The sequence below is a fragment of the Muntiacus reevesi genome, chromosome 9 (assembly GCF_963930625.1).
Source record: "Muntiacus reevesi chromosome 9, mMunRee1.1, whole genome shotgun sequence".
Taxonomy (NCBI): domain Eukaryota; kingdom Metazoa; phylum Chordata; class Mammalia; order Artiodactyla; family Cervidae; genus Muntiacus; species Muntiacus reevesi.
Genome location: NC_089257.1, coordinates 41873434 through 41925514, shown reverse-complemented (window position 1 = coordinate 41925514; position 52081 = coordinate 41873434). Strand labels below are relative to the sequence as shown.

The 52081-nt window shown below is 36.7% G+C and overlaps 2 protein-coding genes and 1 pseudogene across 2 annotated transcripts; 1 reads left to right on the top strand and 2 right to left on the bottom strand.

The window, feature by feature from the left end:
• Nucleotides 1–1834: 1834 nt before the first annotated feature.
• LOC136175823 (olfactory receptor 52P1-like) lies at nt 1835–4790 on the top strand. The gene is made up of 2 exons (XM_065946032.1): nt 1835–2743; nt 4764–4790. The coding sequence occupies exons 1-2, from the start codon at nt 1835–1837 to the stop codon at nt 4788–4790; spliced, it is 936 nt and encodes a 311-aa protein (XP_065802104.1).
• Nucleotides 4791–16736: 11946 nt separating this feature from the next.
• Nucleotides 16737–17687, bottom strand: LOC136175001 (olfactory receptor 52A5-like). Its single transcript, XM_065945294.1, has one exon. It carries the CDS (start codon nt 17685–17687, stop codon nt 16737–16739), a length of 951 nt encoding a protein of 316 aa, XP_065801366.1.
• A 10569-nt stretch (nt 17688–28256) lies between these two features.
• On the bottom strand, nt 28257–41319 carry LOC136175822 (olfactory receptor 52A5-like; annotated as a pseudogene).
• Between the last annotated feature and the right edge of the window lie 10762 nt (nt 41320–52081).

Below are 52081 nucleotides of genomic sequence, written 5' to 3'. Positions count from 1 at the left end.
AAGGGGTGACTGTACAAGCAGATTATGACTTAGGAGTAGTTCTCCATAATTTCCTCAATCTGTGTGCCACATTCTAGGGCTCTGACAGGAAGCCTCCTTCGTTTAAAGCAAGGGGAAGTCACTTTTTCTTGGTAAGGATTATATTATCATCTTATAAATAAATTTGTTGGAAACTAAAAGTCTATTTTTCCATTATTATATTTATCAAGAGAAATTATTCTTGTTTATAATGTAACTATTTCTAGCTAAAATGTATGGGTTTATTTCTAGGTGGTTAACCTCTTGTATGTTTGATTCTCCCAGAGACAGGTGTATGAATGGAACCTGGCAAAGTTTCCAAGTGGAAAATAATCATTTAAGGATTTGCAAAGAGCAGAAATTTAATAGATACTTGAAAACTTTTCATACTTGAATGTTCACTATTGTCGATTTTGTCTTAATTTTTTTTCTCTGTCTAGGTTATAGAGTTTGTCCCTTATGTAGTAATTTCCAAAACTCTAGGATTCTAAATTGTAGCTAAAGTTAAGTTTTGAATTTTTTTGGAAATATTTATGTCTGATTTTACATTTTCAATTTCTTACAATAATACACTTCAAATGCTTACTCACATAGGCCAAGTGTATCATGTTTAATAGAGGAAGACACATAACTTGACAGGTTTTTTTTTTTTTTTTTCATACAGGTATTATTAAAACAACTATACAAGGAACCATTTCCATTAGGTATATTTCACAATGTATATTGACTTTCATGTAAATGGAACTCAGGATCACAAAGCAAGATATTGGGAACAATTATACACTAAAAAGCATGTTAAGAAAAGTGAAGTGTATATTCCAGAATTACAGTACTAAGATCCAGGTAGAAACTGGATCTTAGGAAGGATAGGGCCCAGTTATCATAACTAAAGAAGGTAGTCACAGCAAGAGTCATCAGAAACTACTTTTGCTGTTAAGACCAAAAATGCCGAATTGTATTTTCCTTGCTCTTCTCTCTCATCAGGAAGGTTGGATGCCAAAATCAGATGTGGGGCTGCCTTCAGCAGGGATTGTTGGCTTTCCAGAAATAAGGCTGAGCTTAGCAACACTTCTGTGCTTATTTGCAGCACCTATAGATCATTTGATAGCATAAAGAAATAAAATATCCATTTTTTCCCCTTTTTATATGGTTGTGATATGCTGTCCATCTTCAGATCTTCTTAAGGAGTTAATCTAAAATAGGAAAAATTTGTCTTTGGTTGATGATTAAGCCCTTATTGTCCTTATTTTCATAAGCTTTGTTTTTATGCTTTAGAGTTAGGTCTTATTCTATTATGTGCTCTATGGATAAGAGTATTATAAAATAATGATTGTATTTTGAAATCCATGTTAATTTTTGTGTGTGTTTATGTATGTGCATTCATACTTGATCTCAATTTTCTTAAAAGACAACTTGACTTACTTCTTTTCTAAAACTGTTTATATAAGAATCCAACACTGTCTTTGGCACAATGATGAAGTTATTATGTTGCTAACTGATCCTTTAACAAGAAATACATGCTATAGGCAGAACTGGAAAAAAAAAGAACAAAACTCAGGAAAAAATATCTGAAATAAATAAACTCAATCTTTTCATTTGCAGGTGAAGATTCCAGGACTAAGAATGGGGGCGTGGTTAACCTGATGATTGACAGAGGTTTAGAAGAAGAGTCAGCCCTTCAAGCAGGTCATTACGCAGTGTGCCTGGATTACACACACAAAGGACTATGGGAAAAACAGTCTGTCATCTTACTTTCTTCACAGAGGGATTTGACCAGCTACTTTCTGTCTAAGCATGCAACCTAGTGACTTTTAACATGGAAGACAATACTACACATCACTACATTTCATCTTTCTTCTTGGTTGGTATTCCTGGCTTGCAAGATTTTCACTGCTGGATGGGTATTCCTGTCTGCCTTCTGTTTTCCCTGACCATGCTGGGGAACAGCATAATCATCATTACCATCAAACTAGAGCCAAGCCTCCACCAACCTATGTATTTCTTCCTTTGCATGCTGGCAATGAATGACATGGCCCTTGCTTCTTCTGTGGCCCCCAAGATGCTTGGCATCTTTTGGTTGGGCTCTCACAGATTTGACTTTAATATCTGCTTAGCACAAATGTATTTCATCCACACATTTTGCATAATTGAGTCAGCCTTCCTAGTTGCCATGGCCTTTGACCGTTATGTAGCTATCTGTATCCCACTACGTTATACAACCATCTTGACAACACCAATGGTCATCAAAATGGGTCTAGTCAGTGTGACTCGAGGTATTCTTATGGTTTTACCCTGTCCTCTTCTTATTAAGAGGCTACCATATTACACCAAATATATCATCAATCATGCCTATTGTGAGCACATGGCTATAGTGAAGTTAGCCAGCGCAAACACCCATATTAATAGAGCATATGGAATCTCTGTGGCCCTTTCAGTGATGATATTGGACCTCGGACTCATAGCCACATCCTATCTCAAAATCCTTCAGGCGGTCTTCCGGCTCTCCTCTCAGCATGCCCGCTCAAAAGCACTGGGCACCTGTGCCGCCCATGTGTGCACCATCCTTGTCTCCTACACACCTGCCCTCTTTAGCTTTCTAACTCATCGCATTGGCAAGAAGGTGCCTCCAAGTGTCCATATCATTTTTGCAAGTTTGTACCTTCTGGTGCCCCCCACAGTCAACCCCTTGGTATATGGTGTCAAGACAAAGCAGATTCGTGACCGGGTGACTGGTCTCTTTTTCCTAAACAAAAAAATTTCTGAAAACTAAGATATTTAAAAACAAACCCATGGTGGTAGACTTGGTTTCATGGAGTCATAGTACATTAACAAAAGTTACAACCTTGTCCCCAACATCTTTATTGATTCATCTATGGTTTTAATCAGGGATATTTGATGCTGTACATTTATTTTTTTCTCTGTTTTCAATTTTTATGCTTTCTTTCCTTTAGAAATAAAGGTGTGTTTCTTCACATTCACAAAATCTTAAATTATTGAAATATTTGTCATTTCAATAAATGTTAACAACAATTGTTACTTATTATTAATATTACTTCACATTCCTATATTTATTCATAATATTTAATAATATCCACACATGTGAAATGACTAGTTTAGTTATTGTAGCAATTTTAAACTTCTCAACATACTGGATATTGCCATTCTTGAAAACATTTTTTTCCATTTTTAATTGTTACATGCTTTGTTTACAAACTGTAGAGTAAAAATCATTTTCAAGTGTCTTTTTACTTTTTATTTTAGTAGCAATGATAAATCAGCACGCCAAAAATGAAGCACATTTCTCTCAATACTTTATATTTATTCCCATATGTTTGCTCTTCTTTTAGGTATCATGATAGATTTTTCAGTCTCCTTATGCCTGATAAATTATATTATAATATTTTGGCAACCTCCAAGGCAAGAGTCACTTCTAGTTTACTAGGGAAATGTCCAATTAGGGTAAACTGGTAACATGATTTTGGCTCCACAGTAACACTTGAAACACTTGAACACTTTCACTTCACAGTTGTGAAAATCCTATTTATCCACGTTCAGTTCCCTTTTCTTTGGCTTCAGAGAATATCAATTTTTCAGTCACATTTATCCAGTGCTGTTTGTAAACAATTTGCTTCCTAATTAAGAACATTAATTTTACTATGCATGTAGCACAGAGGACCCTAATTTAGACCCATTTATAAATGCTCTGTGCAAAACATCTTTTTACTTTTAGGATTGTTTTATGGAATGAATGCTCATTGAGTGGGAAATTCTTGATTCTTGAAAAAGGTTGGAATATATTTTTCAAATACTTATTGGTCAAAGTGTGTTTTCAAATGAATGAGCTTCCTAGCCTCTGACTTTTTATTCTGCTTTAGCCGTAATTTTACCTATTCATAACTGTATTTGTATCTTATTAACTTTTGTATGAATTATATTACAACTAGCTCTGATTCCTTACAATGATGTAAATCTTCCTTTTTTTTTTTTTTTTTTCCAATGAATATACTTTGAGTGTCTCTATCAGACATTTTAGAGTAGGGTTCTGGGGAAAATAAATTTATTTCAAATGTTGCTTCTCTTATTAATGACTGGCTGTTTCGTTTTTGACTATATAAATTCTGAGTTTCATCATTGATTAAACAGAGGAAATAGCTTTTATACTTTATAGTATCAGAGCAAGGATTAAATTAAATGATGAATAGAAGACAGTTATCACAGTAATCAACAATCTTCTTCCATATTATCATGAATAGTGCCATGATAGGTACTGAAAATTGGAAGATCTGTTAGAAAAGATGTTTTTTCCAAATACCTATAGAGTTCTGAAATAGATAGCTCTACAAAGATATCCTCTTAATTATTCAACATTCTCCAAAGTGGACATTTCACACTTATTCACCCACCCAAACCATCCTACAAAATTTATTGTCTCAATAAGTAACACATCAAGTCACTTAAGTCAGTGGGAGAATCAGTTAATGTCATAAAGTATTTATTAAGTGTCAAATATTTGCCCAAATATATGAGAAACAAAGTAGTAAAAATTGAACCAATTTTTATAATGAAAAAAATCAGCATATATCCCAGATAATAAAAAAGATAAATTCAAAGTAACAGTTTAAAAATTGTGCAGGTAATTATGGAATACCAGAAACATCATGATGAGACAATTTTCTAAGGTATGTTGGAGGAGATGCTAGGAAAAGGATGAGTTGAATCTTGAAGAGTAATGATAACATATCCAGGTAGTAAGGGTGTTCAAGTTTTTCTAAGAGGCAAAATCACAATGGAGGTGAATAGACACTGTATAAAAAGTAAAAATACATCCAGAAGAGAGTGATGGCATACTAAAAAAGGAGAATAAAATCTAAAGAAAAAAAATAAATAGTTAGAAAAGCAGGAGGGGCATCCAATAAGAAAATGTCTAGTTTTGGGCACCTTGAGAAATAAAGAGTTGTATAATGGGAATGGTGAAAGGGCCATACAATCTTGTATACAATGAATGACCTTGTCTCCAAGTGATAAATCTAGCCAAAACTCTGAATTTATTTAATTAAACACTGCACTATATTTTGCACTTATAGAGCCTAATATTACTTTTGACCTACTTCACAGAATATGACTTTGTCAAGTCCATGGGACAATCTGTAGCACACAGGCTAAATCCATCTTGTTGCCTCTTTTCTAAATAAAAATTTAATTGGATTACCATCATATCCATTGATTAATGTATTGTTGATGGAAGCTTTGGCACAATAGGGGCAAAGTTGAATAATTAGGACAGAGATATTACAATTAAAATATTCACTGTCAATCCCTTTACATAATGTTTGCTGATCTATAATTTAGAGCAACAATTTACTACATCATAATGTGTTAGTTGTGGAGAAGGAAATGGCAACTCACTCCAGTATTTTTGCCTGGAGAATCCCAAGGACAGGGGAGCCTGGTGGGCTGCCATCTATGGGGTTGTACAGAGTCGGACACAACTGAAGCGACTTAGAAGCAGCAGCAGCAGCAGCAATGTGTTAGTTGAAATTCCCCAGGGACTCAGTGGTAAAGAATCTGCCTGCCAATGCAGGTGATGCAGGTTTGGTTCCTGGGTTGAGAAGATACCCTGGAGAAGGAAATGGCTACACGCTCCAGTATTCTTGCCTGGAAAATGCCATGGACGGAGAAGTCCAGTGGGCAACAGCCCTCGGGGTTTCATAAGAGTCAGATATGACTTAGTAACTAAACAACAACAGGTCTGATTTCCTTTAGGATGGATTCGTTGGATCTCCTTGCAGTCCAATGCACTCTTAAGAGTCTTCTCCAACATCACAGTTAAAAAGCATCAATTCTTTGGCGCTCAGCTTTCTTTATAGTCCAACTCTCACATCCATACATGACCACTGGAAAAACAATAGCCTTGACTAGATGGACCTTTGTTGACAAAGTAATGTCTCTGCTTTTTAATATGCTGTCTAGGTTGGTCATGACTTTCCTTCCAAGGAGTAAGCATCTTTTAATTTCATTGCTGTAATCACCATCTGCAGTGATTTTGGAGCCCAGAAAAATAAAGTCTGTCACTCTTTCTATTGTTTCCCCATCTCTTTGCCAAGAAGTGATGGGACTGGATGCCATGATCTTAGTTTTCTGAATGTTGAGCTTTAAGCCAACTTTTTCACTCTCCTTTTTCACTTTCTTCAATAGGCTCTTTAGTTTTTCTTCACTCTCTGCCATAAGGGTGGTGTCATCTGCATATCTGAGGTTATTGATATTTCTCCTGGCAATCTTGATTCCAGTTTGTGCTTCCTCCAGCCCAGCATTTCTCATGATGTACTCTGCATATAAGCTAAATAAGTAGGGTGACAATATACAGCCTTGACGTACTCCTTTTCCTATTTGGAACCAGTCTGTTGTGTTTTCAGTTCATTATTGTGAATATAATCTGAATAGATAGAATTTTGCATAAGGGGAAAATGATGTAAAAAATCAAAATTTGTAATAAATTTAGATAAAGTAGCATTAACAACCTTAACAACATTAACAATATAAGAATAAAAGTAAGGATGTCAAATGAAATTAATTTAGTATAATCCAGAACTTGCAAGGTGCTCTCTTCCTTAAGTCATCTGAGAAAGACACAATTGGATAGCTTGGGCCAATTTCAGCCCTATAAAGCTTAGCCCTATAGGATTTGTGATATTACTTAAAGATACTATGGGGTTTGGAAAATTAGAGTTGTAAAGACTGCATCAACTCTGCTGGTGTGTAACATCAATAGGACTCATGGTCAGAGAAGTAGGGAGTTTCAGTGGGTTCTACAGTATTGGAAAAACATAGATTAATTAAATCCTTTCCTACTTTCAAAGCAGTTAATTCTAGTTGGATGAAAATGATGTACACACAAAGTTTGTGACATTAACTCTCTAATTATAAAATCATAGCTCATGTGATAAAGTCAAGATCACTGGGGTGAAATTTGACAAACCTATAGATCCAGAGGTTTTACCTGCCTCCTGCAAAACCTGTATGCAGGTCAAGAAGCAACAGTCAGAAATGGACACGGAACAATGGGCTGGTTCAAAATCAGGAAAGGAGTAGGTCGAGGCTATATGTTGTCACTTTGTTTATTTAACTTACATGCAGAGTACGTCCTACAAAATGCAGTTATTGAGAACAATGTCTGTCACTCAAAGCATTGCCAGGAAAAGATATATGGGTTCCTGGAGGCTGGGCTCAGATTTGATAATGACCAGTAGCAGAAAATTCCCAAACGGAGCAGTGATGTGCATGGCACAGAAAGGAATGCTGATCCAGAACTGCACAGACTCCAGGCCAGGGATCCCGATCAGTGTCAGCACCGAGGGCATGAAAACTATGCCATTGAGCTGGGGCATGTTTGTTTTGAACTCTCTAGTTTAGAGAGTCTGATTCAAGATGGCAGTTTTTATTGGGTATCTTTCCTGTTTTATGTTTTTACCTAGGTTCATACCATCAGTGGTTAAATGTGGTTTCAAATGGCATTTTGACACACATATTCATTTTTTTTTTTTTTTGATGTTGCAGTTAAATTTGGCTGTGAATGTACATAGAGTTTCCCTAAATAACTTATTTTGAATTTTCTTTCTGTCCTCTTTTTTTGCTATGTATACAGATAGATATAAACACATACACACTTGGAAGCTTACAAATATTCACTATAGAGAGAGGAAGCTCTCCTTCCAGTCAATGTGCATTCCTAAGGTTTTTGCATAATTAGTTGAAAACCATCTCATTGAATGTAGTTGGGTCTTCTATGTTAACTTCTTGTAAGTTAACAAGATCTGACATAAACGGTGAGCTACATATAACTTTATTTTCTAGTCAAAGAACTTCCAATTCATTCAGATAGTCTAGTAGAAGTCAAATAATAATAATAATACCAACACACTCTTAGGAGCAGCTCTAGATCTTGGGAAAATGGTATAAAATGGCATTATCAAAGATGACACAAGCAAAGCTCTACCTATGACAATTACACATGACAAGTGGTATGCTAAGTATGCATGTGGGACACATAAAGAGGTTGTAACAGAGTATTTAGAATCTGCTTTTATCCCAAAGTTGGAACCTAGGGAAATTCTCTAAGTATTATGTATAAAGTTAAATATTTTACAGATAAATAATTAAAATAATATGTAATGACAACAAAGAAATGTCAAATGCCTGCTATACTAAAATGTGATACATGAATTTCTCATATACAAATTCATTTCTGCAAAAACTGAACTGCAAAAATTTTTACCTGATAGAATAATACCTAAAAATTGAAAGTTTTATGATTATTTCTGAAAGAAACTTTTCAATTACCAAAATTTAATCAAATAATGATATCTATATTTTCATATGTACACCAAAATGTATTTTATCAGTATTTTTCTAGAATAACAAAAAAGTATCAAATAATCAAAAAAGTATTAATATGCATCAATTTTTTGGCACTCAGCTTTCTTCACAGTCCAACTCTTAAATCCATACATGACCACTGGAAAAAATATGTACATAAAACTTGAGATATATTATGCAATATTGAATAAGAAACTATATTTATTCAGTGGGATTCAGGTTCATGATACGATTACTGATTTAAAATAAGCAGTTTTAATATATTTATTAAAATCCACTTCTGGATACTACCATATAGCTCTATTTTCTGTATGCTCCATTCATCCTTTATGGAAGTGTAGCATATGTTATGAAAGCCATTTGCTGGCAATTTCCATATTTAAGTATTATGATAATTTCTTGGAGGCTTATTTTTCTCTCACATATTGAAAATAGACACATCATTCATATGACGGTCTCTCCAAACAACTCATCAGTTCAGTTCAGTTCAGGTCAGTCGCTCAGTCCTATCCACTCTTTGTGACCCCATGAATCGCAGCATGCCAGGCCTCCCTGTCCATCACCAACTCCCGGAGTTTACTCAAACTCACATCCATCGAGTTGGTGATGCCATCCAGCCATCTCATCCTCTGTCATCCCCTTCTCCTCCTGCCCCCAATCCCTCCCAGCATCAAGATCTTTTCCAATGAGTCAACTCTTCACATGAGGTGGCCAAAGTATTGGAGTTTTAGCTTCAGCATCAGTCCTTCCAATGAACACCCAGGACTGATCTCCTTTAGGATGGACTGGTTGGATCTCCTGGCAGTCCAAGGGACTCTCAAGAGTCTTCTCCAACACCACAGTTCAAAAGCATCAATTTTTTAGTGCTCAGCTTTCTTCACAGTCCAAATTTTGCATCCATACATGACCACTGGAAAGACCATAGGCTTGACTAGACCGACCTTTGTTGGCAAAGTAATGCCTCTGCTTTTTAATATGCTATCTAGGTTGGTCATAACACCTTATAGAACCCAGTAAGTCAATCCAGTATGGCGTTTACTTTTAACCCATATTGGTTGATCACACAGATTCTCTTCTTCAGATAGGATTGTGCAAAATTACTTGCAGGCATTATAGAAACACACTCATAAGTGAGTTCAAAATGCAGCCTTTATTACACTACTCCCTAGTCCCTTAAAGCTGCAGTTCAAAGGGTTGTTTGTTTGCTTTTCTAAATTAATATCCATCTTACTGAGGAAGAAACACACCAGTCTCTGCCCAATTCTCTGTCCCTCATTAACTTCATTTCTCAATTCCCTATACCCTTACAGAAGTTTAATGTAAGGCCCATATTGTCTTAGTTTACCATTACTGCCTTTACTACCTTTTCCTGATTCACATTCTTCTCACACTTTTTACTCATGGTATAACATATTAGCTACTCCTTTTGACCTGACACAATATCCTTGCTTCTTCAATTCCTTACTTCTACTTGCTTTATGATCTCATATTATAATCTATATATTCAACTTCTCCAACAGAGAAGCTCGATGATAGAAAAAATCACAATTCTGGAAGGTTTTCCAATAAAATGTATGCGGTGCTGAATTCCCTGCTGATTTCCAGACATTCATGTTCATAACTTTCACCTTTCTCTTCAAACTCTCTGCAGTAACTCTTTTCTGTTGGTCATAAGATGTTTGTTACATTTTACAAACTCTAGGCTCCTTCTCTCTGCTACTCCCTACCCCAGCGCACATGGACACTCCTCTTTCAGCTAATTCCTAGTTCTGTTTTGATGAGAAGTGAAGTTGCTTAGTCGTGTGTGACTCTTTGTGATCCCATGGACTGTAGCCTACAAGGCTCCTCCGTCCGTGGAATTTTCCAGGCAAGAGTACTGGCGTGGGTTGCCATTTCCTTTTCCAGGGGATTTTCCTGACCCAGAGATTAAACCTAGGTCTCCTACATTGCAGATAGATGGCTTTACCCTCTTAGCCACCATTATTCCTTTACTTCCTCCCTGATAATTAGTGTGTGTATATATATATATTTTTAATATATATTTTTATATATAATATATATTATATTCATAATATAAGCATTTAGTGTATAGCATCTAGAATATATATATAATATATATTATATATTATATTATATATAGCATTTAGAATATATATAATATATATATATTTATATAAATTATAATATATTTATATTTATTTAATATATTTTCATATATTTATATTTATTTAATAATAAATATATAATAATATTTATTTAATATTTATTTATTTAATATATTTATATAACAAATTTATACAAATATATATAAATATAGTATTTATATAAATATTATATATAAATATATATATAATTAGCCTTCCCTCAAAATTTGTATATTAATCCTATATTAATTTAGTAGTCATTTCCCTCCTGATAAAATATAATTCAAATCTATTGTTATATTCACAGATGTTGTGATTTTCTGCTAATATCTGCTGTCTCAATTTAAATGGTGCTATAATTCCCAGTGTGTCACTATGAATCACCATATTTTCAAAATCAATTTAAGTGATTTTTAAACCACTGCCATAAGACTTTGTGTCCATAATTCTTGAAAGCTTGTATATTTAGAAAAAATTCAAAATTATACTTTATCCAAACACATCAAACATTTTAAAGGACTCTTCTAAGTTGATATTTGTGCAGTGCTTAAAATTATTTTGTCTTTAAAATACAAATTTTGTTTCCATAATCCCAGTATCTTTTTTTCATCCAGTCTCAAGACACCCTCCTTTTTTTTTGCTTTTTTACTCTTACTGTATGTTGTTGATGCGCTGAGTTCCATTGACAACTATAGTCTTCCCCATGGTTCTTTTACTTCTCATCAAAAATGGCCCCCTGCTCAGACATATTTTCCAGTCCCATAGTTTCACTAATCACTGTTTCAGAGTAAATAAATAGTCATATCTGGATAAATCTAACCTGAACAGAGAACTCATCTGCTAAACTGTCTCTTAAGCAGTTCCAACTTGTGAAATTACTCCATTTGGGGGGTTAGAGAGAAATCAAATCACATCTGGGCTTTAAATTCAAGTATCTTTATTTGATCCAGGTTTGCCTGTAGTATAGTCAAAATAGTACAATAGGTTCAGGATTTCTACAAAGGCCTTTTATTATGTATAATTACATATGAGAAGAAAAACCCTCAATTCATCTAGAAGAAAACTGGAAAACCATTCATTCCTTCAAATCCAGTCGCACATTCAGTGACTAAATGCTTAGCGATAAGAGATTCAATTTTCAAATTTGCTATTAATAGTGGAGATAACTTTAATACATCATCACCATTACAAACATATCTGGCATAAAAATTACATATGTCAGAATTCTGCAAACTAATTTAGAATTTTAGAACTTCTTAGCTAAGCTTTCCTTTGTTAGTAATGTTTCCTCTAGGTTTCCTCTTACACGACGTTGGACCTTCCTATGAGACAAATACTCTTTTTGTTTTTTGTTTTTTTTACACTCTCAACTCAAACATTGCCTCCTCTGTGAAGAGTCACCTAATAGTTTTAGCAACATTCAAATTTATTAAATATATCTACTAGGAATATCTAATAGGAATGTATTAGTATTTTACTTTCCCCAGACTTGTTTAATGCCAAAAATGTGCAAAACTCAACGCATTTGCAGATACATTTGCTTTGTTTTCAGATGTATATATGCATGGAGAAGGAGGGTGGTGTGGACTAGGAAAAGTAAAGAACCAGTCTAAAAAAAAATGCTAAGAATTTAAGCATCTTAATGTATGAGTTTCCTCTGTTATTTCAGTATTACCTTTGAATGCTCACATAAGTGAGGCTATATACTTGTTTTAATTGAAGATATGAAGAGAGTCATTAGGGGTGAGAAGGGGGAAAGAAAGGTAGAAAATGCTAAGTAGACTAAGAGGAACTCAGTAATATTTATTATACTCCTCAAATCTTAGGTGAAATGCTGACTGTCAGGAAACATTTAGCAAGAGTCTTCCTGTGTGCTGTTTTGGATCTGTCAGGAACCCTCCGGCTCTTATTGTTTCCTGAATATTCAGGAATTAAGAGGAGAGGCACGCCTTTCCCGGGGCTGAGGAATACAGGCATTTCTCATTACAATGATAAGTACCCTCTTCCTTTTTATGAGCCATGCGGTAAAAGGTGATTGTTTGCAACTCTCTCTTTGATAGGGATCATCCTATGTATTGTAAGTCTGGAATTTTAATCTTTATCTTTGCTGAGAATAACCACCTTGTAAGACAGTATATATATACACTCCATGTTGATTAAAACACCTTTGCTCCATCAGCGCTTGGGTCACTGTGTCTTTTTTTCTTTCTTTCTATTTCTTCTTTCTGTCTTTCTCTCTCTCTCTATTTCTGGCTAATTCCTTGGAGCCCGGAGGCCCGCTGAGCTCACTTTCTTGCCGGGCTTCTAAGACCCTCTTGAGAAGGCGCACTGCACCTTCACCCACTTGAGTGGGCACCCGGTGCCTACGTGCAGCAGCGCGAGCCCTAAGAACAGGGCTCTATTGGCTTTCTGCGTAAACCAGGGGATATCAGCGTCTTTCTCTCTCTTACTCTCCAGACCACCAGGTTCCGGTCCATTAAAGGACCAACAGCTGACAAATATTATTCTCCTTTTAGGATTTCATAAGAGTGATTATACACAGTTATAGAATCCAATTTCCCACAATCTCCTTAGATCGTTTTCTCTGTGTCAATCTCAGAGGCACCTAAAAGAACACATACTCACAAGTTCAAATCACCAATCTTCTTACATGTGTGCACTGGGATGGTAATATATAATTGCACATGCAATTAGAATGAAGTTGTTTCCAATAAGACAGATAGAGGACAAATATTATATCAGCAGTTGGGCAAAGGCAGGATGCAATTCCCTTGTGTAAAGGAAATAATAACAAACATTAACAAGGGATGTAATGATATGCAGCAGTTTATTTTCTCCAGCTTTCAATGGCTTCTAAATGCATAAATATTGGACAAAGTAGGAAGTGCCAATTCCAGGACTCCATTTCCAGTATATACTGAGACTCCTAATTTAACTTCACAAAGCTGAAAGAGAGAAGTAGAAACAGAGCTTCCTTTCTAATAAGAGTTAATCCTAATATTTAAATCACTTTATAGGAGATTCCATGGATTTTTTTACTCAGATAAATTTCTTACTTCTATAAACCACCTTGTCGGTAGTCAACTTTGACCAACAATGCTAGGCAACTCCCTATATACAGAGTCAACTACCTAATGTATATAAACTGGACCATACAGGCATTTAAAAAAAAATGAAGTATAGTTGATTTAAAATGTGCTAGTTTCAGGTGTATAGCAAAGTGATTCAGTTATACATATGTATACATCTATTTTGCCAGATTATTTTCTCTTATAGGTTATTACAGAATATTGAATATAATAACCTGGGCAATATAGTAGGTTCTTATCGGCTATCTATTTTACAGAGAGTAGTGTGTATCTGTTAATCCCAAACATCTCATCTATCCCTCTCTCTGGCCCTTTCTCCTTTGGTAATCATAAGTTTGCTTCATATGATTCTGGGTATATTTCTCTTTTGTGTATAAATTCATTTGTATCAATTTTTCAGATTCCACATGTAAGTCATATCATATGATAATTGTCTTTCTCTGTCTGGCTTACTTCACTTAGTATGACAATTTCTAGGTCCATACATGTTGCTGCAAATGGCCTTATTTCATTCTTTTATATGGCTGAGTAATATTTCATCTTATGTTTTACGTAAGAAAAGATTGCTGACTTTGGGAGGATACTTATTGGTTTGTGAAGTAAGATTTCCACATAGATGCATTGTAATTATTATTATTTTCATTACAAAGTCAGTCACAGCAAGAAATAGGGAGCTCTGAAACTGTCACAATCCTTTCTATGGGATAGTCCAGATGAACATACAGTTAGCTTGTACTCATATTTCTGTCTTCTTGCTTGCTTCAAGTGCACTAGCCTAGTCTGCGTGTTCAGAGCCAATTCAGGCCAAATCTTGGGTAAACGTACTTCTCATTGCTCATGACCATTATGTATGACCACTTTGAGCTTACTTCCCCTATCTGTAAAGTAAAGGATTTGGTCTTCTTTGTCATTAAAAAGGCAGATAGACAAAAATTAGCCTGCCTGGCATAACTTTCTGCAACTATATAAGCTAATCATGAATGTTTCACATACACAGAGACAAATCAGAGTAAGAGTCTTTCATGAACAAGTGTGATGGAAGTCTTCAGATAAGGCTCTTCATCATTTTAGAAGGCAGGAGTGGATGAAGTAAGCAACTTTGAAATTAAGTTTAATTTCAGGAAAAAAACCTCTAACCTAGAATTATTCTTTTAATAGTATTAGATTTCTGGAGACAATGTACTAAATTAAAGGAATGTTAATCTGTCAAAACTGATGTATAACAGTTCTCTTTTTGTATGACACTAAACACAGTATTTAAGTCTATAACAATATTTCCTTTCAATAAAGTGTGAATAGGAAGTACTTCAACATAATAAAAGACATTTGTGACAAACTCACAGGTAACACTCTCCATAGCGAGAAACAGAAAGTCATTCCTGTAAGAACAAGAACAAGATAAGGATGTCCACTCTTGGCATTCTTAGTAAACAAAATATTGGAAGTCCTAGCCAGAGCAATTAGGCGAGAAGAAGAAATAAATTTCATTCAAATTGGAAAGAAGTGAAACATTCACTATTTGTGGATGACATGATTTTATGCACAAATTACTCTATCAACTTCACCATGATAAATGAATATAGTAACATTGAAGAATACAAATTTGATGTTTAAAAATTTGTTGCATTTCTGTATGCTAACAGTGCCTAAGCAGAAAGAGAAATTAGAACAACCACACTATTAGCAGTCTCAACAAAATAATAAAATGAGTTTGGGAATAATTTTAACCAAGGAGGTTAAAGACCTGTACAGACATTTTTGAAAGAAATTGATGAATACACAAATAAATGGAAAGGCATTCTGTGTTCATAGGTTGGGAGAATTAACACTGTCAAAACGTCCTTATCACCTAAAGCCATCTACATATTCAGTGTTATTCCTATCAAACTCCAAGGAATATTTTTCACAGATATAAAGCAAAACAATGTAAAATTCATATGGAATCAGAAAAGAACCATTATCCACAATATCCAGCTATCTCACTTCTGGGTATTTACTGGGAAACACAAAATTAACAAGAAAACCATTTGAAAAAGTATATATATGCTCAGAGCTAATTTAAGTAAAATCTTGAGTAAACATATTTCTCATTACTCGTGACTGTTATGTATGACCACTTTGATCTTATTTCCTCTATCTGTAAAGTGAAGAATTTGGTTTTCTTTGTTATAAAAAAATGTTAACTTGCACTGGCATAACTTTCCACAAATATATGAGCTAATCGTGAATGCTTCGCACACAGAAACAGAACCAGAGTAAGAGTCTTCCATGAGCAAGTGTGATGGAAGTCTTATATATATATACACACACACACATAGGCTTCTATATATATATAGAATACCTATAATCCCCCCTTATAGAATTAGTTCTTTCTTCTTCAGACATAGTTATAGAATTTGCTTTTATCTAAAAAAATATTGCTAATATATCATATGGTAGGTCAAAACAAGTATATTAAATGTGTAGTTTTTTATATTTACTTAACACTTCCATTAACTTTCAGTTATAACTCTATCACACATTTTAGTTTGATTGTAATATTTTACTAATATAAATATGCTTAAATTGCTTAATATTATAAATATAAAATATAAATATGTTTCAATGTATAAGGTATAAATAGACAATGCTCAACACACAATTGCAGAACAAAGAACTTTAGGGCCTTAAATACAATAATAATTATGATAATAAGTATATTTATAAACAACAGCATAGATTTTGTTTCATATGCAATATATTATAATTCATTACACTGATATTTTTATTCAGTAGCATTGATGCCACTTCATATTTTTAAACAGAAGAAGCAAAAAAGTATTAATATTTAGTTACACTTTTAAGAGATGTCCTTAAAAGTTGATTTAATTAAAACAAAATCTTCATAATTTCTTCTTCTGTGTTATCTACTGGCTAAATGTATGCTCCAAGTAATTCTGTAATCATACAAGTGAAATTATTTGAATAAGAATCAGAGCTTCAGTGTTGCAAATGTAAAATCTAGAGCTCTCTATTTCAGCAAACAAATGAACATAAGAAAGCAAACAATCACACTAAAAATTAGTGTTTCTCAGACTGAATTTGTATTATTTAAAATAAAATAGATGAGAGCTCAAGATGCATCTTTCAAGTGAAAAATCTTAGACACTCGATCTCGAATCTGTTTGGTCTTTACACCATAAACAATAGGATTGAGAAAAGGTGGGACAAGCAAGTAAAGATTGGACAGAAGAATGTGAATGTAAGATGGAATATGGAACCCAAATCTGTGTGTAAAGGAGGAGAAGAAACCCAGGAGATAAAACACAAGGAAGACGCAAATGTGGGCAATGCAAGTGTTAAAAGCTTTGAGTCCAGCTTCCTTTTGAGGCAGTTTGAAAACAGTTACAAATATTCGAATGTAAGAGAGTGTGATGAAGATTATATCAAATCCAAGTATAATGAAAGCCACAAAAAGACCATAAATCTTGTTGATTCGAGTATCTTCTGCTGCCAGCTTCACAATGGCCATGTGCTCACAGAATGAATGGGAGACCACAGTGGTCCGATAGTGTTTCAGCCGGCATTTGATAAGGATGAGACACAGAGCTATAAGGACACTTGCTCTGAGTGTCACTCCAGCCCCAATCTGAGTGAAGAGTTTGTGGGTAAAGATAGCTGCATGTCTCAGAGGATCACAGATTGCCACATAGCGGTCCAAGGCCATAGCCAGCAGAATACCTGACTCAGTACACTGGAAGGTATGAATGAGCCACATCTGAAAGAGACAGGCATCAAAAAGTATTTCTGGTGAATGGAACCAGAATATCCCTAACATTTTTGGTAGGATACAGGTACTGAGAGCAATGTCTGTCACTCCAAGCATTGCCAGGAAGAGATACATGGGTTCATGGAGGCTGTGCTCAGATTTGATAATGACCAAGATTAGGAAATTTCCAAATAGAGCAACGATGTACATGGCACAGAAGGGAATGCCGATCCAGAACTGCACAGACTCCAGGCCAGGGATCCCGATCAGTGTCAGCACTGAGGGCATGAAGACGGTACCATTGAGCTGGAGCATGTTGGCCTGGAACTGCCGGGTTTAGAGATTCTGATTCAAGATGGCAGTTCGTACTGAGTGCCTTTCTTATTTCCTGTTCTCACCTAAATTCACACCATCAGTGGTTAAATGTGGTTTAAAACGGCATTTTGACAGACATATTCATTTTTTTTATAGAATAGTTAGATTTGTCCAGGAATCCAGATACAGTCTCCCTGAATGATGTATCTCAAATTTCTGCTTCTGTTTTCTATTTCTCTGTCTCTTTTTCTGTTACATATATAGAAACATATACACTCTCAGAGGCATAAAAATACTCACCATAGAGAGAAGCACTCCTTCTAGTCAATGTGAATTCTTACGGTTTTTACATAATTAGTTAAACACTATTTCATTGAATGCAGTTTGTTCTGCTAAGCTAACAAGTTCTGAGAACATAAATCCTGTGTAACATAACTGTTTTTTTTTTTTTTATTTTTTAATCAAAAAACTTATAATTCACTCGGACAGTCTAGTAGAAGTAAAATAATAGTAATGATAATAACAGACTTTTAGAAGTTGCTCTAGATCTTGGAAAAATAAGTTATGAAGTGGTGTAGTCAAAGAAGACATAGGCAATGATCTAAATGTGAAAATTATATAAGACAATTAGTATGCTAAGTATGCATATGTTACATATAAGGTTGTAACAAGTATTTAGAATCTGTCTTTATTCCAAAGTTGGAACCCAGGTAAATTTTTTAAGAAATATGGATAAAATTAGATATTTTAGAGATAATAACATAAAATAAAATGTAACATGACAATAAAGAAATAAGGCAAACATATTGGGATAAAATGTGATACATGAATCACATGCAAATTTATTTCTGCAAATTTAAACTGGGAAAATTTTTACCTGATTCAATAATATCCAAAAACTGAAAGCTACTATGTTTATTTCACAAGTTATCAAAATCTGAACAATTAATAATATCTGTATTTCAAATATATACCAAAATTTATTTTATCAATATTATTCTAGGAAAATAAATCAGAAAGTATCAAAACCATGAACATAAAACTTTAAATATACTATATATTGAATAAGTAACTATATTTATTCAGTGGAATTCAGTTTATCATGTGATTCCTAATGAGAAATAACCAGTGTTAATATATTTATTACAAACCACCTTTGGACACTATCATACAGCTCTGTTTTTTGTCTGCTCCATTCACTCTGCTATGGTAGTGATTTGCTGTTGTTCTAGTCATTAAGTCATATCTGACTCTTTTGCAACCTTTTGGAGTGTAGTACACCAGATACCTCTGTACATGAGATTTTCCAGGCAAGAATACTGGGGTGGGTTGCCATTTTCTTCTTTAGAGGATCCTCCTACCCAGGAATCGAACCTGCATCTCCTTCATTGGCAGGTGGATACTTTACAATGAGCCACCAGGGAAGTCCATGGAAGTATTAGTGTATGTTATTAAAGGCATTTGGGGGCAATTTCCATATGTAAGCATTATTTAAATTCCTTGGAGGTTTATTTTTCTCTCACATATTGAAAATAGGTACATCATTCATATGACTGTTTCTCCAAATATTTCCTAGAACCCTGAACACCAACCCAGTATGATGTTTACCTTTTACTCATACTGGTTGATCACAGATTCTCTTCTTCCAATAGGGTTGCACAAAATTATCTGTAGGATCATGGAAATCCACTTGTAAATGAGCCCAAAATGCAGTGTATTATTATACTATTCCCTTAGTCCCTTAGAGCTGCAATTCAAATGCTTATTTGCTTGCTTTTCTAAATCACTATCCAACTTTGTTGAGGAAGGAATACAAGAATCTCTGTGGCCATTTCTCTGTCCCTCATTAAACTTTCATTTTAAATTCCCTATACACTCACAAAAGTTTCATACAAGGTTCATTTTGTCTTAGTTTACCATTGCTGCTTTTACTACATTTTCCTAATTCACATTCTTCTCAAACTTTATATTCATGATATAACATATTAGCTATGCTTTTTCCCCTGACACAATCTCCTTGCTTCTGGGGTTTGCATGGGGTTTGCAAAGAGTTGGAAACAACTGAAGTGACTGACAGCACAGCTCATTATCATTCCTTTACCTTTGCTCTGATAAATTGTATATATATATATAAAGCTTATTAGCTTTCCCTCAAAACATGTATTTTAATCGTGCATTAATTTAGCAGTTATTTCCCTTATGATAAAGTATATTTCAGGTTTATACACATTTGTTTTAATAGGTGCTGTGATCGCATTGTGAAATATTCTTTGATCCTGAATGAATCCCCATGACTTGCTATAATTTTTTAAATCAATTTAAGTGATTTTTAAACTATTGCCATAAGACTGTCTCCATAATTCCTGAAAGTTCATATATTTGAAGAAAATTCAAAATTATACTCTATCCAAATACAATGAATTTTTAAAAGGACTCTTCTATGTTGATTATTTGTGCAGTGCTTAAAACTATTTTATCTTTAAAATAAAAATTTTGTTTCTATAATCACAGTCTATCTTTTTTATTCCTTCAGTCTCAAGACACCCTCCTCTTTTGTTGTTTTTTCTGACTCCCTTTATTTTGTTGATGGCCTGAATTCCATTGAAACCCATATTCTTCCCCATGGTTCTTTTTCTTCTCATTATATATGGCTTTCTACCCAGACATTCTGTTCAACTTCAGAGTTTCACTTACAACTGACTATGACTAAATAAATAAACATACTTCAATAAATCTAACCTGAACACAGGACACATATGCTTAACTGCCTCTTATGCATTTCCACAGGCTTCCGTGGTGGCTCAGAAGATAAAAAATATGCCTGCAATGCAGGAAACCCACGTTGATCCCTGAGTTGGGAAGATCCCCTGGAGAAGGAAACAGTTACCCACTTCGGTATTGTTGCCTGGAGAATTCCATGGAGACAAGAGCCTGGCCAGCTACAGTCCATGGGGTCGCAAAAAGTTGGACGCTACTGAGAGACTAAACGTTCATGCAAGGAGTTTCAAGTTGGTGAAGTCTCTCTATTTCAGGGATCAGGGAGAAGCCAAACTGGATTTGGTCTTTAAATTCAATTATTTTTATCTGATCCAGCTTTGCCTGTCCTCTAGTCAGTATACTTTAATAGGATTTACACAAAGGTGTTTAATTCTATATAATTACATACAGGAGGAAATCTCCCCTCAGTTCCTCTAGAAGAAAACTGGAAAACCATTCATTCCATCAGACCCAGTCACACATTTAGTGACTAAATGCTTAGCAACAAGATAAACAATTTTCATATATATATTAATAGTAAACCAATTTTAATGCATCATCATCCTAACAAATTTATCAGCTATAATGAAATACATGCTAGAATTCTCCAAACTAATTTAGAATTCTAGTTGTACTTACTAGGCTTTCCTCTGCTTGTTATATTTCCTTTAGGTTTCCTCCTACCCCTTCTTTGTCCTTCCCATCAGACAAATACCATTGATTATTAAACGTTCAGCCCAATCATTACCTCCTCTATGAAGAGTCTCATGATATTCTAAGTAAAATTCAAAAGTATTTGTTTCTGGCCTCAACATGTGACTATTTATTGAAAAATCTAGGAGAAATACAATAGTATTTTATTTTCCTCAGATATGTTTAATATCAAAAATATGCAAAACAATGCACTTGCAAATTCATTTGCCCTGTTTTCAGATGTATATCTGCAAGGAGAAGGGGCTGAATTAGGAAAGGTAAATAACTAGTCAAAGAAAAATATTAGGAATCTATTACCTTAGTATATAAGTTTCATCTGTTTATATTTCAGTATTATTTTTAATACAAAAGGTAGGATATATATTTGCTTTAGTTGAAGATATGAAGAGATTCATCAGGGGTGAGAAGGGGAAAGAAATGAGAAAGATGTTAACCTGACCAAGAGGAACTAAGATAATTTATTATTCTCCTCATGTCTTAGGTGAAATCCTGAACTAAAGTAGTATTCTCTTCTTGCGATTTCATAAGAAAATCTCTTTATACACAGTTATAGAGTCCAATTTCCCACAGTCTCTTTAGATCCTTTCTCTATGTAGAGCTCAGAGGCATCTAGAAGAACACATACTCACAAGCTCAGTTCTTCAGTCTTCTTGCATGCATGCACTGGGATGGTAATATAACTGTACATGCAGTTACAATGAAGCTGTTTCCAGTGAGATAAACAAAGGACACATATTATATAAGCAGTTGGGCAAGGGCATGATGTAATTCTCCTGAGGAATTGATTTAATAACAAATCATAAACAATAGCATAATTTTTCCAGCTTTCAATGGCTTCTAAATGCATGAATATTGGACAAAGTAGTAAGTGTCAATTCTAGGACTCTATTTCCAGTATACTCTGAGACTCATAATTTCACTTCACAAGGCTGAGGAAAGTGGAAATAGTGATAAGAGCTGACCCTAATACTTTTGAAATCTCTTTTCTAGGAGAGTCCAAGGATTTTTTTTTTTTAACAGATATAAATTTCTTCTTTCTAGAAACCACCTTGGTGGTAGTCAATTTTGACTGGTCAATATTAGATAATTCCCAACATACAGGATCAACTACCCAACATGTCAAATAAACTGGGTCTTATAGGTATTTTTTAAAAATTAAAGTTTAGTTGATTTAAAATGTGATAGTTTCAGGTAAATAGCAAAGCAATTCAGTTATACATAAACTATAGGTCTTTTTTTCCACATGCTTTTCCTTTATAGGTTATTGCAAAATATTGACTATAGTGCCCTGGGCTATACAGAAGTCCTTGTTGTTTATGTATTTTATATTTAGCAGTGTGTATATGTTAATCTCAAACTGCTAATTTGTCCCTTTTCCTTTCTTCTTTGGTAATTATAAGTTCATTTCTGTGTCTCTAGATCTATTTGTGCTTTGTATGTAAGTTCATTTTTTAAAGATCTCACATATAAGTGATATCATATGATATTTGTCTTTCTCTCTCTTTGTTCACTCCATGATAATCTCTAGGTTCATCCATGTTGCTACAAATGGCATTATTTCCTTCTTTTTTAAAAGCTGAGTAATATTCCATTCTATGTTTTACATAATAAAAAGATCTTTGATTTTGGGAGGATACTTATTGGTTTATGAAGAAAGGAAAATTTCTCCATGAATGTATTAAAATTATTATAATTTTTATTATTATCATAACAAGAAATTGGAAACTATCATAATGTTTTCTCTATATGGGATAGTCTAGATGCACATACAGTTATTTTATATTCATATTTCTGTCTTCTTGTTTGATTCAAGTGCACTAATCTAGTCTGTGTGTTCTGAGCTAATTTGGATAAAATTTAGGATAAACAAACTCCTCATTAATCATGACTACTGTGTATAGCTACTTTGAGCTTACTTCCCCTAGCTGTAAAGTGAAAAATTTGGTCTTCTTGGTCATTAAAACCCTTAGCTTGCCCTGGAATGACTTTTCACAATGACGTAAGCCAATCATGAATGTTTCACACACACAGAGAAACAGTAAGAGCCTTCCATGAACGAGTATGATGGAAGTCTTCAGGCAAGGTTCTTCATCTCCGTTGTAGAGGCAGGATTGGGTAAACTTTAGAACTTAGAAATTAAATTTAAATGCAGGAAAAGATGCTCTAAGCTAGATTTTTTTTTTAACAGTATTTGATTTCTGGAGAAATTGTGGTAAAGTAAATGAATGTTACAGATTTTTAATCTGTCAAAATTGATGCTTGCCAGATCTCTTTTTGTATGACACTAAACACAGTATTTAAGCCTGTAGCAACATTTCACCTCAATAAAATGTGAATAGAAAGAATGCACTTCAACATGATAAAAGGTATTTATGACACACAGCTAACACCACACTTCATGGTGAAAAACTGAATGCCATTCCTCTAATATCAAAAACAAGACAAGAATATTTACTCTTGCCTGTCCTGTTAAGCATAGTATTAGAACCCTAACCAAAGCAATTATGTAAGAAAAAGAAATAAAACTCATTCAAATTGGTTATAAGTAAAGTTCTATTTGTGGATGACATGATGTTATACCCAGAAAACCCTAACAACTCCACCAAAATTTTTTAGAAATAAGGAATGAATACAATAAAGTTTTGGGGTACAAAATCAATATTTAAAACTCCATATGCTAAAATATACTAGCAGAAAGAGCAAACAAGACAACAGTCCTATTTATAATTACAACAAAAACATAAAATGAATTTGGGAATAAATTCAACCAACAGGGTGAAAGAACTGTCCACTGAAAATTATGATACACTTTTTAAAGGAGTGAATGAATGCACAACACATGGAAGGGTATTCTGTATTCTTGGTTAAAAGAATTAACACTGTCAAAATGCCCTTATCTCCTAAAGGAATTTACATATTTAATGCTATTCCTGTCAAAATCCCAAGGGTATTTTTCAAACAAAGAAAAAAAAATTGTATGAAATAATCAAAGACCCATTATCCAGCTATCTCACTTCTGGATATTTATCCAAAGAATACAGAAACACTAATCCAAAAAGATTTTTGCACTCACACGTTAATCATGACATTAGGAACAATATCCAAGATAGACAAACAACCTTAAGAGCCCATCAACAATTGAATGGATAAATAATATGTGGTATGTATATACAGGGCTTCCCTGGTGACTCAGATGGTGAAGAATCTGTCTGCAGTGAAAGAGACCTGGGTTTGATCCCTGGATCGAGAAGATACCATGGAGAAGGGAGAGGCTACCCACTCCACTATTCTTGCCTGGAGAATTTCACGGACAGAGAAGCCTGTGGGCTACAGTCTACGGGGTCACGAAGAGTTGGACATGACGGACCAACTAACATACAACAACGACAACACACACACACACACACATACACACACACACACATATTCCCTAGTGGCTAAGTGGTAAAGAATCCAGCTGTAGTGCAGGAGATGCAAGTTCAATCCCTGAGTCAGGAAGAGCCCCTGGAGGCGGGCATGGCAACCCACTCCAGTATGCTTGCCAGGAAAATCCCATGGGCAGAAGAACCTGATGGGCTGCAGTCTATAGGGTCACAAGGAGTCAGACATGACTGAAGCAACTGAGCACGAGCATGATGCACATGCAATAAAATACTCCTTGGCCATAAAAAGAGGAAATCTTCTCATGTGATGACACGGATGGACCTTAAGGGTATTGTGTTAACTTAAGTGATATAAGTCAGTGGAGAAAGACAACTAACCCTATGATTTCACTCCTATGCTAAATATATACATATATATATATATATATATATATATATGTATAATATCTAAACAAATAAGAACTATTTAACTGTTAGTCACTCAGTTGTGTCTGACTCTTTGCAACCTCATGGACTTCAGCGTGCCAGGCTCCTTGGTCCATGGATTTTTCCATGCAAGAATACTGGAGTGGGTTGTCATTCCCTTCTCCAGGGGATCTTTCCAACCCAGGGATGGAACCCGGGTCTCTCACACTGCAGACAGATTCTTTACAGTCTGAGCTATCAGTGGAGCCCATAATAAAAACTAAGATAAACAAACAGACATATAGATAGAGAAAAATAGAGGAGTGGTTACCAGAAGGGAAGAGGCAGAGGGGATGGGGGTTAGGTAGAGCAAAATGGGTAAATGGATATGGTAACAGAAAATAAGTTTCTGGTGGTGAGCGAAAAAAATCAATTATATTATCTAAAAATACTAAGATTGAGAAACTGCTACTTTTTGCCCTTACAAATCTGACACTATGCTTCATCCATTATGCGGAATGAAGATATGTCCTTCTTATTAAATGATATGGTGTAAACATGAGCTAACCAGGAAGTAGCATAGAGAATGAAGGAAAGGGTCCAAATACACACCTCCAAATATTCTGATTGCTATCTTTTGTCATTAGTTGATCATATATTAGGCCAAAGTCACTAATTTCCATAAACAGCTGTCTTAACCAGCCTACAGCTACATTTTAAATTTAAATCTTCTTTTTAAAGTTTCTCTAAGAAGTCTTCATGTCCATTTCTAATTATACATCCATGTGTGACAATTATTTTAGCTATTAGATCCAGGGAACACAGAATTAACAACAAAATCATGAAACATACATATATATATACATAGACATATTCCTCCTTATAGTAATAGTTGTTTCTTCTTAAAATATAGAACTTGCTTTTTTAAAAATGTATTTTAATTGGAGAATAACTTACAATATCATGGTGGTTTTTGTCATACATTGACATGAATCAGCCACAGGTGCACATGTGTTGCCCCATCCTGAACCCTCTACTACCTCCCTCCCCACACCATCCCACTGGGTTGTCCCAGAGCACTGGCTTTGACTGCCCTGCTTCATGCATCAAATTTCCACTGGTCATTTATTTTACATATGGTAATATACATGTTTCAATGCTATTCTCTCAAATCATCCCACCCTCATCTTCTACCACATAGTCCAAAAATCTGTTCTTTACCTCTGTGTCTCTTTTGCTACCTTGCATATAGAATCATCATTACTGTCTTTCTAAATTCCATATATATGTGTTAACATACTGTATTGGTGTTTCTCTTTCTGACTTACTTCACTCTGTATAATAGGCTCCAGTTTCATCCACCTCATTAGAACTGATTCAAATGCATTCTTTTTTATAGCTGAGTAATATTCCATTGTGTATATGTACCATAATTTCCTTATCCGTTCTTCTGCTGATGGACATTTAGGTTTCTTCCATGTCCTAACTATTGTAAACAGTGCTGCAATGAACATTGGGGTACGTGTGTCTCTTTCAGTTTTGGTTTCTTTAGCGTGTACACCTAGCAGTGGAATTTCTGGGTCGAATGGCAATTCTATTTCCAATGTTTAAGGAATCTCCACACTATTTTCCGATAGGGGCTGTACCAGTTTTCATTCCCACCAACAGTGTAAGAGGCTTCCCTTTTCTCCACACCCTGTCCAGTATTTCTTGTTTGTAGACTTTTTGATGGCAGCCATTCTGACTGGCATGAGATGATGTCTCATTCTGGTTTTGATTTGCATTTCTCTAATAATGAGTAATGTTGAGCATATTTTCATGTGTTCACTAGCCATCTGTATGTCTTCTTTGGAGAAATGTCTATTTAGTTCTTTGGCCCACTTTTTGATTGGGTTGTTTGTTTTTCTGGTATTGAGCTGCATGAGCTACTTGTATATTTTGAAGATTAATTCTTTGTCACTTGTTTCATTTGCTCTTATTTTCTCCCATTGTGAAGGCTGTCTTTTCACCTTGCTTATAGTTTCCTTCATCATGCAAAAGTTTTAAGCTTAATTAGGTCCCATTTGTTTATTTTAGTTTTTATTTCCATTACTCTGGGAGGTGGGTCATAGAGGATCTTGCTGTGATTTATGACAGAGACTCTTCTGCCTATGTTTTCCTCTAAGAGTTTTATAGATTTTGATCTTACCTTTAGATCTTTAATCCATTTTGAGTTTATTTTAATATATGGCATTAGAAAGTACTTGGCATATATTTAGCCAATAAGTGCTACAGAGGAAAAAATTATGAAGATTTGTTTATAGTTAAAACAGCTTTTGGGACATTTCTTTGTATGTTGATATTTTAACTTCTGTTTAAAAATATGAAGTGACATCAATACTATTGCATAAGTGTAATGAATTATATTGTATATGAAACAAAATCATCTATGCTGTTGTTTATGAATATACTATTTGTCATCATTATTTGAATTAAGGCCTTAAAGATCTTCACTAGGCAATTTTCAGTTAAACATTTTCTATTTATAATTTATGCATTGAAGTGTACTTATAATTTGCATTTATAATATTATACAAAGTAGAAACATGATATCATTAAAATATTAAATATACTGAAAGTGTAATAGATTTATTATTATACAACTGAAGTTCAAATGGGAATTTGGATTGACAACAACAGATTAAATAAACATAAAAGGATAAGCATTTAATATACTTGTTTTGACTTAAGATCTAATATATAAGTAACATGTTTTAATAAAAAAAGTTCTATTATACTACCCAAAGCAATCTATAGAATCAACACAATCCCTATCAAGCTACAAATAGTATTTTTCATAGAACTAGAACAAATACTTATGCATTTTGTATGGAAACACAAAAAACCTTGAATAGCCGTAGAAATCTTGAGAAAGAAGAAAGGAAGTGGAGGAATTAACCTTCCTGACATCAGACTACACTACAAAGTTACAGTCATCAAGACAGTATGGTACTAGCTCAAAGACAGAAATACAGATCAGTGGAACAAAATAGAAAGCCCACAGATAAATCCATGCACCTATGGACAAAGGAGGCAAAAATATACAATGGAGAAAAGAGAGTCTCTTTAACAAGTGGTGCTGAGAAAACTGGTCAACTATGTGTAAAAGGTTGAAACTAGAACATTTGGATTGAAATCAGAACTCTAGTATCACAAATGTAAATTTTAGAGCTCTCTATTTCAGAAAAAAATAATGACATAAGAAAGCATATAATCTCACCAAAGACTTTTTTGTCAGGTTGAATTAATGTTATCTGATATAAATGAGAGCTCAAGATGCCTTCTTAGAGTGGAAAATCATGGACACTTGATCGTGAACCTGTTTGGTCTTCACACCATAAACAATACGGTGAGAAATGGTGGGACAAGTAGGTATAATGTTGATAGATGAATATGAATGTAAGATGGAATATGGAATCCAAAACTGTGTGTAAAGAAAGAGAAGAAACCTAGGGGATAAAATTCAAGGAATTTGGCCCCCAGATGTGGGCAATGCAAGTGTTAAAAGCTTTGAGTCTAGCTTCCTTTTGAAGCAGATTGAAGACAGTTACAAAATATTCAAATGTAAGAGAGTATGAAAAGATTACATCAAAACCATATACTGAAAGCCACATACAAACCAAAGATGTTGTTAATTCAAATATCTTCTGCTGCCAGCTTCACAATGGCCATGTGCTCACAGTGTGAATGGTAGACCACAGTTGTCCAATAGTGTTTCAGCCGGTATTTGATGAGGATGAGACACAGAGCTATGAGGAGGCCTCCTCTGAGTGTCACTCCAACCTCAATCTGAGTGAGAAATTTGTGGATAAAAATGTTTGCCTGTCTCAAAGGATCACAGATTGCTACATAGCAGTTCAAGGCTATGGCCAGCAGAATACCAACTCAATACACTGAACGGTGTGGATAAGCCACATCTGAAAGAGACAGGTATCAAAAAGTATTTCAAGTGAATGGAACCAGAATACTCCTAACGTTTTTGGTAGGATGCAGGTACAGAGAGTAATGTCTGTCCCTCCAAGCATTACCAGGAAAAGATACAAGGGTTTGTGGAGGCTGGGCTCAGATTTGATAATGACCAGGATTAGGAAATTCCCAAACAGAGCAATGATGTACATGGCACAAAAGAGAATGCTGATCCAGAACTGCACAGACTCCAGGCCAGGGATCCCAATTAGTGTCAGCACCAAGGATGTGAAGACTGTGCCATTGAGCTGGAGCTTGTTGCCTTAGAACTGCCAGGTTTAGATCTTCTGATTCAAGGTGGTGGTTTGTGTTCACTGTTTCTCTTAATTCCTGTTCTCACCTAGATTCATAACATCAGTGGTTAAGTGTGATTTCAAATGGCATTTTGACAGACATACACATTTTTCCATGGAGCAGTTAAGTGGGTCCAGGAAGGCAGATACATGCTCCCTGAATGATTTGTCTCAGATTTCAGTGACCTGGGTTTGATCCCTGGATTGAGAAGATACCCTTGGGTAGGGAATAGCTACCCACTCCAGTACTCTGGCCTGGAGAATTCCATGGGCTGCAAAGTCCATTGGGTCACAAAGAGTTGGACCAGACTGAGTTACTTTCACTTTCACTTTTCAGTGATGATTTCTGTGATCTTCTCTGTCCCCACCTCCCCCCCCCCCACCGCCACCTCCCACATACTGCAACTAAAAGTTTCTGCATGTGGTAGAATCAAATAAATAAATACTGAAAAGATGATTCCAAGTTTTTTTCTTGTATCCTTACTCAGAAACCATTTAACCAGGAGGTCAAGCAAAAAAGAAATGCATACTAACTACTCCAAGTGCTCTAATAAGCACTGGTTTAGATAAGAACTGATAAAGTAAGGTCCTTAATGTCAAGGAGACAATGATCTACTGGGCAGTGTCATATTATGTGTCATGTTAAAAATAAACATATCAAGCATACAGAAATGATGTGACAAAGTATTTAAATCTTATCTCTATTCCAGAGGTAATACTAGGAATTTTTTTTTTCCAGAAACTTGAGTATAATTACATCTTTTAGGGCTAGAAAAATAGAAATAATACATGAATCAAAATGTCTTATGAACATTTAGAACTGCCAATTTTGATACAGGAAAATTTTACTTGATATAATAATATCCCCAAAGGAAAAATTATGTATTTTACACCATAAGAATTTTTCTACTATTAAATTCTGCTTAGTAAGTAATATCTTTATTTGAAAATGTGTACAGGAAAAATTTATCTTAATCACTATAATTTTAGTCAAATCCATGAAAAATTATTAACACAAGGAAAAAGATATTTTAAATATATTTCATACTGAATAAATACTTGTATTTATTCACTGGGATTCAACTTAAGATATAATTTCTTGATTAAAAATAACTGGTTCTCATATATTTCATATTGGCATTTATAACATAAAATCTAATTTTTTCTCTGTTTTTTTATACTTCAATAAGATGAGGGTAAATGTTTTCAATATTCTGACCTAACCCAACCTTGAAGAAATTATAAAAAGCAAGGGTTTCTTGGACAGGTAATACATGAATGTGCTAAAATTATGTAATTAAATTCAAATCATTTTGAATTATTTTTTAAATAAAAATGTGGTTATTGTCCAAATACCTAATGCATCTCTCTCCTTATTTTATGTCTCCTTTAACCACCTTTTCCTATATAAGCTACCCTTGGATATTATTACATAGTTCAGTTTCCTGTTTTTCAGGTTCATTCTTTCTGCCACGGAAGTATTTGTACATGTTTCATTATATATATTTGCCAGTAATGTCCATTTTAAAAACACTATTTTAATCTTTTGGAAGTTTATCTTTCTCTTACATATAAAATTCCTGGAGCATTAATATAGATAGCATATAGCTTTTATACTTTTCAATTATTTTTAACTTCTTTTTCCACTTCAGAATCTGTGTTGATATCCGATCCAACAAATTATCTCAGAATCTTCTTCTGTTCACCATGGGGTGACTTTAGTTTGATGAATGAAATTCCTGGCTTCAAAACTATCTTCCATCTAGATTTTCAAAACTAAAAGAGGTAAAAGTATAAAAAGACATAGTATATTTTCTAACTGGGGAACAAGTAGGCAAAGTCTGAGAAACAATTACCATTCTTAAGGATGGATTCTACTTTTGATTAGCAGTGGTTGGGTGACCTCACTGTGGAATGGTGGGGCTGGATAAGTCCATCTGATTCAGGAAAATGTAGTAAATGACTAATCTGGCTTTTTCTTTTTCTGTTGCATGAATGCATGCTCAGTCACTTCAGTCATGTCCAAGTCTTTGCATGGACTGTAGCCCACCAGGCTTCTCTGTCCAAGGAATTCTCCAGGCAAGAATACTAAATGGGTTGCTATGTCCTTCTCCAGGGGATTTTCCTTGCCCAGTGATCTAACCCTGGTTTCCTGAATTGCACGTGGATTCTTTACTGCTGACCACTGGGGAAGCCATACTTTTCTGTTAGTCTTTTTCAATTCAGCATTATGAACAACATGACCAATATATACCAGTGAGTTTAAGACTTCTATGAGAGGAATTTTATGTCTATCTTTTTGTAAATGACAGCAAAATATCAAGTTTCTCTAGGGGAAAAAAAATGATTTTCTATTTCTTAAAAGTCTCTCCTCCATTTAATGGCTAACTAATGTAGATTCAGCCTCTCAACTCCTCTCCATTCCTTACTCTCATCTCCAGGATTTCCCTTTTCAGTCTCTTTTGCACTATATTGCTGAAATTTATACTAACAGCTTTCTGTAACTTAGATCTTTCTACCTCCAAATTCGTGCCTTAGTATACAATCTAAAGATTATTTTGTCTTTGTTTTCACGAAATAAAAAAAATCTATGTATTAATAGCTGTAGTGCTTTATACTTCCCAGCATGACGATCACATGAAACTACCTGGGGTATATGCTTTATCTACATAGAAAAATTCTTAGTAGAGTAGTTAAGAACATGGATTTGGAAATTAAGTCTAAGCTCCAGCACTTATTAACAATGTGGGTCTTCCAAGTTATTAAAACTTTTCTAGGCCTTATTTGCTACAACTAATCAATAGGGATAATAATAATCTTTCCTCATATGGGTAATAAGAGGGTTACTTGAAAAATAGCACTTGAAAGCATTATTTTAAAAAATTATGCTTAATAAGATTCTTGGCATATAGGAAGCACTACATAACTATATGTTATTAATATTATTGTTGTCTTTCACTTCAATCTTCCTTACAAACTTTACTAGTAATGAAGAAATGCATTTTGGAATTCTATAAAACATTTTTAAATGCTACAACATGTATTTTATACTTTCCTATGCTTGTATCTTGTTTCTTTTAGATTTTTTTCCATTCCAATGACTTTACCATCTAACAAATACTGTTTATTATTTAACTCTTAGCTCAAGCATCACCTCCTCTATGAAACAACTCTTGATTTCCTTAAGTGGATATCCATATTTGTCCTTTGTGTTGCCAATGAAATAGATAGACTGTTTAATGAATAAAACTCATTGAAAATTAATGAATCAGTTATAGCTTAACTTTCCATGGATTAATTAATATCAAAATATACAAATTTCAATGTAGATGCAAATCCACTTACCCTGCTGCCAGCTATATATCTGCAGGGGAAAATGGAAAGCAGGGTTAGGAAAAATGGAGAGTCAATCTAGAAAAAATGTTAGAATCTTTTTATCTTGATGTATAAGCTTCATTTGTTTTCATTACAGCTTTAGCTTCCTATGTTGACCTGAGCAACAATAGATACCTGTTTTAGTTGAAGATTTCAAGAACTTTTCTGTAGTTTAGTAAAGAAAAGAAAGGGAAATACCTACCAGACCAAGAGGAACTCTGTTTGATTTTTCAACACCCTTCATGTCCTAAATCAAATCCTAAATGAAATAATAAATTCCTTGTAAGAATGTCTACTAAGAACCCTTAGTTGGAGCTTAACCTCTTTATAAAATTATAGTTTTAATACCTTACACAGACTCTCTTTATATTTTCTCTAAATATTCCTCACTAGTTCTCACAGGTACTTATAAGAATATATGCTCACATGTATAACCCCCCAATCTTCTTATGTATCTGTACGCACCTATACTGCTGTTACATACTATGCAGATTAAATTCATTCCCAGAGGCAAATATAAAACAAAATTAGTATCAGCACTTAATAAGGGTGGTAATGCGAGTCTCTGAGGATTACAAATGACAAAACCATCTCTACAGACCACAAAATGTACCGAATTCCCCTTTGGTATCATCATTACATCATAATTATATAAAAAGCATTGAAAGGCTCCAGGGTCTCCCTCCCTCAATCTTAGTGATTCTAATTCCCCCATAAATTTTAGCAAAGTGAGTCTTAGTCATAGACTGCCCTTAAGATAATAAATAAGGGGTCAAGAAATGCCCCCCATAAACTATAGGATGTTTATTCTGGGTTTGAATAGATACTAAAATTGAATGTATCAATACTGAGAAGCAGTCAGCTCCCATCCCAGGAAATCATTTGCAGTACATGCAAGGACTTATAATTTAACTTCATGAAACAAAGTGCGATGAAAATAGTCTTTCCAATATGAGCTAATCTAAAACCTCTTGGGATATATATTTGGACCCCATGTATTTTTTTCCAAATATGTATCCCTTTTGTCTAAAAATCACTTCTGTTGGTTGTCAGTTTTTCCCAACAGAAGCTAGGCAATTGCCAAGCAAGAGTCCTGTCTTTCACATAAGCTGACTCATAGAAGCATTTTATATTATGGTTATACTTGGGTGCTATTTTACACAAAATAAAATACACTGATTATAATTCCTATAATTTCCCCAATATGTGTAATTAAAACTATATTATTTATAGTGGCATCAATGAGTGACTAACATAGCCTTTGCTGTTCACATAGGAAAAGGGTTGTTAATCTGGGAGGGAACTTTTTAAGTTCTCAGGAATGTTGTATTAATAATAATAATAATATTACAAAATCAATCAAACTGTGAACTGGGAACTCTGCAGTTATCATGATCTTTTCTTTTTAGAAATAGCTAATTAAATTATGTTCCTAACTTTATGGATAATAAGTGGTGGGGGTATGGTGGGCATTGATCTAGTCTGTGCCCTTAGGGCCATTTCTAGAAAAATACTAGATAAATATAATTCTGTCTGGCAGGCGGAAATTGTTCCCTTTACCAGCAGATTTCTTGTGACTGGAGTACAATAAAATAGATATAGATTAACAGGAAAATAAACACTGAATTCATGCACACAGAAGTCTCATAAAAACAGAACCTAAGGAGTCATCAAAGCTTTTATACATTTTAGGCAAACAAACAACAGATTTGAGAAGAATTGAAAGGACAGAGAAGCTTAGGTTTGGGAGCTTCATAAGCAAGAAGTAAATTTGAGCTTGACCAGTGAATTAGTAAAAAAAGTTACGAAGTTTGTTCATAAAGGCTTCTGAGTCCTGAAATCCCAATCTCTGGTAGTAAGAGTATCTTTTAACTAACACCTCCTACCAACTACAAATTGGCACTTGTCAACTACCTCTAAGAGAAATGGAATATTTCCTGCCTTATCAGTAAATAAAGGACATCACAGTCATCAACAATTAGAGTCCTCCAACAAGTTAGTGAGCCCTGAGGAAATTCAGGACTGAAAACAACACCTGCCATCTAGCAGTGATCAGACAGCAGCCACACCTTAAGGTGATACACTCGGTGGCTCAATCAAGTCTGACTCTTTGTGACCCTGTGGACTATAGCCCACCAAGCTTTTCCATCTGTGGGATTATCCAGGCAAGAATACTGGAGTGGGCTGCCATTTCCTCTATACAAAGGTGAGCCCTGAGGAAATTCAGGATGTGAAAACATAGGATATTAGCCCCTGATAGCTGAGGCACATATAAAAGGAATGATTTCAGTGAGCCCAAACTCTCGCATCTTTCCATACATAGAAAAATGCTAACTTCCTTATCTTGGGGTATCTGATTTTCTTTAATTAACAATAATCTTTTGACTTCCCAACCACCTGCTCTTTGTTGCAAAACTCCTATATAGCCTAGTTCCTCCCCTTGTCTCCTCAGAGCAGTTTCTCAGAGCTATCTGAACTCTGTCTCCTGGGCTGCAGCCCTCATTTTGCTTCAAATAAAACTTAACTCACAAAAAACAAAACAAAACACTTAACTCACAAGTGTCACACTGATGCAAGAGATAGATGGGCCCCAGGCTAGGTATTTACAACTGACCACCTATTCACAGCTCTTGGGGTGAGTAGATGAACTCCAGGCCATTCATTCATCACCAGCTCCCTGTTTACATTTCCTGAAGCAAGAGACAAATGGACTCCAGAACTACACATTTATGACTGGACTTCTGTTTATATTTTGAGAGTGACACCTCCTTGGGCAGCAAGGAGATCAAACCAGTCAATCTGAATGGAAGTCAACAATATTTATTGGAAGGACTGAGGCTGAAGCTGAAGCTCCAGTACTTTGGCCACCTGATTCAAAGAGCTGACTCGCTGGAAAAGACCCTGATGCTGGGAAAGATTGAGGGCAGGAGAAGAAGGGGGCAACAGAGGATGAGATGGTTGGATGGCATCACCGACTCAATAAATATGAGTTTGAGTGGACTCCAGGAGACAATGAAAGGCAGGAAAGCCTAGTGTGCTGTAGTCCATGGGGTTGCAAAGAGCTGGACACAACTTAGTGACTGAACAGCAACACTTCAATATAAAAACTGGCGACAAGAATGTGGTGTCCCATGGACAAAAGAACAGGAAAAAACAAAGGAACAAACAAACAAAAAACACCAAAGAGGGTCTTGGAATGCAGAAACAGAAAAAAACAGACTCTTATCATCCTTCCCTCCCCCATGTTGTAACCATTAACGAATTTCAGGTCCTCCTGAGCAGTATAACCTGTCTCCCCTCCGTATAAGGAGAAGGCATTTGCCCTACTCTTCCCCCCACCCAGTATATGTGCCTCGTTTAATCAGCAAATGAACTGTAAGAACCCTATCCTGCTTCTTGTACCCTGGGTATAAAAATGGACCAAGGAGACCTGTTCGACATCTGCTCTCCCTTGAACCAGCCTGCTGTTCTAACAGTATCTCCCAGTCTAATAAATTTTATTTTCCTCTCATTCTGTCTCATGTCTGCAAATTCTTTTCCAACATGTGCATGGACCATGACAAAAAATAGGGCAAGTAACTGGACATTGGGTATTTTTATGGAAGGGCAGACTGGGACTAAAATCTGTTAAAAGATTAAAAGGTCACACATTCCCCATCCTTGGAGAAAAGGAGACTCTATGCATGTGAAAAACCTTCATGGGATGGAAAAGTCGAGATGCTAGGCCATAATAACTCTTGCCGCACCCTCCCATAAACCTTTTCAGTGGGATCCATATTAACTGAGGGTTGTGTGAGCACCCAGAGGAAGGTCCCAGGGTAAGTCAGGTGTGAAAAATGAAACTAGACATTTGGCCAAAGAGAAGAAAAAGACCTGGGAGAACTGCCCTATGTAATTGATTTAACCACCTCTTTACTGAGCTCATCATCATTAGGCAGGATACACACACCTTTTCTTTCTGGGTGTGCATCTCTGCCTTGCTTCTATCTCAATTAAACAAACCATTTTTCTGTGTGCTCTCCCACTTGCTGTTGTGCTATGTCTCTAAAAATAAACTATGGACCTGCATTTATAGCTTTTGCTTCCATGATAAATGCATTTTTCACTGGGAAAAAATAGCTTCTAACCTCTAACCCTTGCTGGTCTGGTGGCTAGGATTCCTGGTTTTCTTCCAGGCTACCCAGGTTCTCTGTCTTGCTGAGATCAACAGTGCATTTTCTTTCTTCAGTCAACACTCCCAGAACAGGAAAGACATCTCTCACATGGGAGAATTATGTTCTCCTTTTGGACAAAAAGAGAGGAATATCAAAGTGTTCCTGTTTTATCAGCTGTTCCTATAGTAATTTTAATGCAAAGTAATCAACATGTCTTTGAAGTGTATTTTGGGGTGCCCTTCCTGGGCTCCAGTACTTCAATTATTCATTCCTTCTTTGGGCCTTGCTTGGCTTACCTATGATGTGAAAGAATTTTCCTTCTTGACTTTTGAACTCTCAGGCTGCCCTAATGTTCCATATCTTGATAAGCTAGCTGATCATGGATTTACTACAGAGAACTTGAATAAGAACTCTCCACTCAGAGACTGAGAAAAGTCTGTAGGAAAGGGTGCTTCTCTTCACTGTTGAAGGAAGGAATTGTCTGAGAACATGCTCTGTTGTCGTTGCTGTTGTTTTAATTCACGTAAATTATGCCAAGGGCAGCTTAGATGCTTGAGGGCAATCCCGCTTGAGATGCCCCTACTTTCCACAGTAATAAGAAGTCCATACCTTGTCACCTGGGTCCCTCGGGGCATTTTTCCTCAGGCTATTTCAGAGCAGATCTAATAGCCATTGTTAAGGCTTCAGTCTTTTGCCTAGTTCTTTTTTTCCTTCTGTTTTCCTCCTCATATTCTCTATAATTATATACTGTCTAAGTCAGCTGTAACAGTTTTTTTTTTTTTTTTTTTTTTTTAAGACTGATTTTGTCCAAACACCTCTTTTTGTAACTTACAGCATGTATCTGGAGCTAACTGAGTGAGAAATCTATCTTTTAAATTCTTTTCTTTTTGTATTTCTGGCCTCCCATAGTCTATCTAGGAATTTATCAGGAGCTTCTTTCTCTCCCTGTTCCATGTCAGTCAACTTAACATAGCTTAAAGTCTTAGCGTGTGCTTGCTTCAGTTCTTCAAGAATACATCTGGCAAAGATATTCTGATCCCACCTTCCTTTAGCCATCTCAGTCTAGTACTGTTGGGTGGACTGCTTGGCTTCCTGTAGGAAGGAGGGTTATTTTATGTTCCCTCTTTCCTCTTGTCTCCCGTTCAAGCCATTCATCTCCAAAAGTAGTTCAGTTCAGTTCAGTCGCTCAGTCGTGTCTGACTCTTTGCGACCCCATGAATCGCAGCACTCCAGGCCTCCCTATCCATCACAAACTCCTGGAGTTTACTCAAACTCATGCCCATCGAGTCGGTGATGCCATCCAGCCATCTCATCCTCTGTCGTCCCCTTCTCCACCTTCCCCCCAATCCCTCCCAGCATCAGGGTCTTTTCCAATGAGTCAACTCTTTGCATGAGGTGACCAAAGTATTGGAGTTTCAGCTTCAGCATCAGTCCTTCCAATGAACACCCAGGACTGATCTCCTTCAGGATGGACTGGCTGAATCTTCTTGCAGTCCAAGGGACTCCCAAGAGTCTTCTCCAACACCATGATTCAAAAGCATCAATTCTTCGGCCCTCGAACAGTCCAACTCTCACATCCATACATGACCACTGGGAAAACCATAGCCTTGACCAGATGGACTTTTGTTAACAAAATAATGTCTCTGATTTTTAATATATGCTGTCTAGGTTGGTCATAACTTTTCTTCTAAGGAGTAAGCGTCTTTTAATTTCCTGGCTGCAGTCACCATCTGCAGTGATTTTGGAGCCCAAAAAAGTAAAGTCTGACACTGTTTCCACTGTCTCCCCATCTATTTCCCATGAGGTGATGGGACCAGATGCCATGATCTTAGTTTTCTGAATGTTGAGCTTTAAGCCAACTTTTTCACTCTTCCTCTTTCACTTTCATCAAGAGGTTTTTTTAGTTCCTCTTCACTTTCTGCCATAAGGTGGTATGATCTGCATATCTGGTTATTGATATTTCTCCCTGCAATCTTGACTCCAATTGTGCTTCTTCCAGACCAGAGTTTCTCATGATGTACTCTGAATATAAGTTAAATAATTAGGATGACAATATGCAGCCTTGACGTACTCCTTTTCCTATTTGAAACCAGTCTGTTATTCCATGTCCAGTTCTAACTGTTGCTTCCTGACCTTCATACAGGTTTCTCAAGAGGCAGGTCAAGTGGGCTGGTAGTCCCATCTCTTTCAGAATTTTCTACAGTTTATTGTGACCCACACAGTCGAAGGCTTTGGTATAGTCAATAAAGCAGAAATAGATGTTTTTCTGGAACTGTCTTGCTTTTTTGATGATCCAGCAGATATTGGCAATTTGATCTCTGATTCCTCTGCCTTTTCTAAAACTAGCTTGAACATCTGGAAGTTCTCCGTCTACGTGTTGCTGAAGCCTGGCTTGGAGAATTTTGAGCATTACTTTACTAGCATGTGAGATGAGTGCAATTGTGTGGTAGTTTGAGCATTCTATGGGGTTACCTTTCTTAGGGATTGGAATGAAAACGGACCTTTTCCAGTCCTGTGGCCACTGCTGAGTTTTCCAAATTTGCTGGCATATTGAGTGCAGCATTTTCACAGCATCATCTTTCAGGATTTGAAATAGCTCAACTGGAATTCCATCACATCCACTAGCTTTGTTGGTAGTGATGCTTTCTAAGGCCCACTTGATTTCACATTCCAGGATGTATGGCTCTAGGTGAGTGATCACACCATTGTGATTATCTGAGTTGTGAAGATCTTTTTTGTACAATTCTTCTGTGTATTATTGCCACCTCTTCTTAATATCTTCTGCTTCTTTTAGGTCCATACCATTTCTGTCCTTTATTGAGCCCATTTTTGCATGAAATGTTCCCTTGGCATCTCTAATTTTCTTGAAGAGATCTCTAGTCTTTCAGATTCTGTTGTTCTCCTCTATTTCTTTGCATTGATCACTGAGGAAGTCTTTCTTATCTCTCCTGGCTATTCTTTGGAACTCTGCATTCAAATGGGAATATCTTTCCTTTTCTCCTTTGCTTTTCGCTTCTCTTCATTTCACAACTATTTGTAAGGCCTCCTCAGACAACCATTTTGCCTTTTTGCATTTCTTTTCCATGGGGATGATCATGATCCCTGTCTCCTGTACAATGCCATGAACCTCTGTCCATAGTTCATCAGGCTCTCTGTCTATCAGATCAGGTACCTTAAATCTATTTCTCACTTCCACTGTACAGTCATAAGGGATTTGATTTAGGTCATACCTGAATGGTCTAGTGGTTATCTCTGCCTTCTTCAGTTTAAGTCTGAATTTGGCCATAAGGTGTTCATGATCTGAGCTACAGTCAGCTCCCAGTCTTGTTTTTGCTGACTGTATAGAGCTTCTCCATCTTTGACTGCAAAGAATATAATCAATCTGATTTCAGTGTCGGCCATCCGGTGATGTCCATGTGTAGGGTCTTCTATTCTGCTATTGGAAGAGGGTGCTTGTTATGACCAGTGCATTCTCTTGTCAAAACTCTATTAGCCTTTGCCCTGCTTCATTCTGTACTCCAAGGCCAAATTTGCCTGTTACTCCAGGTGTTTCTTGACTCCTACTTTTGCATTACTGCCCCCTATAATGAGAAGTCCATCTTTTTGGGGTGTTAGTTATAAAAGGTCTTGTAGGTCTTCATAGAACCGTTCAACTTCGGCTTCTTCAGCATTCCTGGTTGGGGCATAGGCTTGGATTACCATGATATTGAATGGTTTGCCTTGGAAACGAACAGAGATCATTCTGTCATTTTTGAGATTGCATCCAAGTACTGCATTTCAGACTCTTCTGTTGACCATGATGGCTACTCCATTTCTCCTAAGGGATCCCTGCCCACAGTAGTAGATATAATGGTCATCTGGGTTAAATTCACCCATTCCAGTCCATTTTAGTTCGCTGATTCCTAGAATGACGACATTCACTCTTGCTATCTCCTGTTTGACCACTTCCAATTTGCCTTGATTCATGGCCCTAACATTCCAGGTTCCTGTACAATATTGCTCTTTACAGCATTGGACATTGCTTCTATCACCAGTCCCATCCACAACTGGGTATTGTTTTTGCTTTGGCTCCATCCCTTCATCTTTCTGGAGTTATTTCTCCACTGATCTCCAGAAGCATATTGGGCACTTACCACCCTGGGGAGTTCCTTTTTCAGTATCCTATCATTTTGCCTTTTCCTACTGTTCATGGAGTTCTCAAGGCAAGAATACTGAAGTGGTTTGCCATTCCCTTCTCCTGTGGACCACATTCTGTCAGACCTCTCCACCATGACCCGACCATCTTGGGTGGCCCCGCAAGGCATGGCTTATTTTCATTGAGTTAGACAAGATTGTGGTCCTGTGATCAGATTGGCTAGTTTTCTGTGATTATGGTTTTAGTGTGTCTGCCCTCAAGGCCTTCTCACAACACCTACCGTCTTACTTGGGTTTCTCTTATCTTGGACATGGGGTTTCTCTTCATGGCTGGTCCAACAAAGTGCAGCCGCTGCTCCTTATCTTGGACGAGTGGTATCTTCTCATGGCCGCCCCTCCTGACCTTGAACATGGAGTAGCTCCTCTCGGCCTTCCTGCACCTGGGCAGCAGCCGCTCCTTGGAGGTGGGTAGCTTCCTCCAAAACTCAGTCTTTTTGAGTCAGTGGCCAGTGTCTGTCCCAAGACAAACATTATATGTCTCCAAGTAAGCTCATAAAGTACAGTTAGTCCCATAAAGGCTTCTATGTACTTTTGGATCCTCTAAATAGTCTCAACTGCAATTGACTGTTAGGTAGTTAGAATAGGAAAAAGGAGTCCAAAATTACAGTGGCTAAGAGACAAAGAAGGGGAAAAACCCATGAAAGCTGAACAAAAGAAAATCCACGGACTAGAGTGAGAACTTCAGGTGAAACAAACTCGCCCCCTTCTTGGCCAGCCCAATTTGCATAGGGCAGGCTCAAGGTAGGAAAGAGACAAATATACAAAAGGAGGAAGCCAAGATGGATTGAGGCCTCTCCTTTTGGGTCGGCCCACCCTCACGGCTTGAGGGTGTACTATCCTTTGCTTAATAAAACTGAGTTGTAACCAAGCTGTAACACTGGTCTGCCGTTTCAAATCTTGGTTGTGGTGATACATAACTGAGGAATTTACACATTCATCCAACAGTATTGCCTTAATTTTTACCAAGACTGAGGCAGCCCCTCCTGGAAGAGTGCCCTGATTCTCAGCCTGTTCAGTTGGGAGCCCCAGATACAGGGGCAAACTAAGAAGTAAGAGGACAGGCTGGAGCTTAAGATTTCATACCCAAATCTGCACCCTAAGAACATAAGTCTGGTATGTCTCACAGACAGATAAGAACAACACACATTGCACTTCTATCCATTTCTCTTGTTTTCTACAGAACTGATCTAATTGTAAAACAGTAATGTAATTGACAGATCCTTCAACCGACCAGCATTCCCCATCTTCCAAAGGGCACTGCAGCCATTCAGTATCACAGATCAGGCATGTCTTTCTTACATTCTGGGGATCAAACGTGTCCCAGATTTTTAAAAAGTACATTGTAAAGGAGTGGTTCTGGAACTGCTCACGCCCATCTGTAAGAGAAAAAAAAGTGCCATCCACAGCTGTGGCTTATTTACACCAGAGTTGTCCCTCCTTGCTCTAGTGGGGGGTGTAGACAGATTTTCCACTGCAACTTTCCTTCCCGGGTCAGACTTAATCTGTCCCTTACTGACACTGGTGCCTTGCTCATCCCTCCCAGTTCTACCACTGAGGTGGGGTGGAGATGCACCAGGGGTAGACCTGATGTCATTCCAAATTGATTATTTCCTTACCACCAAGGCCTTTGATTTCATTTGTCCTTTTCCTCTGATGCCACCCAGGATGTAACAGTAGTTTCCCGGAATCTTTCCCAAGCTAGGACTACTAGGGGGAGCATCCATCTTATGTGTGTCTATGCACATTCCTGAGTGTAGTCCTGACTGGAGTAGAAGCAACAAGTCATAAAGAGACGAACAACAACCAAGATGTCCCTCCTGAGTGCCACGACGCTAGTGTGTGTGATAGCAAAAGAGGTGGTGGGGGATTGGACAGTGAGGAAAAAGTGATTTTTTTCCCCCTGAGCTATTAGGGCCAGGCCTTCTAGTTTATTTCTACAGATTCCACAAAAGGAATACCTAAGGAGTTGAGACCAAAGACACCAGAGAGCCTCCTCTGGTTCACTAAGAACTAGTGCTACCAGCAGAAGAAGCCCATTACACTTTCAATCTGGCCAAATGCTGCAATTCCCTATCTGTGTCCTCAAAAACCTCATGGTCATCAGCAGTGCTTTTATCCATGTAGATTGGAGGTGCAGCTATGACAAAGACTCACTTTCAGGTTGCTGGCCCCTGAGGTAGGCAACCAAGAGATGTTTAGCCTGAGAGAAGTTCCTAGAGCTAGAGTTCTGCCTCACTCCCAAACATGCTCACGTAACTTTTGGCTCCTAGCAAGGCTAGACGCTTCCATACATGGGGTCTAAGTAAAAGTACATAGTAACAGCATGGTTCACAAGTCCCTTGAAAGTCTATGATCCTACAGATTAGGTTAGTAGTTCTAATTCCCCACTCAATTACAAAATGGTTAAAGAGACCAGGAAAAGATGACTGAGAAAGGAAAGTTTGGTCCACATGTTTTGTCCATTTCTGGCCACTCCCCTTACAGGGATGTTGGGTGTCTCTTGGCATTGGCAGGTTGGTATAAACCCCCAACAAGGCTCCCCTTTCTGGGGTTGCCTTCAATCGTTATGAGGCACCATGAAACCACAGAACAGGGCTCATTACTTGCTTCATGCAGGGCATGTCATTCATTCACACAAGCACACTGGAAAGTCAGTAAAGTAAAGCAGAAAGCATGTATACTGAGAAAGCAGAGAGGCTAGAGCTCTGAGTGTCCTTACCTTGTCCTGAAGATCCCAGACAAGCCTCCAAGTTGATAGCTTACAGTGAACGATATTGGAATTGTGATCTCCAAAGAAGAAGATTTAACTTCAGGACCAGAAACCAGGCTTGATCACTCAAGAGATTTTGTGTAGCAGAGTTTTATTAAAGTATGAAAAGGGACAGAGAAAGCTTCTGACATAGACATCAGAAGGGAGATGGAGAGTGCCCCCCTTGCTAGTCTTAGCAAGGGAGTTAAATACTTTTTAAAATTGATTATTATAATAAATCAAAAGAATGTCTCAAGGTTGTAAAGATTTTACTAGACATGCTCCCACAAGTTACATTTTAAGGTGACAGGGTTAGAAGTAACACTAGAAAGATTTTACCAGACCCACTTCCATAATATACATTTTAAGATAACAGGATTATTCAGAAGGTGTTCAGGAAGGAGAAACTGTCCTCAAGCAGGATACGCTGTTTCTATATAATCCTTAGTACAGAGTTTAAAGTGAGTTGCTTTGTTGTGCAATCATCAGCTCCAGGCTTAAAGAAAAAAATGTTTTATTTGACTAAGACTGAGGAATGTAGAAGGGAAAAGAAAAAAAAAAAAAAAAAAACACCTTTGTCCTTTCCTCCTCCTTGAGAAGTCCAGACCGCTATCTTCTCTTCAAGAGCCCCAGACCCCTTTCTCCTCCTCAGGGACCCTGTGCTTCTTATCAAACTGCCTAGCAACTGACTCTCAAAACCTTCATAAATGAGTTTAGACTTTATCTTAAATGAGACAAAAGGCTATTGAATAAATTTATCTAATATATTGTTTCTTACTGGAAAGCCACATTTTTTCCCCAAAACACATTGCACAGTATATATCTATTCACCTGAAATTTCAGCAAAATTCTTAATAATTTTCGAAGAAGAGACACACCTTAGAAATAACTAAAAAGTTTGAATACCAAAATTCAAGATCTGTTTCAACCTACGTTTCAATTTCACCCTCTTCCAATGGGAATTCTAACAAACTCCCAATCTATAAAAGCTGGTGCTTACTGAGTGATATTTCTGTGCTAAAAACTTCAGGGCTATATCATTTCATTTAGTTATTTATTATCTCCAGCACACAAATGTGGAAAGCATTACAGAGAGAAAATAAAGTGATCCAGGTTACTTGTTTGGACATTTTAGAATGTTCATTTGAATCCTGGTCCTTAGGTATTATGTGTTGAAACGCCACATGATAACTTTCATGTGTCTGCATAGAAAGGGCTTTCTGAACAAAAGTTAATTGCAAACTGGGATGAAGGGCAAAACTTACAAATGAAAGGATGATGGATAAGCCATGGTCAGGAGCTAAAGGAGGGAGATGTGGCTTACTAGACAATCAGGACTGTGAACTATATTTATCAATAGGTAAAGTTATGAATTAGCTTCTCTGCCCTGGTGGGGCAGCAGGATTGGAGCAGAGGGTCTGTGTAGCTCATGGTTTGGGGCAGAATCAAACAAATGGGACCTAATGAAACTTAAAAGCTTTTGCACAACAAAGGCAACTATAAGCAAGATGAAAAGACAGCCCTCAGATTGGGAAAAAATAATAGCAAATGAAGCAACAGAAAAAGGGTTAATCTCAAAAATATACAAGCAACTCCTGAAGCTCAGCTCCAGAAAAATAAATGGCCCAATAAAAAAATGGGCCAAAGAACTAAACAGACATTTCTTCAAAGAAGACATGTTAGATGGCTAGCATGTTAGATGGCTAACAAACACATGAAAAGATGCTCAACATCACTCATTATCAGAGAAATACAAATCAAAACCACAATGAGGCACCATTACACGCCAGTCAGGATGGCTGCTATCGAACAGTCTACAAGCAATAAATGCTGGAGAGGGTGTGGAGAAAAAGGAATCCTGTTACACTGTTGGTAGGAATGCAAACTAGTACAGCCACTATGGAGAACAGTGTGGAGATTTCTTAAAAACTGGAAGTATAATTGCCATATGACCCACCCATCCCACTTCTGGGCATACACACCAAGGAAACCAGATCTGAAAGAGACACGTGCACCCCAATGTTCATCGCAGCACTGTTTATAATAGCCAGGACATGGAAGCAACCTAGATGCCCATCAGCAGACGAATGGAAAAGGAAGCTGTGGTGCATATACACCATGGAATATTACTTAGCCATTAAAAAGAATTCATTTGAATCAGTTCTAATGAGATGGATGAAACTGGAGCGCATTATACAGAGTGAAGTAAGCCGGAAAGATAAAGACCAATACAGTATACTAACACATATATATGGAATTTAGAAAGATGGTAATGATAACCCTGTATGCAAAACAGAAAAAGAGACACAGATGTACAGAACAGACTTTTGGACTCTGTGGGAGAAGGCAAGGGTGGGATGTTTCGAGAGAACAGCATGTATATTATCTATAGTGAAACAGATCACCAGCCCAGGTGGGATGCATGAGACAAGTGCTCGGGCCTGGTGCACTGGGAAGACCCAGAGGGGTGGGATGGGGAGGGAGGTGGGAGGGGGATCAGAATGGGGAACACATGTAAATCCATGGCTGATTCAAGTCAATGTATGACAAAAACCACTACAATATTGTAAAGTAATTAGCTTCCAACTAATAAAAATAAATGAAAAAAAAAAAAAAAAAAAAAGACTGTGCCCTGAATTCCCTGGTCAGACAAAGGCTACCAGTTTTTCTCTGCAGATGGGACTGTGCTCTCTGACCAAGTGCCACTGTAACAGGGCTTTTGGATGGCCTATGCAGCTTCCTATGAGCTCTGGTGAGGTTTCTTGGTCAGGCAGATTGAAGGTGGTTTTCACCACTGTGCGGGGTTGCAAATTAGTTTCCTTGCCAGGGAACAACTGACAAACCAGCTCTAAAACAGATATTAGTCACTAAGGAGATGCAAATCCAAACTACAAAATAACTTACATCTACTAGAATAGCTAAACTTAACAGACAGAGAATGAGTGGTGATGTGATTCTGGAGAAATGTCAACCATCAGTTATTGTTGGAAACATAAATATTGCAGCAGCTTTGGGAAATAGTTTCATGGTTTCTCAAACTGATAAAAATAGATTTATCATTTGGTGCACTTTTATGAAACTACTGCCTGTTCTCCAATATACAGTCAGTTATTAAGTTTTACTTACATATCCTAAATAATAATCATATCTGTTATCATATCGCCATTCTCAAACCACTACTTTGAGGCCACCATCATTTCTCTATTGTGCTTTTGCCACAGGGCCTAAACTCTTTTCCTGAAGATTTTATGAGGAACAAAAATATCATCAGTTCAATTCAGTTCAGTCACTCAGTCATGTCCGACTCTTTGCAACCCCGTGAATCATAGCACACCAGGCCTCCCTGTCCATCACCAACGCCCGGAGTTTACCCAAACTCATGTCCATTGAGTCGGTGATGCCATCCAAACATCTCATCCTGTGTCGCCCCTTTCTCCTCCCACCCTCAATCTTTCACAGCATCAGGCCTTTTCAAATGAGTCAGCTCTTCGTATCAAGTGGCCCAAGTATTGGAGTTTCAGCTTCAACATCAGTCCTTCCAAGGAACACCCAGGACTGATCTCCTTTAGGATGGACTGGTTGGATCTTCTTGCAGTCCAAGGGACTCTCAAGAGTCTTCTCCAACACCACAGTTCAAAATCATCAAAAATGCCGTAGAAAAATCCTAATAATAAAGTATTTAGTGAAAATGTTTATGAGTGTTATATAATGAGTGTTTATGCAATAACATTGTATTTTAATAGCATAGAAGGAAATTAAGAAGACAATCGTTGCAACATAGCAGCTATAGATTTTTTATCCCAAAATCCTTTAATAGTTGTTCATTAAGTCACTGGTGGGGAAATAATTAGATTAGAGGAAAGGCTCTGTATAGTCCATGAAGTCCCAAAGAATTGGACATGACATTCACTTTCACTTTTCTCTTTTTTTGTATGACACAAACTTGACCATCACAGTCCAATTATTTTGTAGAATGTCCATAAGTGGGGTTTGTTTGATGAGTCCCAGATTATCTGGGAATGCCGTGGAAGTAAGGCTCTTTCCCTTTCATGTATCTGTTCAGGTTATTCCTGGTATGAATTTGCCTTATTACTGATCACTGTCACTGATAAGGGGCCTAAGATGGGGCCTGCCACAATTTGTCCCAGTCAAGTTATATATTTTCCTTTGGTATTTAATAAGTATTTTGTGGGAGAAACTTTGAAACTATAGAGATATGTTACATTATTATTGTTCCATATTTTTTGGAATAGGTAATAAGTAGCCACTGTCATTCCTTTAACATTCAATTTGTTCCAGATAAGGCCTGTGGGAGCACTATAATCTGGTTTTGTCATATTTTTGACATCTGCTTGGTATTCTTTGATAATTTCTTTGCTTTTTGGTACAACAGTGTATTCAATGTACTTTCACTAATCTGGCCCTGTAATTATCCATTTTCTGAAGAAGTTTTGGCTCTTTTTCATACAAATCACTAGAAGCTGAGATTTGCATTAATTTCTTTGGCTTTCAACCACACAACAGTGATGTCTACTATGTAGTTCTTGTCAGTTGTCATCTCATGAATCCACAAGTTTAGTTGCTATTCCATTTCTTCAAACTTCATCATGTACTATAGATGTTATTCTAGCACCTTCTAGAAGGTCCTCACATAAGGATGCAGGAATTTTCTTTTTTTTTTTTTCCTGGATATACCATATCATGGATTCACTGACGCTGAACTCACAACAGCTCTATGAATTACACCTGAAAGAAGCTTGTGTACCACATACATTGTGTCTGTAATGTACATCCCAGGCTTCTTGCTCCTAGGAACACTAGACAGCACTATGTTTGGAGGCACTTTAAATAGCAAATTATCACCAAAAGTACAAGAATGTTTAAATCATGGCACAAAATACATCATGAAGAGGACATTTATTTATAGTATTTGAGGTGAAACTTAAAGGAAGAGTATTACCTTGTTTGACCCCAGTTGGGACACGTACATTTTCTCTCACTCTGAGCATGTCCGACACACATGACCACACAAAGCTCTGAATATTAATTTTGGGTAACAAATTGTACTCCCCCTTTAAACTGTGTTGTGCTCCTATTCATCTGTGATAGTTTTCATTGTTCTTAAATCAGTTTTGCCTGCAAGCAATGTAGTTAATGATATCCATGTGTGAAGTCATCACTTGTGTTGTTGGAAGAGGGTGATTGCTATGGCCAGTATGTTCTCCTAGCAAAACTCTGTTAGTCTTTGCCCTCCTTTATTTTCTACTCCAAGGCCAAATTTACCTGTTACTCTAGATATCTCTTGACTTCCTACTTTTGCATTCCAGTCCACTATAATGAAAAAGACATCTTTTTTGGGTGTTAGTTCTAGAAGGTATTGTAGGTCTTCATAGAACTGTTCAACTTCAGCTTATTCAGAATTACTGGTTGGGGCATAGACTTGGATTACTATGATATTGAGTGGTTTGCCTTGGAAACGAACAGAGATCATTCTGTCATTTTTGAGATTGCATCCAAGAACTGCATTTCAGACTCTTTTGTTGACTGTGAAGGCTACTCCATTTCTTCTAAGGGATTCCTGTCCACAGTAGTAGATATAGTGGTCATCTGAATTAAATTTGCCCATTCCAGTCCATTTTAATTCACTGATTCCTAAAATGTGGATGTTCACTCTTACCATCTCCTATTTAACCACTTCCAATTTACCTTGACTCATGGACCTAACATTACAAATTCCTACGAAATATTGTTCTTACAGCATCGGACTTTAATTCCATGACCAGTCACATTCACAACTTGGGTGCCATTTTTGCTTTGGCTCTGTCTCTTTATTCTTACTGGAGTTATTTCTCCAGTCTTTTCCAGTAGCATATTAGGCACCTACCGACCTTGGGAGTTCATCTTTCAGTGTCATATCTTTTTGCCTTTTCATACTGTTCATAGGACTCCTAATGCAAGATACTGAAGTGGTTTGCTATTCCCTTCTTCAGCGGACCACATTTTGTCAGAACTCTCCACTATGACCCGTCCATCTTGGATGGTCCTACATGGCATGTTTCATAGCCTCATTGATTTAGACAAGGCTGTGCTCCATGTGATCAATTTGATTAGTTTTCCATGACTGTGGTTTTCATTTGGTCTGCCCTCTGAGGGATAAGGATAAGAGGCTTATGGAAACTTCCTCATGGGAGAGACTGTCTATGGGGGAAACTGGCTTTTGATCTGATGGGTGGAGCCATGATCAGTACATCTTCAACTGAATTTTCTGTATTCTTTGCAGTCAAGATGGAGAAGATCTATACAGTCAGCAAAAATAAGACCAGGAGCTGATTGTAGCTCAGATCATAACTCCTTATTACAAAATTCAGACTTAAATTGAAGAAAGTAGGTAAAACCACTTTTTTACCTACCTAATCAAATCCCTTATGATTATACACTGGAAGTGACAAATATATTCAAGGGAAGATATGATAGACATAATGCCTGAAGAACTATGGATGGAGGCTCAAGACATTGTACAGGAGGTAGTGATCAAGATCATCCCCAAGAAAAAGAAAAGCAAAAAGGCAAAATGATTGTCTGAGGAGGCCTTACAAATAGCTGAGAAAAGAAAAGTAGCTAAAAGCAAAGGAGAAAAGGAAAGATATACCCATCTGAAAACAGAGTTTCAAAGAAAAGCAAGGAGAGATAAGAAAGCTTTCCTTGGTAATCAATGCAAAGATATAGAGGGAAACAACAGAATGGGAAAGACTAGCAATATATTCAAGAAAATTACAGATACCAAGGGAACATTTCATGCAAAGATGGGCACAATAAAGGAAAGAAATGGTATGGACCTAACAGATGCAGAAGACATTAACAAGAGGTGGCAAGGAAGCACAGAAGAACTATACAAAACAGATCTTCACCATCCATATATTAACGATGGTGTGATCACTCACCCAGAGCCAGACATCCTGGAATGTGAAGTTAAGTGGGCCTTAGGAGGCATCCTTATGAACAAAGCTAGTGGAGGTGATGGAATACCAGTTGAGCTATCCTAAAAGATGATGTTGTGAAAGTGTGCACTCATTATGCCAGCAAATTTGGAAAACTCAACAATGGACACAGAAATGGAAAAGGTCAGTTTTCATTCCAATCCCAAAGAAAGGTAATGTCAAAGAATGCTCAAACTACCACACAATTGCACTCACCTCACACACTAGCAAAATAATGCTCAAAATTCTCCAAGCCAGCCTTCAACAGTATGTGAACCATGAACTTCCAGATGTTTAAGCTGGGTTTAGAAAAGGCAGAGGAACCAGAGATCACATTGTCAACATTTATTGGATCATCAAAACAGTAAGAGAGTTCCAGAAAAACATCTATTTCTGCTTTATTGACTATGACAAAGCATTTGACTGTGTAGATCACAACAAACTGTGGAAAACTCTTCAAGAGATGGGGATAGCAGACCACTTTACTTGGCTCTAAGAAATCTGTGTGCAGGTCAAGAAACAACATTTAGAAATAGACATGGAACAACAGACTGATTCCAAATCAGGAAAGGAGTACACCATGGCTGTATATTGTCACCCTGCTTATTTAACTTATATGTAGAGTTCAGTTCAGTTATTCAGTCGTGTCTGACTTTGTGATCCCATGGACTGTAGCACGCCAGGCTTCCTTGTCCATTACCAACTCCCAGGGTTTACTCAAACTTATGCCCGTTGAGTTGATGATGCCATCCAACCATCTCATCCTCTGTCATCCCCTTCTCCTCTTGCCTTCAATCTTTCCCAGCATCAGGGTCTTTTCAAACTAATCAGTTCTTCACATCAGGTGGCCAAAGTATTGGAGTTTCAGCTTCAGCATCAGTTCTTCCAATGAATATTCAGGACTGATTTCTTTTAGGATGGACTGGTTGGATCTCCTTGAAGTCCAAGGGACCCTCAAGAGTTAAATATGAAGAGCATATCATATAAATTAATGCCAGGCTAGATGAAGCATATGCTGGAATGAAGTCTGCCAGGAGAAATATCAAAAATCTCAGATAGGCAGATGACACCACCCTTATGGCAGAAAGTGAAGAACTAAAGAACATCTTGATGAAAGTGAATGAGGAGAGTGAAAAGTTGGCTTAAAATTCAGCATTCAGAAACCTAAGATCATGGCATCCTGTCTCATCACTTCATGGGAAATAGATGGGGATACAATAGAAATAGTGACAGACTTCATTTTCTTGGGCTCCAAAATCACTGTAGATGATGACTGCAGCCATGAAATTTAAAGACACTTGCTTGCCCCCTGGAAGAAAACCTATGACAAACCTAGGCAACATATTATAAAGCAGAGACATTACCCTGCCAACAAAGATCGGTCTAGT

Bases quoted from the DNA above. Each gene is read 5' to 3' on its own strand.
- LOC136175823 (XM_065946032.1), top strand. From the start codon at position 1,835: ATGGAAGACAATACTACACATCACTACATTTCATCTTTCTTCTTGGTT. The intron at 2,744-4,763 runs GTGACTGGTCTC...TAACATATCCAG, and splicing joins CAAAGCAGATTCGTGACCGG to GTAGTAAGGGTGTTCAAGTT.
- LOC136175001 (XM_065945294.1), bottom strand. From the start codon at position 17,687: ATGCTCCAGCTCAATGGTACCGTCTTCATGCCCTCAGTGCTGACACTG.